This window comes from Rhipicephalus sanguineus, chromosome 3 (genome assembly GCF_013339695.2).
Source record: "Rhipicephalus sanguineus isolate Rsan-2018 chromosome 3, BIME_Rsan_1.4, whole genome shotgun sequence".
NCBI lineage: Eukaryota > Metazoa > Arthropoda > Arachnida > Ixodida > Ixodidae > Rhipicephalus > Rhipicephalus sanguineus.
Genome location: NC_051178.1, coordinates 115,099,268 through 115,169,974, shown reverse-complemented (window position 1 = coordinate 115,169,974; position 70,707 = coordinate 115,099,268). Strand labels below are relative to the sequence as shown.

Below are 70,707 nucleotides of genomic sequence, written 5' to 3'. Positions count from 1 at the left end.
CGAGCGAAAATGCGCAATGGTTTATTGAATTTGGATTGTACATTTTCCCGTATAGTACATTTTCCCCGCAATCCTTTCAAAACGTATGAACGAGGTTCTACTGTATTGCTTGTTGATGTTTGGCAGTACGTGGGAAAAACTCCATCTGAACTTGCGCATCTTTCCAACGTAGTGTAGGTGAAGCACAGTTGCTTTATCAAAAGCCTGGAAATGTAGAGTGTGGTTCACTGTTAAAGGGAACACTGAAATGTGCATCTTTCATATTGCTGGGTTCCTAACTACGAGTGGATGTGTATACATTGGTTGTGCAATGCACGAGTCTGCCGAAAGAAGTCGGGACTGTCAACCACCAGTAGTCTTACACATATGTATGTCACTATGCTTTTGCGACAGAGCGAAATGCAGACATGCCCTGCACGCTGGAGTTTTCCTAACAGTGGACGCATCTGTACCACTACCTGGCAACGTATTTCCGCCTTCAAGACCTTATCATCTAGCCTGTGTGCCAAGCCGCAGCAAGCAGCGACAGCTGTCTCGACTTCTGTAGCGAGTGCCTCTTAAAGCATACGTTCACCATAGTGTCACTGAAGGCCAGAAATTCGAAGACCTTTTTTAAAGGTACATGTCTGTTGTACTACAGATAAGCTCAGACTGATAACACACCTCAATTTTTCTTCACTGCTCAATCTATTTCTTACAGGAAAGCATGGATGTATTATTCATGGCCAGTATTTCTTCCACTTTTGAAACAATTGATGCAAAATGTGTACACAGCTTTTCCGAATAGTTGCGGTTCTCACTCCCCTCTCAAGTGCTTCTTTTTCGTTAGCAAACGGTGTTTCAGCTCATTGTCATGCATATAAATACGAAATAAAGCAATACTTTTCTTATGAACTCTACTTCAATTGGATGCAGGGCAGTCATTAAATGGCTACTCTGGGTACTTAAATCCAGTGTAGCGTTCTGCAGGAAAGGCATTCCTTATGCTGTTGACAACGCAGCTCGGAAGCACCTTGCAGTTGCTCCGGCCGAGCCCCTTATCCAGCGAACAAACTGCCTGTATGCAGTGTGTGTGTACCTGCTAAAGAAACGGGAAAGGATGAATTAGCAAGCATTTGCAAATCGGCTCATCTCCCAATGGCAAATGCCAACTACAGCTTTTCTGGGTGGGTTAATGACAATTTTTCACTTCAAGCAATAGACAGCATAAACTGTCTGTATACAGTATTTCCTGCGGATGACTGTGAATGTATGCATGATTCGAATCGACATATCTGTTGAGTCATGCTTTTAGCCTGTAGCCAGCACTGTAAAGCACACGTATATAAACACCTAGTGCCAGGATAAGGCATTGTGGGATGCATAAAAACAAAGTAAATCCACCCTGTACAGCAGTACCTTAGAAATATTTTTCGTGGGAATGGAGGGGGGGGGGCATTTGCCCTTTATGCATGTTCGTGCGTGCATTTGTATGTGTGCGTGCATATATACACGCGCAAAATTGACAATTATAGGGGGGGCTTGACCCCCCCCCCCCTCCCCGGCTATGCCAGTGCTGTACCACTTTTATTTAGCGGCCGTGGCTGTACAGTCATACAAGCAAACCGATTCTGTATTTCTACAGCGCTTTCAGAAGAGGTGGTACGCAGCCGCGATGATAAATAGCTCATGCAGCACATCACATTTCACACGCGCCCTTGACCGTATATGAGTCCTCGTACGCACACGTGTGGATATCAGGTGCATCGACACAGGTGTGGCACGTGTGTGCGAGAGCAGACGAGGCAGCACTACGTGCATCACAGCTTTGTGGGCCCACGTGACCAAGCTTCCTACACAGTGACGTCACTGCCCGACTCGGCGCCCAGAAACCGAAAGTTCACATAAATAAGGCACTATTAAATTATTTAGTGAGAATACATTAATCTTGGAGCGTGTATCATGCTTCCTGGGGCTATAAGAAACGTTTGCAAGAAAAAACGCGCAAGCCACAAATTTAATGGCACAACCCCTTTAAACACTGACTTATATTTTTATTTCCTCACTCAAGATTACTTTCGGCGCCTCTCGCGGCAAAAAAAGTGAAGATGCACTTGTATACGATCACGTGACCTTTTACTGGTGTCTATATTAGCGTTGAAATGCAGCGCACTTTTCATTATAATCTTTTCTAACTTAAAACGTGCAGATATGCCTTCATTTATACTGAGCAGAACAGTGGCGCCGCCTTCGCTTGACGTATGCTTATGAGCGGCAGCATGAACATTTTTAGATGAGGGCCTAGCGGCACCTTCCGACGAGTTGGAGAAGTTAGAAGAGCGCCTCGCGGCCTCCGCGATTAGCTCCGGCAACGCGTTGCCGGAGCAGATCGCGGAGGCCACGAGCGCCTGGCTCGCGAGGCGGTAACGGGACCACACGTGACGACGAGCGTTCGGAAAACTCATTCTACCTGCCGTTTATATTCAAAAACGGTTGAAAATGTTAGTAATGAAGGTGGTTAATCACAGTTTCACTCACTCCTGTGAAAGCAGAACCTTGAGTGGTGCTATCGGCATCACTATCGCTTCACAGCGTTGCTGGAGGACGCCTACGTGCACTTTGAAGGCTTTTCAGATCGAAAAATACTGCTCATAAAATAACCGAGCGCTTTTGGGATCAACCGCTGCATCTACAAACACTACGAAGGGTGAGCTTTCTGTTGCGCCGCGAGAAACTGGGTCGAGAAAAATCGGTTGCCAGCCCTTTAAATAGAAATTGACAACCACACGTTTGTAGTACGATATCACAAGGAAATCCATAGGGACTTTTCATAAAGAAAGCTGTTATTGCAATAGCAATTACGTGGACATTCTCGACGGGTCTTTGCCGTCGCCGTCATGCCCCGTATAAAGTCCAAATTGATAACGTCCCTCGCGCATCGTATGTTCTACCCGAGGGTAAAAGCGCGCGAGCGGGGACTACGAACGCGGCTGAAGCAGCGATCAATTGAGAGGCGGCCCAAATCCGTCGCTCGGAGGACGCATGCGATAAGATCACTCCGCGTGCAAGGCCTCTAGTCGAATGCTGCTCAAGCAGAGAGGAAACGCCCCGCCCATCTTGAAGGAGCATAAAAGGACGCGGGGGGGGGGGTCTGAAAATATATTCAGAGTCCCCCCCCCCCCCCCTGCGTCCAGATTTTCAGATTTCAGTGGTTGGTCTGAAAATATTTTCAGACCAGTGAACTTTGTAAAAATTAAAAAATCACGATTGGTGAAGATCTTCATTTTGGTCCACATTGAGACGCAATTTACAACGCGTGGTGCTCCAATAACAAATAAGATTTATATCTCAATCGAAAGCAAATAAACAGTTCTGATATGGCAAGTTTTATCGTTACAATTCTTTATTTAATAAAGAAAATAATTATTGAAGTTCTTCAATGATAAAGCTGCCGTATGAGCAAATAGGAATATGGCCGTCAATGGGAGCTTCAAAAATTATTTTCTTCCTTAAAACAAAAATTGTAATGATGAAACTTGCCATATCAGAATAACTATTTATTTGCTTTCGATCGAGGTACAAATCTTATTTTTATTTGGAGCACCACGTGGTGTAAATTGCGTCTGAATGAGGATAAAAATGAAAATTTTCTCAAATTCGTTATCTTTCTTGTATGATTTACAAACTTCGGTGCTCTGCAAATATTTCTAACGCGAAATATGCCTTCTGTAAAATAAGCATTGATTACTAAGATATTCATATCTTAGATATTCTAAGATATATATACTTAGATACACTAAGATATTCATGTCAAATATTATGAGGGAAATGTAAACATAAGACATTTTGGGAAAATTTCTGGAGGTATATACAGCAAAATAATTGCAGTAATATTATTGAGCATCGAACGCCTTACACATATGCCTTTGCTTAATATGTAAACCAAATTTGGTATTGGAAAAAGAAACGATACTCGCAGAAAAAATTTTCTGATAAACATCACTCGGACGACATTCTGCGCGATTCGAAATGCTCCCACGTGAACAAATATGTTTCAGATGCGAAGCATTTCTTGCTCGGGGGTATGTCCCGCGGCGTTGGCCTGGTCGTCCGCACTCACACTACGCATGCGCAACTCTCCTCCTTCCCTCTCGCCAACAGCTGCGCGTTACTCTCCACTTCTCTCCCAGCACCTGCTTGCGCTTCTCCTGCGTTCTCGCTTCTGCTCTCGCGGCGCATGCGCTACTCTCCTCCTTTAGTCTCCTCTCCTTCAAGTGGTAGAACGCTGCGCGCGTTCAGTCCAGCGCTTGCTTCGGTTGACTCCTCTGAAATGCGGGCTTGACATGCCGAAATTCTCTCCTGCGTAACGCTGCGATGAGCGCGAGCGCATGCGCGTCCCCTCTCCTCTCCTACGCTGCCCCCCTATCGCGCGCCTGTCGACCGCGTTCCCCGCTCGCCCTGTGAGAATAACGGTCAGGCTAGAGGGAAGACACGACGCGCGTAGTGTTCCTCTTCGCAGTCTACGACGCGAGGTCGTTAGCATGCCCGAGGTCGGTAACATGCCCAACGAACGCCAACGGAACGCGATCATGCAAGTGCTCCGGCTTCGCATCGCCTCATGGTCCCCTTTATCGGGAGATGGTGTAATTTTTCTCTCCGAAATGTTCTAGCAATGTACTCTTTTCAATGCAGTGAATCAGTACAATTTTTTTTCCGAATACATTTGGGATGGTCGACAAAATGGCTGGGACGTTTGGCGTGGAATGACCCAGAAGCGAGTTTCTCCACGCAAGGTGTCTTGATGTGGAGAAGACAGCTTTAAAGAAGCCTCCAATACCGGCATCATAGAGGGAGTTGGCTAACCTAGAAAAAGAAGTATCTTCTCGTGGAGCAGACAGGCTTCAAAATCAAACAAAATCTAAGAAGCGGGTTTCTCCACACAAGGCGTCCTGTTGAGGAGAAGACAGCTTTAGAGAAGCCTCCAATACCGGCATCATAGAGGGCGTTGGCTAACGTAGAAAAAGAAGTACCTCCTCGTGGAGCACACAGGCTTCAAAGATCAAACAAAATCAAAGAAGCGAGTTTCTCCACGCAAGGTGTCTTGATGTGGAGAAGACAGCTTTAAGGGAGCCTCCAATACCGGCATCATAGAGGGCGTTGGCTAACCTAGAAAAAGAAGTACCTTCTCGTGGAGCACACAGGGTTCAAAGATCAAAGAAAATCAAAGAAGCGAGTTTCTCCACACAAGGCGTCCTATTTAGGAGAAGACAGCTTTAAAGAAGCCTCCAATACCGGCATCATAGAGGGAGTTGGCTAACCTAGAAAAAGAAGTATCTTCTCGTGGAGCAGACAGGCTTCAAAATCAAACAAAATCTAAGAAGCGGGTTTCTCCACACAAGGCGTCCTGTTGAGGAGAAGACAGCTTTAGAGAAGCCTCCAATACCGGCATCATAGAGGGCGTTGGCTAACGTAGAAAAAGAAGTACCTCCTCGTGGAGCACACAGGCTTCAAAGATCAAACAAAATCAAAGAAGCGAGTTTCTCCACGCAAGGTGTCTTGATGTGGAGAAGACAGTTTTAAGGGAGCCTCCAATACCGGCATCATAGAGGGCGTTGGCTAACCTAGAAAAAGAAGTACCTTCTCGTGGAGCACACAGGGTTCAAAGATCAAAGAAAATCAAAGAAGCGAGTTTCTCGACACAAGGCGTCCTATTGAGGAGAAGACAGCTTTAAAGAAGCCTCCAATACCGGCATCATAAAGGGTGTTGGCTAACCTAGAAAAAAAGTACCTTCTCATGGAGCACACGGGGTTCAAAGATCAAAGAAAATCAAAGAAGCGAGTTTCTCCACACAAGGCGTCCTATTGAGGAGAAGACAGCTTTAAAGAAGCCTCCAATACCGGCATCATAGAGGGTGTTGGCTAACCTAGAAAAAAAGTACCTTCTCGTGGAGCACACAGGGTTCAAAGATCAAAGAAAATCAAAGAAGCGAGTTTCTCCACGCAAGGTGTCTTGATGTGGAGAAGACAGCTTTAAGGGAGCCTCCAATACCGGCATCATAGAGGGCGTTGGCTAACCTAGAAAAAGAAGTACCTTCTCGTGGAGCACACAGGGTTCAAAGATCAAAGAAAATCAAAGAAGCGAGTTTCTCCACACAAGGCGTCCTATTGAGGAGAAGACAGCTTTAAAGAAGCCTCCAATACCGGCATCATAGAGGGTGTTGGCTAACCTAGAAAAAAAGTATCTTCTCGTGGAGCACAGTCTTCAAAGATCAAACAAAGGCGTGCTGTTGAGAAGAAGACAGCTTTAAAGAAGCCTCCAATACCGGCATCATAGAGGGCGTTGGCTAACCTAGAAAAAAAAGTACCTTCTCGTGGAGCACACAGGGTTCAAAGATCAAACAAAATCAAAGAAGCGAGTTTCTCCACACAAGGCGTCCTGTTGCGGAGAAGACAGCTTTAAAGAAGCCTCCAATACCGGCATCATAAAGGGTGTTGGCTAACCTAGAAAAAAAGTACCTTCTCATGGAGCACACAGGGTTCAAAGATCAAAGAAAATCAAAGAAGCGAGTTTCTCCACACAAGGCGTCCTATTGAGGAGAAGACAGCTTTAAAGAAGCCTCCAATACCGGCATCATAGAGGGTGTTGGCTAACCTAGAAAAAAAGTACATTCTCGTGGAGCACACAGGGTTCAAAGATCAAAGAAAATCAAAGAAGCGAGTTTCTCCACGCAAGGTGTCTTGATGTGGAGAAGACAGCTTTAAGGGAGCCTCCAATACCGGCATCATAGAGGGCGTTGGCTAACCTAGAAAAAGAAGTACCTTCTCGTGGAGCACACAGGGTTCAAAGATCAAAGAAAATCAAAGAAGCGAGTTTCTCCACACAAGGCGTCCTATTGAGGAGAAGACAGCTTTAAAGAAGCCTCCAATACCGGCATCATAGAGGGTGTTGGCTAACCTAGAAAAAAAGTATCTTCTCGTGGAGCACAGTCTTCAAAGATCAAACAAAGGCGTGCTGTTGAGAAGAAGACAGCTTTAAAGAAGCCTCCAATACCGGCATCATAGAGGGCGTTGGCTAACCTAGAAAAAGAAGTACCTTCTCGTGGAGCACACAGGGTTCAAAGATCAAACAAAATCAAAGAAGCGAGTTTCTCCACACAAGGCGTCCTGTTGCGGAGAAGACAGCTTTAAAGAAGCCTCCAATACCGGCATCATAGAGGGCGTTGGCTAACCTAGAAAAAGAAGTACCTTCTCGTGGAGCACACAGGGTTCAAAGATCAAAGAAAATCAAAGAAGCGAGTTTCTCCACGCAAGGTGTCTTGATGTGGAGAAGACAGCTTTAAGGGAGCCTCCAATACCGGCATCATAGAGGGCGTTGGCTAACCTAGAAAAAGAAGTACCTTCTCGTGGAGCACACAGGGTTCAAAGATCAAACAAAATCAAAGAAGCGAGTTTCTCCACACAAGGCGTCCTGTTGCGGAGAAGACAGCTTTAAAGAAGCCTCCAATACCGGCATCATAGAGGGTGTTGGCTAACCTAGAAAAAAAGTATCTTCTCGTGGAGCACAGTCTTCAAAGATCAAACAAAGGCGTGCTGTTGAGAAGAAGACAGCTTTAAAGAAGCCTCCAATACCGGCATCATAGAGGGTGTTGGCTAACCTAGAAAAAAAGTACCTTCTCGTGGAGCACACAGGGTTCAAAGATCAAAGAAAATCAAAGAAGCGAGTTTCTCCACGCAAGGTGTCTTGATGTGGAGAAGACAGCTTTAAGGGAGCCTCCAATACCGGCATCATAGAGGGCGTTGGCTAACCTAGAAAAAGAAGTACCTTCTCGTGGAGCACACAGGGTTCAAAGATCAAAGAAAATCAAAGAAGCGAGTTTCTCCACACAAGGCGTCCTATTGAGGAGAAGACAGCTTTAAAGAAGCCTCCAATACCGGCATCATAGAGGGTGTTGGCTAACCTAGAAAAAAAGTATCTTCTCGTGGAGCACAGTCTTCAAAGATCAAACAAAGGCGTGCTGTTGAGAAGAAGACAGCTTTAAAGAAGCCTCCAATACCGGCATCATAGAGGGCGTTGGCTAACCTAGAAAAAGAAGTACCTTCTCGTGGAGCACACAGGGTTCAAAGATCAAACAAAATCAAAGAAGCGAGTTTCTCCACACAAGGCGTCCTGTTGCGGAGAAGACAGCTTTAAAGAAGCCTCTAATAAAGGGACATTACAGAAGTTGCTGCTCCCGAAAAAACACGGTCCCTTATGCATTCGCCTAAGACGACTCGAAGGCGAAAGCCGTGCGGCGTGGTTGTTTTATCGTGCACTTCATATCGACGTCCAACGTTCCCTAATTAACTATCACTAATTAACTGTCACTAATGTAACAATCAGTCATTAAATCTAATTAACGTTGGCTCATTAAGTCGGTATTCACATAATTTAATTATTATAACCAACTCTCACTAATTAACCTCGCTAATATACTTCAACTAATTAGCTTACCACTCACTTAATTTGCTTGACGCCACCTAAAGAAGCTTCTTTAGGTGGCGTTGGTAGTACGCGCGCTCGGACATGACTCGAATGGGGAGAGGTGTACGTGCAACGACGCCTCGCCAAACTTCCTTGGCGAGGCAGGCCAGGAGGCGCTGGGCAGGCATATCATGCACAACGCGTCTTGGGCGAGTGGGAAAGGCCATTACTACATTGGAACGCTACCGTAGCGTGCAGTGCGGCCGTGAATGAGCACATTGTCGCCCCATATCTTAACCACGGCCATGACTTAGCGTCGTGTCAAGTAAAAGCGTGTCCCCCCCTCCTCCAAGCCTGAACACAGGGGGGGGGGAGGGGGCAGGAACCCCCTGACCACCCCGTGATTTACGCCACTCGTCGCGTTTACATGAATGCGGCAATATGCGACAATAGCGCATCACCTTTTCCTAGCGCACCACGAGTAATGCGATGCGCTGGCGTGTACGTGTAGCGTTACCTCTCTCGAGAAGCCCTCGTTTTCTTCCCTCGCAGAGTCCATGTGCTGTGTGGTTACAGTGAGAGAGGCGCGCGCGGCCTGCCTTTCGTCCCCGGCAGCAGGGGTCCCCGGCCGGCATTGCCGTCAAAGAATCTGCATATTTCCAACCCCCCCCTCCCCCCAATAGATGAACAGTGGGTGACCAAACCTACGCTCACAGGTACCGCCATTGTTTCTAGGACATCATCATCATCATGACAACCGTCGGCACACTCCCTGGGAAATGAAAAAGAAGTGTTCAATATGGCAAGGCTGCCACTGCGCCGTCGGTGGGCGAAACGGATCTTACTGGGTGTCGCCTACGTTGTGTTTCTATACAAATTCTTTTGGTTCGAAGTGTCTGTACTGAGGCCAGTGTTCAGAAACATGACGATTCACTACGACGGATACCTGCTGAAGACTCCAGGATGTTCGCTGCCCCTCTACAATCCTTACCATTGGATAATCAGGCGATATTTCGCAGAGAACGCCACGTACGAAGCCCTCTGCGCCAGTCGCAACCTCACCGTCTTCGTTCAGGACTTCAACAGGTTTACGATAGACAGTGACGCCCTTCGACGCGGTTACAACGTCTCGGACCGGGATATCTACTGCTACTACCGAGAAGTATTCAGAGACAACAACGCGAGTGTTCCCGACACATCGATCGTGTTCGGTCCGCCTGTGCTGCTCACTAACGGAAGTACAGTCGAAGCTGAGTACGTGCAGATCTCTTGCAAGACGAACGGGAGCCTACTTTTTGAAGACTACTTTTTCGTACCTCAACCAAAGAAGCGTCTCCACGAGTCCTTGACTGGTCCCGCGTGGAACGAGACAGCTCTTTCACGCAAAACGAATTCGACGAGCATCCTCATACTTGGCTTAGACTCGACCTCGCGAATGAACTTCCACCGCCACATGAAACGAACGCGCAAGTTCCTGAAACAAGATTTGTCCGCGTTCGAATTTATCGCGTTCAACAAGGTCGGAGACGCTTCCTTCGCAAACCTGATTCCTTTACTCACCGGGCTGGCCGGACATGACGCAGAGAGTCTTATCGCTCGTTCCCAGATGGTCGAGGTGCTTCCCTTTGTCTGGAACTTGTACAAGAGCAGAGGTTACGCAACGGCGTATGTCGAGGAAATGCCTCATTACGGCCTCTTCACATATCCGAACTTCACTGGCTTCGCACGCGCGCCTGCTGAATACTACCCTGTGTCCATCCTACGGCTGATGGACGAGACGCACTTCGATGAGCGCTACTGCGTAGGTTCCCGACTAAAGACGAAGGCGCTCGTTGATTACGTCGGTCAGGTGCTAAAGATCAATCGGCACGAGCCCATGTTTTCATTCGTGTGGCTTAGCTATCTCACTCACAATCACGTGAACGGGCTGCAGATTATGGACGGAATGCTGGAGGACTTTATCCGAGAACTTTCCGAGCACGCCGTGCTCGAGAATACGGCCCTGTTCTTCATTGGCGACCACGGCCCTCGCATAGGTCCGTTCAGGATAGGCGAAATAGGTCGCTACGAAGACAAGAACCCGGTATGTTTCCTGGCGCTTCCCAAACGCTTCCTGGCTGAACACCCCGAAGCCGCTGTGCAACTGGAGGTCAATCAGCGTCGTCTGGTCACACATTACGACTTGCACGCCACTCTGGTGGCGTTGTCCAGTCTTCCCGCTCTCGGAAAAGGTTCTACAAACATGGGACTGAGCCTCATGGACAGAATACCACCCGAGAGAACGTGCGCGGACGCCTTTGTGCCGTCGGAATTCTGCGCGTGTTTCGGCGATCGCGTCAATCTAGAAGGCAACAGGGTGGCCACGTCTTTTGCCCGCTATGCCGTGTCTTACATCAACGCCCTCGCGGAGCTGCACTTTCCTGGACGGTGCATATTGTGGGAGCTCGACACCGTCCAAGAATCTTCGGTTCTCGGAGGTCGCGTCGCCGGCAAGGTGCTGCTTCGCGTCGTGATAACCACGAGACCGACTGCCCACTTCGAGGTGTACGGAGAACTGCGCGGAGAGTCGCCCTCGCAGGAGAACCACGTGAATTTTCTCCACAGGCTGGATTGGTATAGCAACGAGACCCAGTGCTTGCCGGAGAGCAGGTGGCAGAAAATTTGCGCGTGCAGGCCTCATATTTAGAACTCATTCACTTTTGAGTCTGCCCGCTGGAGGAACACTTCGCCACATAATTTGACGACGGCTGCTGCGTCGTCCTCGTGCGGGACATGCATGACAGCTTAGTTGCAGTTTCCCAAATAGTATGTGTGCATCGTTGCTGCTTAGTAAGCAGAATTTCGCGGCCTAATTGTAATGACTTTGCGTAGAGTATATTGGACGACGTCTGCGTGTAATCTCGTGGTGCTACTACGGCAGTAATAGCTTGACGCTCTCGGAAAATAAACGTTGCAGGGCGCATTGTGACGCAGTAACCCTTTGCGAGCATCTTTGAAGTTATCGACTTCGCCATTTTAGGAAATCGCACGTGTGACACAGCGCTCGGCGGGCTCGGGCCATGGCCTTAGCTCCCGGTATGTTTCAATCGAGGTACACGAAAGGGAGGACAAGACACGCGTACGCACTGCGTGTAATGGGCTACGTATGTCGTGTCTTTACAGCCTCCGTCATGAGAGCGCCGCCAAAAGGCTGAAGTTCGCCACCCGGAGCGGGCGCGCCTGGAAGCAGTAGATCCAGTGTCAGCCTTGAATTGGAACAAGTTCTCGCATTGCGGCGCTTAGAGACATACATTATAATAAACCACGGCAATGCACCTGGGCGCTTAAGAGGGTCAGGAGCACACACTTGGTAGGACTTCCGGCAATGTGTACGATTACACGATATCCTGCCATGGCGCCGGCGGCAAATCACGTGACGCGAGGCGTTCACTGCAACGCCATTGCTTGAGCCAGCAGGTCACGTGATCTCGCTTTGACCGATCAAGTGTAAGCGCGTATTTCATTAGTAGCAACTCCTGGTGCAGTGGGGGGGAGGCTGGCCTCCTTCACTCCGTTCGATATATATATGTGGAGAGAGAGAGAACTGCATTCGCTCTCAATTTGATGTGATTTTTCATATATAGAGATAAAATTTGGTTAGCAGTGTTTAATAACATTATAGAAAAAGTACAGTCAGTCCTACGTAGCATACACTGGGACAACCGTATATATACGGGCTGTACATGTGATAGTTTATTGCAAGCAACAGTTTTTATACATCACCCCCACAACTTTATGCATCAATACAATTATGCCGATGGCAGCCTCGCCAGTAGTATAGATTTGTATTATTCAATGAAATTTCGTTAATGTCTCGAAGCTGCTCACTAATAATTGCGTTTGTTACATAGGTAGCAGTGACTGCACCTTTTTTTTCTGTAATTAGTACTGCACTTTCTTGCAGATATTCAGGATTGCGTATCCTTGGTTTCTCCTAGTCGAAATAGTATTTCTAGCGTATTGTTAGTATTATTACTATTATTATATTACTATTATTGTTAACTTGTCAACCAAAAGTTCTTTTTAAGTAAGAATTTGTGGTATTAGAGGCGTAGTACATTCCTTATACTTATCATGTTTGTATTTGCAACTTTGCTTGGAGCGTGCGAACTTCATCGTAGAAAACAGCGCAATACAACAAAGACAAGTGAGACCAAACAGGACCAGCGCTGAACAGCGCTGGTCCTGTTTGTCCTGTCTTATACTTTTCTTGGAAGGCCCTCCAAGTAAGTACGCCTATGTAAACGGTGTAAGCACAATTTTAGATGCGAAGCAGCTTTTGCTCGGGGCTGTGTCCGTATTTCCATTGGCGACTGTCCGCTTTCTACCACCTAGCATAGCCATCTGAGCGCGCGCTCGCGCCAAGGAGATGTCTTCTTCCTCTTGTTCTTCGACCGCCTTGATGATGATACGTGCAGAGCACTTTAGGGGCCCGGGCTGCCGTATGCTGTTCTAGCTTGGCGTAACGCAGACAAACCCATGAGTGCTGGCACGCGCTCGCGTTCCTTACACTCTCTCAGCAATCACGTGATGGCGTGCTCCAACAAGAATTCGGGACGAGTAACAGCAACAGCAACTACAGTGAATTAATGGTGTGCTCCACTTGCAAGGACGCGTTAACATCAGGCAAGGTGCCCGTGATGAACGGAACATTAAGTTGACCCATGCTCTGCTTCGCATCCCCACATGGTTCCCTTTAGTGGGAGATGTTGTAATTTTTTTAATGTAAGTGATTATAACGTTAAACTACCCGGCATTGTTTCCTTTTGCATTGTCGTTAACTGTTTATGATTGGCCGAAATTTTCTGGGTCATGCGCACTGCACCTGCTCGTTACGCGATGCCACAATTAAATGACCCCAAAATGATCCATTGCATAATGACCACTCATGCACGACTACATAAAAAATAAGAGAATACACTATTTTCAATACGGCATATTTTTGGTCATTAATCAATGAACAAAAATATGCCGTCAAAAATTTTCGGTTTGCCTTAAAATCACGTGCTTGTTATGCGACGTCACGAATCTATGCGGTGTTAAAATTACGTGTGCACACTAAACAGCGCATTACTATGCTGAACAATACCTAAACATTTTTAGGGGCGAAGCTCCTTAAGGCGGCACCCGTTCGTCCCTCGTAGTCGTAGTCGTAGTAGTCGTAGTGCGTAACTAATCTTACGCTTTGACCTCCAAGGTGGTGTCGGTGGGAGATTTTTCCTGTGCGTTGTTGAACAATAAAAAATTCGCAGCGTGCGCGTTAACTAAAAGCCGAATTCTTCTGTCTCTCATTCCCCATTAGCAGCCATTGGCATGTTCCAGTAGGAAACGTTAGTAGAAGTAGAAGTGTAAGTGTTAGCTAAAAGCCGACTTCTTCTGTCTCTCATTCCCATTAGCAGCCATTGTTTACCTCCAAGGTAGTGCCTGGTGAGATTTCTCCTGTGCGTGATTAAACAATAAAAATTTTGTTCAAAACGCCGTTGATTGATGAAATAAACCAACGAAAGGCGCCAGATGTTTTGTAAAAGCAAAACGAAAGAAGGCCAGATGTTTCTAAAGCAAAACGAAAAGACGCCAGCTGCTTAACGAAAGACGCCAGATGTTTTCTAAAGCAATGGTTTTCTAAACAATGAAAATTCACAGCGTACATGTAAAATTAAAGTGAGCTGCAAGTCGTCATAACTCATCGAACCTTTAGTATAAACGCGCCCGATCTCACGTCGGTGATGATGTACTGGGCAGAATTCACGGAAGATTCACGGTTTACCGATGAACCTCCGCAGCTTCGCCCACTCATCATCATTCACTCCGTGGATATGCTGTGATTTTTTTTTTTTTTTTGAATAGCCGGACAGTGTCTCATTCTGAATGTAATTCAAGAAGGCTGCCCGCCGATCACATTGGCAACGGCTACTTATAGCAGCTGGCGAGATTCAGTTGTAGTACGGTCCCTAGTTGTAGTATAACGATTTTGAGCTGTTTGTGCGCGTTTAGAACTCTGTGAATTCATTCTTGCTGAGAGAGAGGGAGGGAGGGACATAAATAAACAGCGCTGGGCGTGTGTGCTTCTTTGCCGTCCGAGTTTTTTTTTTTTTTTTTTTTTTTTTTTTTTTGCCCTGCACAAATCAATTCGAGATTACTCAAAACCAACTAGCCCGGCTGTCAATTCAGTCTCCTTAGTCCAGAAACCCACGTCGCGGGGTCGAATCCCGGCCGCGGCCGCTGCACTTTCGATGGAGGCGAAACTACGTGAGGTCCGCGTGCTTAGGTTTAGGTGCACGTTAAAGAACCCCAGGTGGTCGACATTTCCGGAGCCATCGTCTCTCATAATCGTATCGTTGTTTTGAGACGTTCAACCCCAACAATTATTAGTCCAGAAAACCGTGCACCTTGACCATTTCCATGGTCCGGTAGATCAAGCTGCGGGACAATCTTGAAAGCTGGGCTTCCCAAAGTACTCGAGTCCACTGCCTTATTCCTCACCTTGTTCCAAGCCACCGCGATCGCTGCAAAACCTTGGCAAGGCGACGCAGGTAATCGGAAACTCAAGCGGAAACATTCTTTAGCTCCCCCAATGCGGCCCAACTAAAACACTCAACAGTTCTGCACACTATAGAGCAGCGGTGATTATATTCCTTTCCGATGAAAGAAAATGAATTTCCTGAAACAGGAAGACGTGCCTTCAACATTACGTCGTTTGTTATCTACGATGGCATCTGCCGCGGTTTCGTCCGCAGCGTTTGCGGAAAGGAGCGTCGCTTAGACTGGATGAGAGTTGGACGCGTGTGCACTTTCGGAGTTCCGTCAGTTTCGCCGTCGCCATACATGACAGTGTCAAGATCAACCGCGGTTTCGTCCACAGTGGTCGTGGCATACAACCACAGTTCTGACAGGGTGTGCGCTGGCCGCGCGCGTACTTTCGGAGCTTCCAGCACGCTGCTTTCGGCCGTCGCTCGACGGTTTCGGTACCAAAGTGCCCGCCGCAACGCGGAAAAGCGTTCGGCAACATCCGAATTTTCGACCACTGGACACAGTGGAATTCAGCTGGAGAATTTCACGAATTCGTATCAGCAGGTTTCGTATCACCGAGATGAACTGTGCGTTTACATCAAGATACTCCATGGTGTACATCGTCATAAATTCGCATTCTCTCTCTCTCGCATTGTTCGCAAAAAGCCTAGATCGGATTGGGTTGGATTTTTGTCAGTGTGGCCAGATCACGCACATAAATTTCGATTTCCGGAAGATTTTTCCTGCCAACCGTACAAACATAAGAAATGGTCGAAATCCAAGTCTCCTGGAAAACACGGGAGACAGGTATGCAGCACTGGGAGCACGGGAGCGTCATACGGTAGTTGGCACTATTTTGTATGTTACACTTGCATGGGCCTTTCAATATCCTAGCCATCATCATCCAGACACGACGGCATCAAGACTCCAGTCTCTCGTGACGCAGTTTTCTGTTTACATTAGAGGCTAGAAGCATTTGCAGCCTGTAGTTTTTACGTTAAGTCCAAGCTGATGACTTGGCAAGGTGCTGCGTTTAGTGCTCACTTGTGCAGTACACTTTCAAATCCCTTTTAAGTATGTTCTTAGCCATATTTGCCATTGAAATTCGTACAGACGTGTGCATGCCCACACAAATTGAGCTCACAAGAACGTGTTGTTGGGCGAGTTGGTGCTTGCCGAGTGACATAATGCAGCGCTAAAAAACACACACCACTAAGTAAGGGGTAGCGCCTGTCCCGTCGGTTTGCATTCCTTACTTTGTGGTGTGTGTTTTTTAGCGCTGCATTATGTCACTGCACTCACAAGTTGTTTCACCTTCAGTTTTGTCAGTACTGCTGAGGAAGCCACACCTTGAAACCCAGCTTAGATTCTTAAGAAGTGAGCAACACAAGACACTCCCCAAGATTTGGTCGAGGCATCCTGTTTTATTATTAACACAAACACCCAAGACAAGCCTAATCGTCCTTGCCCTGGGCATTGACCTTGCCACCACGAATACGACCCGTCCGCCTGGCAGCAATGAGACCGACCTGGAGAAAAAGAAGCAGCGCAGGTGAGTCTTTCCCCTGTCTTGAGTAACTCTACCATTAAACAAACAGCAACAAAAATATGAATATCTACCTAATGTTTCAAACCACAGGCTCATCAAAAAGCCCTAGACAGCTGACTAAACATACATAGAGCCAAGTGTTAGTGAATGAACATCAGATGGCACAAGAGGGAAGGTAGTCGCACGATACACTCTAAGCTAGTTGTAGTGAAGCTGCATCTAACACAAAAATACCTTCGTTGTATCCAATATATTCATCATAAGCACATATTTGTTACGAGCTGAAATCCGCAAGGCCAGACTCTTTGCCATATCTGTCTGTTATATCAAGTAGTGCCAAGCTTAAAATATTTCTGGCAGAAACAATCTTTTTTTACTACTGTGGTAAAGAAAGTGTTCTTGCCATTCCTACTAAAATGAGCTGACATCACCAAACATTTCTTACAGGCATTTCACAGCCCACAACAATGTGTGCTATACTCTCACAAACTCCTTTTTTTAAAAAAAGCCCATGTGGTAGATTTTTCATGCCGAAAACATTAATGGAAACATTTACGTCTCTTTCACAAGCACTCTGCTCCAGCTGAATGTTAATAAAGTTTGTTTGCTACTGGGGCACCTTCTGCTGCAACTGCAGCAGGAGTAAAGGTGCTTTGCTGTAGTAATGAGTTTATTAAAACTGAACTCTTTGTAGAGTGTGCCCAGATAGCCTTTACTGGGAATACGAATAGGAAATGACAACTGACTACAGCCAGTTGTCAGTTGTGCCTCGAAGTGTAAATGACTAACACAAAGCAGCCACAATACAGTAAAACCCCGCTGATACGTTTTTGAAGGGACCGTGGGAAATGAACGTAAGAGACGGGAAACGCAAGAGCCGAAAAACAGGAAAAACGACGAAATATTTAGTGGTACAGAATTTTATTTCAATGCTTACGCGTGAAAAAAACGTGTAACATTGCCTGGTGCTTTTACTCATGTCCGAGCAGCACGAAAAGTTTTTCGAGCACCTGCAGTCTCGCATCCTTTTCATAAATCTTGTGCCACCACGGCCTACACCTGACAAACGATCGCTTATGGCGATACCTTCGAGAGATTGTCGCCGGTTGCGTCGGTGTCGCCGAGCGATACTGTAGGACCATTGGCATAGTGTCGGACCACCGTGGCTTGTAGTAAACGGTCGAACGCCTCGCGAAAGTAGAAGTACCCCCGAAAGCGGCTCCACCAACTCCTAAATTTCGTCACTGGTGCACACATTGGCGCACTCAGCCACGGTCTAGTCGACGGATAGAAACACGGAGCTGGGGACGGTGTCATCCGTGATTTTTTTAGCACCAACAGCTGTAGGCGTGAAAGAACTAAGCACATGCAAGCACGACCAGCGCGGCGAGTCCAACAGCGAACCGTGCGCACGACCACATGAACACCAACCTGCTCGAACAACACCGACAAATAAATGCCAACGTATAGAGTTTCTTACAATAATTGTATGAAACTCTGCGCCAACACGATGAACGCAATGGCAGAAGTAAATGCCTATCTCGGAGGCCTTGCTTTCGCAAGTAATTACGTCATAGACCCCATATTTGCAATACAAATCTCGAAGGCCTTGCTTCGCGAGCATTTACGTCATAGGCGCCATCTTTGAAATACGTATCTTGAAGGCTATGCTTTTGTTTGTGTCAACCGAAAGTATCTGTCGCTTGGGCCTCTCATGTGGCTAATGTTACGGTCAAACCAGGCCAAGCTGCGTGAAAAGTCACCATGGCCACTCTCTTAGGTACTCACTCGGTCGGCTCGGAGCACACTTTGCGACGTATCATACGGGAACAGTCCCACAGTTACGACGTAACAGGAGGGATCCCAATACATTGTACCCTATGGGAGCTGTGCCGGGACCGGCGGAAAACGACGTAACAGGCAGGAAAACGCATCAGGAAGGAATGTAACAGCGGAGTTCTACTGTATTTCACTAGTACAAGTGCCAGTAAGATTTATAAAGAAAGCCAGCCTTTGCATGGCGACACAATGCATCAAGTTAACCACAGAACAACTCACCTTGCGACCAGCCGAGGCATCCCTCCTGACAGTCGAGGCCTTGCCGATGTGCTGGTGGTTGCCACCACCGTGAGGGTGCTCGACGGGCTGCATGGGATAGAGAGGGTGTAAAATTTATCATACGGCCTCCTCAAGTGCTGTTCTCAAACACAAAGGACAGTAGTCTGCACCAGGAATCACTACGTGGTATGTCCTGCTAATGGACCCCTCCATGCAGAGCTAGGAGGTGCTCTTGCACAATCTTTTTAAGTCTGTTCATATCCAAACTGCAAAATATTATTTTCTGAATCACCAAAGTCCCATCTCAGATCCCATTCATGGTGGCATTGCATTAAGCTGAAACTCTATGTCACAAAAAACCGTGCGACGTGGCCATGGCAGAGGAGGCGTCACATTCGCAGTTGTGTGCCAAAATCAAATCACCCAGTTTTATCCAGCCAGCAAAGAACAGATTGTGTTCAGCACTCACAATGCCACACTGATGAGTTATGCAACAAGAAGCACAGTTCCTTGGAATGCTACCAAATGGCGGTGCCTACGGCACATCATTGACAATGCAGCAGTAGTAATACGAAGCCCACTGTAAATGTCTGCAGTACTGTGGAATACCACAGAAATGTTTTACATTTGCTTGCCACACCGTTGCCAGTGCCATGTGGCTTGACATCGGTACAAATGCTGTGAAAACATTAGAAATTTGATTTCTTTTGGTATTTTGAGTCTAAGAACAATATCAAACCCTCTGCTTCATTGGTACGTGCAGTAGTGAAGATGAAGTTCCACTGCTCAGAAACAGCCTCTAGAGACTTTCCACAGCAATGTTCAGCAATAGAAATCATCACGGCAGGGTATCCAACCTCCAACCACTGCACTGGCCCAATGTTTCTTTTCTTTTTTTTTTTTTTTCAACTGTCAGACTGACGAAGGCTCTTCCTACAGCTGCACATCAACGCTGCGCATTTCCAAACTCCTTGAAATAGTTGAGACACAAACTGATGCCAGCAGATTTAGTGTACCTTGCAGATAGGAGCTCAAATTAAGCCATCACCTGCAGCGTAACTGTCACTTTTTAGAACATCATTACATTTCATATGGTATCATGTACTGCATATACTTCCATTAGTTAGGCTCTGGTTGACAAGATTTTGACTGGAAAAGCCATTCTTTGCCCATACATTCCTATGGGACCAAACATTCATTATCCAGATCGTACAATTAGCCATCACCTGACAATTCAAACTTGGTTGGTCATATTACACGTGCTCAATCACACCAATGACTAATACACAGCAACCACGTCCACCTTTGAGGCAGTGCGTTTGCCGAACACACATTTCTAGTCAAAATCGTCTATTTTCAACCTGCCCCCAGGATGACTTCAATGCAAGAACTAGTAGCTTATAACAAATTATTACACCATTTGTCACATTGTAACGCTCCTTTATTTTAAAAAATCTAAATTTATCGGATGGTGAAATTTGATGCAAGACTATAACCAAAACTGCATCCACAACCAACCCTTTTTTGAAGTTGCTGGTGGGGCCAGCATCATCACCGTTGCCTCAAGTTCACACAGCATAAAGATGAGGATACAGCACTTCCAGCTTGTCAGTGCACTTTGAATCAGTTGTGCTGAGCTAGGCGCAACAAGTCGCATCACACATTTTCTGCATTTTTAAGTTTTCACATGGATGAAGAAGCGAAGTGGGTAGTATGGTGTGTGCAACCGTTCCTTGTATTGCTAGCTTCCTTGCATAGCTGTGAAGCACTGCTGTAAAGCCTCCTGGCACGTCAGGATTAGCATTTTCAGTTTTGACTTTAACCCTTTGAGACGCTTTGTACACAACTGTGTCCACCACTTGTTTTTGCTAGTTGCGTCAACTAGTGGCTATGAAAGTGCAAGGCACGCTGACCTTTTGATGAATTGAACCTCCTGTGTAATAAGTGCTTCTTCACTGAACTTCATCTTGCAGTGTACTGTTGAATATAGTCACTTTGCTGAAGGCACTACCATGTTTGACGTGCCGCTTGCCGCAAGCCACAACAAATGTACAATTCTTCTTTGTTTAAAATGAACATAAGTGAAAACAAATTTGCACTGTAACCCTAGCCTGAGATTTCATTCTCTTTATGCAAAAGCAGAGCATGAATGACTTCAGGATAAATATATATTTAATTATAGTCTAATTAGGTTAATTAATCACACATCTGTTAAAATAGACTATTCAGTGCCTTGAAATAATGTGTCAATTTGACACGTCTACAGACAGTTCCTATGTGGTGTCTGAAAAGGTTAGTTTAAAATTTTCTGTATTTCTCTGCACGGGTTAAACGCGAGAAAAGACGTTAAGTGCAAACACCACATACCAAAATGAAGGAGCAAGCCAGCACTTACGTTCATGGCAACACCCCGGACCTTGGGCCAGGAGTTGCGCTTTGCCTTGTACTTGTGGTACGCACGGCCGGCCTTGAGGATGGGCTTCTCAACACGACCACCGCCGGCAATGATGCCTACCATGGCACGGTTGGCGGAGGGCAGTACCTTCTTGGCACCCGATGGGAGCTTGATGCGCGTCTTGCGTGTGTCGGCGTTGTGCGCAATCACTGTGGCATAGTTGCCAGATGTACGTGCCAGGCGGCCCCTGTCTCCAGGCTTCTCCTCAACGTTGCAGATCACAGTGCCTTCGGGCATGGCACCCACAGGAAGCACGTTGCCCACCTGGCAGAAGGAACACACACACAAAACAGAGGAAGTTGTTACCAAAACGAGGGTCATTTGTAGCTGAACAAGGCTCAGCGTAGCTGAAACCAACAAATGGACCCAGCACTAAGTGTCCTGAAGCCACTACAACGTTAAAGGGACCCCATAACACTTTCTCAGCATGATCAGAAAACAATGCCGACTGGTAGTCGAGGCTTCTGAAAACACGCGAGCTAAACATTATAGTGCAGCATGTGGCCTGGAAGTTACAGTTCATTCTCAAAATCAGCAAGAAATCAGTCGCTCTTCTCTCGACAAATGACGCCACGACCATGGGCTAATTTGAGCATCGTGAGCTGCATAGCTACCGCAGCAGCAGCGGGATGCTGCCATGTGCAAGTGCACGCGTTTGCGACCACACTGAAAGCAAGCAGCGCATTCGAAAAGAAAGGCCATCACGCACGCTGACGAACGGGCACACCCTTTTGCCCCCTTGGCATTCCTCGCCTGCGTAACTTTCAACACACTTGCTGGTACGAAGGGATAAAGCGCTTCAAGCGTGCAATGAATTTCTGTAACTCCGCTCATACTTGACTGATTCTAAAAAATTTTGTGGCAGTCGATTTGTGAGGCAATAAGATCTTTTAATGAAGCCATTCAATGATTACTTGAAAAAGTGTTGCACGGCCCCTTTAAAGTTAATAAACATATGCACACTACAATGTGGTCAGAGCACTGCTGAGTCACAGCTAACCAGATGACACATCCAGTAAGACGTTCAAGCCTACAAAACAAGATTGCTTCACAAAACAGGCACCCTGTCACGCTAGTACAACTGATTTTCCACATACTGAGCACTGAAACGTTCTGAAAGCACTGCACACAACTGCAATTACAGCCAAACGTCTCCCAAAGATTAAGCTGATTACCAAATGTTGCAACCAGCCATTGGCAACTTCTGCAGGAGTTGGCAGTCACTCAGAAACAGCCTCTAAGAAACCTCCACACAGGTGGTTTTCCACTTCAGTTGTAGAAATCATCACAGCAACTGCCACCTGCCTGCATGAACCAGTCAAAATGGCCAGTCTGCAAAGGCACTACACCAACTCCTTGTCTGCCAATCCAAAAGGAATTTACTTGCATAATTTACGCGTTTTTTTTTTTTAGTTTATTTTAGAGGTTTAAAAGGGGGGTGCACAAAAAGGGGGTGGCAGGCAAAATATTCATGAGTAGATGCAACAATCTACAGTAATAAAATTTCAAGTAATGGATTCAAGCCTGTTGTCTCCAAAAGCTGCAACATTAGATCACACTTGTATAAATTTGAAACTTTCGAATGTAACACACAAACTAGAAATCGTGTCTTGCCATATCCATATTTACAGAATTGGCCTGTAGCAATATGACATAACTTTGCATACCAGAACACCTGTCCCGCCTATATTAATCCCATAATAAATTTTGCTTTCAAAGGACCCAGCTACAATGACAGGATGACACACATACAATGCTGCTACAGCAAGTGCATGCACAGTGCGCTAAATGCTTTCCTGGTCATGAAGTTCAGAAGTGCACTTCCTCTACGAGAACAAGCATTATAAATTGGTGCCATGCATGACGCTTCACCGGCAACATTTCGAGATCACCTCACAAGTGGCTCATTGCCACAGCTATCCTTTCTCTGCGCGTAGCTAACCACATTTTGCCACAAAAGTCACCATGGCCACTTATGCCCCAAGAACCAAGTCAGAATGCCCCTTTTAACTTGCTAAACCTTGCCTACTCTTCGACAAATTATGCTTCCTACAGCTAGCTGGCCTGCTCGAATAGTCAGTTGCAAATGTAATCACCTAGACTATACTTGGCTGTCCATTTTTTCCTTGAACTGTACCAAGGTTCGTGGCGAGCAAGCATGTTGCAACTATGCTGTGTGAAGTGCCAAGGTACAGTACCTCAACTCCCGACTTTGTAAAAACACAACAGCTATGCCATAACTGATTTCTTCGTCCATGACGAGATTTGAAAACTATGGTTTGCAATGGTAGATACCGCACCAGCACACGTGAATCATACTTAAAATGAGTGTGGTTTCACCTTCGTTAAAACCTCTGTGCCATTGATGACAGTATCGAAAGCAAATAGGCTTGCGCACACACCTGGAGGGCAGCCTTCTTGCCGCAGTAGACAAACTGTCCAGTGTGCATTCCTTCGGCCGCAAGGAACAGCTCCTTCTTGAGCTTGTACCGGTACGGGTCACGGAACACAACCCGGGCAAGGGGGGCACCACGGCCAGGATCGTGCAGAATTTCCTGCAACGACGAGCAATGTGACCCGGTAAGATGCGGAACGTGACACTCAGTACTCCCAGCCCACAAGTGACTGGCTACATTATCATGATCAGATCACGCGTGGTCCTGGAGGATTTCTGCTTCAAAATCGTAGTTACGAAAAGGGGATGCCATACATCAAGCAATGATTTAGTTTGCACCAAAAACATTGGCAATGCGCATCAAAATGCTTTGTTGTCAAAATGCACGAGCTCATAGAGTTCATGTTGCATGTTTTACGAAGTATTACTATGTAAACTGGGCTGCACTGTGAATAGGAATTTACATTGTGCATCATTTGCGAGTACCTAGGTAAGGTAATAAAGTGGCTGACTGGGCTAGTTGGTTGTGCATACTTAAGATTAACAGCACGAAAATAACACACGGCGTCCCATCTACAGCGCTGGTCCCGTCTTTTTCCTGTCCGCCGTGTGTTATTTTCGCGCTGTTAACCTTAACCTAGGTAAGGATCAGCGAAAGAGTATGATTACAGCGAAATCATCATATCATTTTAAAAGTACATGAAGCTTGAAAAAAAAAATTAATTGCGAGGTTTTCGCCATCGCAGTAGAACTGACATGCTGCAAAGTCTCACTGTTTTTTTAACAGGCTGGCCCTAGAATCAGCCTACTGGCACAAACAAGTCCACGTGTTTTTGACAAAGCAACAAGGCGCTAAGCCTTCAGTCTGCAAGCGATAGTCTTGTGAACGGTGTGAGTGAAGCCTTTCGGGTTTCTCAATGCCAGGAACACGCAACACAATGAAACCGGCACGAATACAGTGCGTACGAGTACGCACTCGGTAACGCCACTTCGCATATGTGACGTTTCTGTTATCTGCTTAAGTCACATGCTTAAATCGAGGGCAGAGAAACGTTTGGGTAAGCGAACGGTGAACTCACCTTAATTATTCCCTTGATGTAGCCATGACGCTCGGCGTAATCGACGGCGCGGAGCTTGGGAGCTCCTTTCCTGTGCTTGTTGTGGGAGCGGAATACGCTTCCAGCTCCCTTACGCTGAGCCCGGATTACTCGTCCCATCTACAAAAATCGTCAAAAAAAAGAACGACATCGAATGCAGCGATTCAACTAGTTCTTGGCGTACGCATCGTGCGACGAGCAGGTGCACCGCGATTGAAGTTGAGATATCGAGAAACAAGCAAACAGAAGTATTCAGGCTTCCTCGTGTCTTACGTTGAACTTAAATTACGCGCTTCGGTTACAGCAATCGTAAATTCGCAATGACAGCGTCTGAGTGGCCGGCTTGCCAGGGCTTACGGCTAGCACGTCGCACCACAATACGTGCGCCTATGGCACCTACAAATACACGCACTGAAAGGATATGCGCGACAACGCGACCGGAAAAGAAAAGGCAAATGAACACACAATTAATATTAGGTTATTACACAAGTAAATGGTCTATTTCGACAATCGGAGAGGTGTCAGAACACGCTCGCTTGCGGGACATGGCAAGCTTACGACAAGTGCCGCATAGCTCCACAAGATGCACAAAATAAAACGAGCACATGCAATTTGGCGCCGAAATAATATTATAACGTTATCGAGGAGGCCCTACAGCAGTTATTACAGTCGAGGATCGTTAGCGACGAAGCTATTACACATGGAAATTCATCGATTTAAAAAACACTTACATCTGTGGATGCGTATCCCTCGCCGTGAGCGAACGCAAAAAGGAAGGAAGTCGCTTCGCTTTACGCCGAGGTGTCGTATCTGGCAGCGTTAAAAAAATGAGAAAATAAAACGTATTTACATATATATTTGTTAACATATTATAGTAACTACAAAATTTTTACATGACGCCTTAAAATTATAAATTTATTTATTTTCGCCATGCAGCGTAAAAGGTAGATGTCGCGGCTGTTGTTTTGAAGCAGACGACGTGCGGATTGCAACCTGCCCACGGTGGCTTCCCACGTGGCGTAGCGCAAGACAGCACAAGAACAAATTAGTCATAAACGTCTATTAGGTGTGCCAAATATAACCTGAGCGTCCTATTCCAGGTCACACATGCTCTGCTGTTAAGTAGTTCAAATGCTACACATGCATGTAAACGATCCCGATCTGCGAACGAAAATGTATTCGCCGGAATGCACGTGAATCACGCTGTACGAACAAACTTCATTTGGGCGAAGCTTCCTTTCTTCTTATTAGTTATTATACAAACGGGTGGATATGAGTAATGGGGCTTCCATACGTTGTTCACGCACATTTACTGAGTTGAACGGTTCTAAAACCTCGATCCAGTCAGGTCACGAACAGCGTTAGCGCGTGACGTCGTCAGCAAGCTTAATGCTCCGCAGCGTGTCCTGGAATGGTTCCATTGACGCCAGCGCCGCGTAGCTCTGGGTTCTGTTGCCGAGATGTTACGAATGCATGCCGAAGAGTCTTTTAGCAAGTTACGGAAATACAGTACGCAAATACGGTAAGGCAGTACGGTAGCGTTCCTCCTTTCCCACGTGCTTTGGCCGCTCAACGACCGGGAAAGGAGGAGCGGTACCGTACTGCTTTACCGTATTTGCCTACCGTATTTCCGTAACTTGCTAAAAGACTCTAGTATCTATATACCGAGTTATCTCTGCAACATCTCCCACTGGCGCGGCTGGCATCAGTCAAATCAGTCCAGGACACGCTGCGGATCTTTTTGTCCCATATTACCGTCACGGTACAAAGAGGCGCCATTTTTACTCGCTCTCGTTACAGCGTATGAACAGATCGAAAAAAGACACCCCAAATACGCCCTTTTTATACTGTAATCGAGAATTCTAGGGAGCCTACATGAACGACTAGTAAAGTGGAGAGCCGAGAAAGGAAACGCGAGCATGCCAGATGGCGATTATTGTTCCGTGGCAGAAATAGTAGTAAGGAAAGCCGAGCTAGTTGGCACGAATGCATCGTGGAATGGCGCAAAAAACACACAGGGACGCAGGTCGTCTCTCTTGCCTGTGTCCCTGTGTGTTTTTTGCGCTATTCCACAATGCAGAAATACTCACCAAATACTCGATTTTTTTCTTAGAATGTAGAGTAATGTGTAACAGAATACGCCCTTTTTTAGAGTGTACATTGACAAAAAGACGCCCTAATTGGTGCAACTGTTTTTACATGCAGCGCAGGTCGCTGCAATTGCCAACACCGCACAAATATGCCAAACAGAAAGCGATGAAGGCGCTGCTGAACGGCTGAACTTTCTGCGCTCAACCGACACGACTATGATGCTCCCGTGTGTGTGTGCGCGTGCGTGCGTGCGCGTTTTTTTTTTCTTTATTTTTTTTACTCTTGTTTTTCTGCCTTACCTTTCTATCCACCTCCCTTCCCCACTGCAGGGTAGCGAACCGAAAAACTTCTGGTTAACCTCCCTGCCTTTCACTTTTCTCTCTCTCTCTATGCTATGAGAGAGAAAATAATGCATTCACTGTAATGGGACAGTAAACGAATTTCCCATTCTTGCCGCGAGGTCGGTAAGCCAGAAAACACCCAATAAGGTAATACGGGTGGCGAGTCTGGCGACGCCACCTTGAGATTCTCGAACCACCACGTCATAGATTTTTAGGGCATGTTTTAGGGCCTCCATATATGTCTTTATCGGTAAAAATTAATTATACATTGTGTTCTACGAGAGTCAGCGACCTAATACTACAAGTCTCACGACAGTTCATCGACTCAGTGCGGCCAAAATACGAAAAAAAAAAAAGGAATTTGATCCCTAACGTCCCACTCACATCCAGGTGCTGAGCTTTTGGCGCGGAAATCAAACACTAAAGCAATGACCTTCACTTTCATTTGTAGCAATTGAACCTAAGACGGCGAAATTAACGGTTCTCGAGGAATAACTTGTGAGTCAAAACTGAATCAGTTCCTTTTAACACATCTATGTAGTTATTTTGCAAGCTAAGAATTATCTAATTATTTCTCTATCTCCCGGCCGAAAATATCATTCCGTACAGACTGACACGCCCGGCATTCACGGGAAGAAAAAGAAGAAAAGGGCTCATGGCGGTAAGGTTGGACACCCCATCTCTTGTTATTATTTCATTCAATGTCAGTACGGATCGAACGCTGAAGTGATTCTGTAAACGTCGAAATAAGCGCGGGTGACGTGGTCTATGCTTGCACATTCATATATATTGTATTGCACTAATTGTAACTGCTGCATATATAAGCTGCCACACCAAGGCTACTTTTAAGACATATCATATCATACTTTTTTAGTGACATGAGCACCGAGTAGCACTTTGGCGCGAGCCAATGCGGCCCTGAACAAAGGGCTGCACCCAACGAGGACGATCGTTGAGGCCTGCATAAATAAAAGTTTTTTCTCTCTCTCTCTCTTTCTCCAGACCACCATGTCTAGCACCGGTGCGAGTTGTCCGAAAACCCTGATAAAAATAAAAAGTGTATAAGCGTGTTGGAATCGGTTATGATTAGGGTTTTATATGATAGAGTGGACATTAAGGTATGTCATAAGTTAAAATTGCAGTCATATAATTAGTAGAAATTAGATGTAAACAGAAAATCGGATAGGGCTCGTTGCGCCACCTGACGGATCAGATCTCAACTACGCACTTCTTTCTGCGTGTTTACTCGAGAACCAGTGTGAGTGCCACTCCTAGACCCCTAGGTCTTGCATTAGGGTCGATTTAGTTTTTCGCTCCAGCTACCTCGGAAATCAGCCTGTTGACGTTATAATGGTGGATAATGGTTTCGGCCTTTATTGCAATAGATTCATAGGATCATAGCGTGTCCTGGCTATTCTCTCCTAACATATGTTTGCCTAGTTCAATCAGGCAAAAATTATTCTGGTGCTTATACAAGCTTCAGGGACCGCAATGTTCACAATTTGAGTCATTGTAAACACGTGTTCAGCTGGCGCCAGAAGCATTCGTCTCCGCCGTGAACCACGCGGTCAGCCGACTTTTCGGAAGCTTGGAAGGAGTGCTCTATAGGGTGACCAGATGCTGCTGAACTCAATGCGCTGTTGAACATTGTGGGACATTTTTTTTTTAAAGATCGCCGTATCTCTCGCTGGACGTGGGACAATGTAATAGCCCTCAATGCTGGATAGGCCCGTCAGTCGCGGGACGGGTGGTCACTATATGACGTACCTGTGCGCTGGCCACGCCGACAAGTGATAACCGATATCAAGATTATGTACGCTTGCCCTAAACGCACGTGCGATAGCAAAAGATTCTGCTCTATACACTGCAGCAATTCATGCACATCCCCACGATGGCAGCGGCCGATCGCCTGTCAGCGCCGCAAAGGCGCGACAACAATATGCCCCCGGCAGCCGGGACCGACCACAAGCGGACCGTTGCCGCTCCGTCGACCAGCGCGGATGGCGGTGCACGTGTTTTACGACGGCGTCATCCGGAAGGCCTACCGCAGGAGCCGACTGCAGCGAGTATCCCGCCACTGTGCCTCATGGAGGAAGCACGCCCACTCGGCTGCATCTCGCGTTACGACGCTGTCAAAGACCGCATGTATCGGCTGTTGTACGCGGCGCTCGGCTTCTCGGTCGTCGTCCTACTGTCCGGCCTCGCTTCCATGTTGCTCGATTGGCACCTGGGCGTTGCCCTGACGTTCACGGGAGTCGCGCTCGTGGTCGCCTGCTGGGTCGTGTTCCTGTGCACTTGCGCCGAGCGGTCGCGCACATTCCTCGTGGCCATCGTGCCAGGATATTTGCTCGATACCCCCTCGCCAGCGGATGACGACCAGCAACGGCTCTGCGACCACAGTGAGGAGGACATTGCGCCTGCAAGCGACGCCGTCGACTATAAGTGCCTCTGATTCAACGCAATTGACCCTATTTCTAGAAAAAAAAAAAAAAACGCAGATACAGGATGACATCCTTCGACATTGTGCGCTTTGGGCAAGAACTTTTCCAGGATTCTGGTTTTGGAAAGTGGGGTACTGGGGTACTGGGGGGGGGGGGTGAAAGATGCACCAAATGGGATGGGAAGCGCAGTCGAGGACAGCAGAAAGATTGGTGGGGTGATGATGACAATAATTTTCGAAATAATTGATAAGAGGGTGTGTTCTATATTGCATAAACCAGTGTTGAAGGGCATGACGATACACACATGGCGCGCGCTGCTTTTCCTCATTTTACATGGAACGCTATTTTTTAAAGAGATGAACGTACCTAGTCCCCAGCCGATTTGAGTCATGCCACGGGCCTAGAAAAATGGTAATTTTGCTGCAACTAAAGATGAGCTATAGACCCCTTTTAAGTACTCGTTTTAGTGCATGTGCAACTGCAATGGAAATGAAGCCATGGAGCATAATGAAGGTCTACGTGTCCTCAGCAGAAATCGAACTATACATATTATAGAAAAGCCCCTTTGTACTGACGACGCCAGGTTTCCTGTCCACAACGCTGTCGCGTAAAAACGACGGACCTCACTTGGACATCGCATGCTGAGCCAAATCGGTTCAGACTGATAAACTGTTTTTTGAGAATCTCATTGTCCTCCATTTCACCATCAATTTGATCATTAGAAAAGACAATGAAGGCAAAATCTTCATTTTTGAATTTGGCGCCGAAGCTCTGCAGCGCGACCGACACAAATTCAAGCCTTTTAAATATATCCGCCACTATGTTCGGAAAATTGCTGTGGTTCCCCAAAAACGGAGTCTCTCCTTCTTTTGAATGCGACGCAATTCATATTTATTTATTAAGAACTTGGGTGAAGCAGACGCCGTCCGCCTGCCGTCCACGTCACGGGGACTTGGTTGACTTGGTACCGGAACATGACGGCAGCGTCGCCACCTTCTCGTTTGCGCGTTCTCTCTCTTATTAAGCGTCTTTTCGTGTCAAGGGTGGTGGTTGAAGGGTAATTTTGATGCAAGTAAAAGTAACTTCTAGCGTCGAAAGGCAATGGCTAAAACGAAACCTCGCTACCCCGCTAGCCGGTTGTTAACTTCCGGCCGTTGATGCTTCCGGCCTCGGTGACTTCCAGGGGAAAATGGTGCGCTGCGTGGTGTGCCCTTGCATCCCATGGTGAACTGTTTACTTTCAGCATGTTTTGGTCACAGGCTGCGATGTTTACACGGCTCGTGCAGTCACTAGTGATATCTGCTGTTTTCGTAGCTTTTGGTTCTCCGAGCAGCGATCGCACCCACACTCGAAGAATAAGCGGCTCGCTTAAATACTGAAAGGTTGGCGTCACCTCTGCGCGCAGTCGCGCTGTTGATGCAGGGCCATGGCGTTCATGGGCAAGTTTTCCAAGTGCCCGCTGTGCCACAAGGAGTTCAGCACGTCGGGCAGCCTCTCCAAGCACAAGAGACGCGTGCACAAGGTGATGCCTGATCCGACGAAAGCGGCTCGCGCTGGCCGGGAGGTGAAGTGCGGTGAGCAAGACTGCGCCTACGTCGCCACAAGGCGCGACGATATGCGCGACCACTTGGTCGTCGAGCACGGCCTCTCGCTGGTCGAGGTGCAGGAAGAGTTCGAGTCCATGAACGACTTCCGCGAGTGGATGGACCTGGTGTCTCGTGCCAACCGGACGCAGTTCGCTGCGCGGGCCAGCGACACGCAGGCTCGGGCGACCGTCCATCGCTACGTCTGTCACCGCTCGGGTCTGAGCAACCTGAAGACTACGGCGCGGCGGCGTAGGATCAAATCGCAGGGCTCGTGCAAGATGGGCGGTTGGTGTACCGCCTACCTGAACGCTCGCGAGTGCCTGCTCACGGGTGCGGTGCGCGTCAACGGTTGTCTGACCCACTACGGCCACGACATGGACGTCGTCCACCTTCGTATCTCCGCGGCCGACCGGCGCGCTATTCTGGCCGAGATTCGGCGTGGCGTGCCTTTTGACCGCATCCTCGAGAACATTCGCAGCGATTTCCCGCAGGACGCGCGGGAAATAACGCGCACGCACCTCATCACCATGGGTGATATCCGTAACATCGCCGTCTCAGAAGGTCTGCTCTCCTGGAAGTTGGACGTGGACGACGATCGTAGCGTTCGCAAGCTTGCCGCGCGTTTCGCGGCCCAGTCGTACAGTCCGATCCTTCTGTACAAATCCCGAGGCGCTACCTCAGACGCCTCCACGGAAGCTGAAGTCGGCAGTTTTCGGGGTTTGGCCGACGACGACATGGCACTAGTGATTCAGACGCGCTACCAACGAGATCTGGTCAACACAGACCCCGCACTTGTTTGCGTCGAGCCCGTGACTGGTCATAGCTCTGAGTACACATTGCTGGCCCTTTTGGCCACAACGTCTGCCGGCGTGGTGGTTCCTATTGCCTGGTGCGTCTGTGGCGCTGCCAACCCTGCTGTCGTGACCGCTTTCTTCGAAGTCGTCCATCAGAACATGGGCGACTTCACGCCGCGATTCTTCATGTCGGAAGACACCGACTTCTATTTCACGGCCTGGCTCGAAGCTTTCGGGGCCGAACCCCGGCCACACAAGATTATTTCTTCGTGGCACATACAGCGTGCATGGACTGAAGCCGTCAACACGTGGGTTCGCGGACGGGAGAAGCAGGCAGCTGTGAACAGGTCGCTAGAACTGCTCTTCAACCAGGAGTCTGCAGAATCCTTCCAGAAGATGCTGCGCCGGGTCATAAGCATGCTCAAGATGGATAGCGACACTGCCAGCTTTGGCGACGTGTTTGAATCCACCTATGCCGGACGGCCGGAGCAGTGGGGAAGTTGCTTTTTCAGGGACCTTGAGATCAACATTGAAGACTTCCACACGTTGTTCAGGCGCATTGCAAGCCGCCTAAAAGTGAAGAGATTAGACAAGATAGCCCATAACCTGCTGCTTGCCTCTGAATCCAAACAGTACGAGAACTACATGAAAGTTTTGCGTCAAACGCAGCCCGAGGCAGAAAGTTCGAAAAAGCAGAAGGCAGGACTGGCTTTAAGTGAACTAGTCGCTACTGATTCTGATGGAGTGCCAGTTGAGGTTGTGTCCATCGATACAATGAACATTGTTGAAACTGTGTCTATTGACACAGTTACCTTTGAGGCAATGACATCAGCTGGGATGCCAATTGAGGTAGTGCCTATCGAAGAAGTGCACATGCACGAGCTACAGTCTGAGGAGCCACAAATTGAGACCATGCACATTGAAGAGGTGCAGGCTGAAACTTCGCCAGAGCTGGAGGTACCTTCAGATACACAAGACATGCCAGAGCATGAACATCCACCTTTGAAGCCGAAACGTCTTGGTCGTAAGTCCACACACCAGATGGAGTTGAAAATCTTGGAAGCACATCAGGATGCACTGAACATTTCTCCTGAACAAATAGTTCATGTAACTGACCACCAGTGGAGAGTCAGTGATGAAGGTGTCATCTATGACGTTGCTGAGGTTCTCGGCTGCCGCAAGGCCAATTGTCAACCTCGCTGCAAGCAATGCAGTGCCTGCCCGCATAGGTACCAGTGCACTTGTGGCAGCGCGGACATGTGCCGCCACATCCACGCATGTCTCATTCATGCAAGTGAAATCTTCGCAGAGCCAATGGGTATGACCGAAGAGGTGGTGAACACGATGACACCTGAAGCACTGGCCGAAAGCACAAGCTTTGCATTTTCAAGGATTGAGCCTGCCGAAGAAGTGGCCACGCTGGGAGACAAGAAGAAGCTGGAAGTGCTTTGCGCCTTACATAAGCTGAACGAAACATGCGTCCGCGCAGCTGAGATGCTTGCAGCAAGGGAGGGCTTACCAGTGACTCACCAAGCAGACTACATTTTGTCAACCCTGAAGGCAACCAGCACTGTGTTGGACACCTTCTGTCGCAAAGGCATGACACAGACTTTGAAAAAGCTGGCTGATCATGACTATGAAAGCACAAATTAGTGTTGAGCTTAGCACACATTAGCTTCACTGTGCATTTAGTTCAGGGGGTCACTGCCAAGTGTAGATTGAGGAATGTTTGGGCAACTTGTGAAATAGAAGACTAAGAGGTGTGAACCACTTGTTTGAGACCCCTGTACTAGTTTTCGTGATGTGCAGAGCAGTTGCTACACCAGTGAACAGTTGTCTTCCACTGCATTGCAATTTCATCAAGACAGTGAAGAAAGTGGATAGTGCCCACATGTGATGGTGTGTGTGACCTTACACAATGTGTTGTGAAGACTGTTGAATAGCTGCTAGTAACTTACCTTTATTGGCACTGCACTACTAGGTATGAGTAATAGGTCATGAATGACTTTCGTTGAAAAACCATAGCTAGAGCTTAAACTGTACATTGCAAGCTACAAGTCATACAGACGTTTAATGGCCAGTTGGTCAGAACAAATTCCATAGAAGGGCAATGGAGGTTCTTTGAACATGTGTGTAACGTGAACAGCAGTGCTGCCACTGCTCACATGGACACTTTTCTAATCGTGTCGCTATGCCACCTGCTACTTTGCAGGCTTGCAATGCCACCTGCAATGTCCGTGTTCCACTGTGCGTAACCTCTAGTATTGCCTTTAGACTTGATGCATTGCATTCGGCAATGTAACATTTCCAAGAATTACGTTTGCTGTGAATAGTGCTCGCAGTGCTTTAAAGCTACTGAATGCAGTGTGTACCGGTGCGAATTGCATGTCACGTTGGCAAACAGCAGGCATCATTTTTATGGCTTCGTCAAAATGTGTGTGCATTACCCATTTCCATGCAACTCCAAACCACGCAGTGCTGGTCAGCCATGCTAGTCGGAGTGGCTCAGGGATGCGATGTCATGGTACTGCAGCACAATGGCCACTAACAAGCAGAAACTTCCACCTGTTAATGCCTACATCGAACCATTTCTTCATAGTATTAAACAAGCGAAACTGGCCCAGTTAGTGCAGAACTTGGGGTTTGTGGTACCCGCAACACAGAGATTGAACTGCACTATGTGCCGTATCGGGAGCAGCTTCATTCATGAACCACCTTTGACATGCATCTACAGCAATCTTCACCTACGCCGAATGATTTGATCTTCAGCATTTGTTGACTACTACAATTGCACTGCCTGTTTCTTTTAGTGAGTCGCCCTGCAAAATCTAATGTTTGAAATCGTTACACCTTTGTCAGACGTTGTTTGGGCTTGTTCGGCAGAATCGCCTTTCAGCACATTGTTTCATTTGGTGGGTACTGAATCGTTAACCAGCACTAAACATAATACTGCTGTAAATAAACACTTAGTGCATGAATGTTTTGGTTATGTAGAAAAAAATAATTCAGTCATTGTTATTTCTGTGTCATGGAGAGTCGCCAAATGAATTGTTAACTTGGTTCACTGCTCTGATTTTTATCTCTCTTTTTTACTCTTGCGTCATAGATGGTACAAACAAAGTTTGTTTTATTGGAAGGGGAGATAGAATGTCTGACAAAACAAATATATTATTTTGATGCGGAATCAGTTTGTAGTTGTTGCTGAAGCAGTGGGTTGCAGTAGCACGTGTTTTAGACTGTGCATGCAGAGAGTAAATTAAGGCGAGTTGCTTGTGCTGCTAGCGTCGTTAACCTGTCTAATGAAGTACAGGAATTTCAACCTTGCAGCACTCCAGAGCTGCTGCTATAGGGCTCTTGCAAATAGCACTTCCAGTGAAGCAGCTTTTATTTAAAGGGGTACTGACGTGAAAATTTTCAGTTCTTTTTGTCAGATGAAAGGCCAAGCCCTCAAGAGCCCTGAAAATTTACTGCTAAGCGTGAGTGCACCCTGAAAAACTAATTACAGTATGCTTTTAGAAGCTAGTTTCGGTTCCTACTGTACCCTGACGTCACAACACGGCATGAGCTTCTCGTCACGTGCTCGCGCAAGATATCGCGACATTTCCACGGGCGCTTCGCACCGTGGCTCCACTGGTGGTGCACAAGCGGCCATTTTAGAAGTTTTGGTATCTGACGTCATCACAACTAGCCAGACTTCTTCGCGAGATCACCAGAATTGGTACTGTAGCCTGACGTCAAGCTAGTGACGACGTCGATAGGTGCGCCGTTGGAAAATTGACTTTAATATCAAAATAAAATATCTTAGCATTTGCTGAGCTTCACACTTGCTCAGAGCCATCTCTGTGTACAAGAGATTTGTGTGGCAGAGTAAACTCGCCTTCGAAAAATGGTGTCAGTACCCCTTTAGACCCTGACCATACTGGTCTGTAAACTGGCTCCGTGTTGTGACAGATATTGCATTTGTGAATAGGCACGCGCGCATCCTTAATTTCATATATATAGATACAATGCTGTAAATAATATTGCGCCATGTTGTCTCTGTTATGCTAACAGCCACGTGTGCCTATTATTCGACAGTTTCTTTTCCAGCCTTGTTCACTATGGATCTCAAGCGGTGTTACAAATTTACATGGAGCAGTGAACTCCATTTTATCCATTGTAAGGAAAGCATATCTTATGGAGACGCTGAGCTTTTATAAAGTGACTCTAGTTTACAGTACTGTTGAGTATCGAAGTGCCTGTGCTTAAATATCCTGTTCACCATGTCCGCAGGTCTTTTACAGCAAGTTTTGCAGGAGTTTACACGTGATCTAGTGCATGCATCTTTTGTTTTTACCAATGCTTACGGAGTTGTGTCAGCATGATTCCACTAACTTGCAGAGACTCATTACGTTCTAGTCACTTCGAACAAACAACACGGCACAGAAAAGGATTGTGCGAGCTGAGTGTAATTGTCTTTTGCGTGTGCTTGACAAGAAAAGCTAGGAAGTTAGCGATGCAGTGCACACACGAGATGTTGTTCTAGTGTGCCTTTTTTTTCTGCTTGCTGCTCTGTCAAACACTCTTCACTTGTGTTCACGTGATGTCTCAATGCATTAAAAGCTACATGCAATCAGCCTGTGGTCTACTTTGTACAGACCAACCAAAGTGCAAGAGAGCCTTTGCAAAACCATCGACTCTTGTGCGCAACATCTCATGGCGCTCTTTGGCCAGGTTGGCCCTTGCACCATAAAAAAACACCATGAATCATTAGTGTTGTCGGAGGGCCATGGATGCCGTTGATTTTCGTCGAAGATCAAACCTACCACTCCAAAACGAAACGATCTTTTACTGCATTCATCAAAGTTTATCTGGGAGTTGAACCGGTGAACTTGTACACTACTGTGGGAAGCTACAGCTGTGAAACAACCTCAATAATCACAAACCTTTAGGAACTGTGTAAAAACCACGGGCAGTGCGTAAAAATAAAATTTAAAAAAAGGATTACACATAGTATAGACCACAAGGCTGCAAGTGAAAGCCAAGAATAGCATTGTTACAAAAAGTGTGCCAAGAAACACAAACATTTGCAAGTTTGATATTCGTTGCATGCATGGCTTTTAACAAACAAAACAAAAACACTGCACTAATTTGAATTTTTCTGAAGACGAACATAGAAGTACTTTTGAAGATACCAAACTGACTTGTACCAAAAGCACAGGCTCATTTAAAGTGCTTGTATTGGTTTTCGAAGCAATGGACACATAGTAGAACTGCTGTGTGTATGCATCGTGCATTCTGTGCACCACGCTCTACATATATGAAGAAAAGAAAGCTGGCTGCCATGCTTCAATACTTCATGCCTCCACTTCAACATCTCTGATTAGGGATTTCAGATGAATTGGTTGCCAGTTCTGTCATTTCGTCAGAGCAAAACAATCAAACTTAGGAATGCCTAAGCCCCTTTCGTGGCCCAGGCCAAGTAGTTGATGTTAGCCAGACCACAAAAAGCAAATATGCAGGTGTATATAAATTGATTCAAATGCATTCGGCAGCCACTTGCAAGTCATGAAGGCAAGCTTATCCGATATCCTCTAGAAGGAAATATAGGAAGTTCATCGTATATACGTAGCTGCGCATGTTCTGCAACGAAAAATTAGAGATAGAAGAGCAGCTAATATTGCACTTACGATGAAAGTGGAAGTACGGTTGGATGTATTGTGTAATCATTGCACCAATTAACAGGGGGTCAATTAAGTTAAATTCAGAGCCCTAGAATAGAAATGCAGCTGAAATCCATCACAAGTTCATCTATTCGAGATATGAGATTTCGGAATTTGCAGGAACCAGACTGATTTGGATGACACAGAAAAATATAAGCGGAGATCATTGCAAAGGTGATAGTCCTGTAGTTAAATTGAAACTCATCATATCGCATTCATATTTAGTTTCATCAACTTAACTATGCGAGAAAGCTGCAAGTCCGAGCACCTCATTGTATACCGGCTTCAAGTATTTTTGCAAGAGACAACACGCTCCAAGAGCAAGAGTAGAGAGTCTTGCGCCTCCGTGTGTTACAGAAAGAACACAGGAATACCACATGCCCTAAATCGCTTCACTTCGCTTTCCTTTGTTTGTGTAAGCTATTTCTTTGTTTTTAACACAAGCCATATCCCGTACTCTCCAATTCAACTGGGTATTACGTGAGCATCACTCGCTCTATGCTCGTAGTAAAGTTTGCAGCCACAGTGCTACTCAGGTGAGTGAGTGTGTGATGCAGTATTTGTGGTCAGGAGTGTCATTTGTTCGCAGCTTCTACTAGCTGTATAGCATATACAGCACCGAATTGTAGCAGTCACATGGCATGAACTCTTACGATATACAGTAGAACCCCGCTGATACGTTTTTGAAGGGACCGTAGGAAATAAACGTAAGAGACGGGAAACGTAAGAGCCGAGAAACAGGAAAAACGGCAAAATATTTAGTGGTACAGAATTTTATTTCAATTCTTACGAGCAGCACGAAAATTGGTGCGCTCAGCCGCGATCTAGTCGATGGATAGAAACGCGGAGCGCGGAGCTTAGGACGGCCTTATCCACAGAAATGTAATCGACGTATGTGATTTTTTTAACGCCAACAGCTGTAGGCATGAAAAAACTAAGCACACGCAATCACGACCGGCGCGGCGAGTCCGACCGCGAACCGCACGCACGACCATGCGAGCTCCAACCAGCTCGAACTCCTCCCGTTCTCCGACAAATAACGATGATGATGAGTCTACGCCAACGCGATGGCAGAAGTGAATGCCAATCTCGAAGACCTTGCTTTCGCAAGCAATTACGTCACACACGCCATGTTTGTGCAATGCAAATCTCAGAGGCTATGCTTTTGTCAATAGTAAATGCCAATCTCGAAGGCCTTGCTTTCGCGAGCAGTGACGTCATAGACGCCATCTTTGCAATTTGAATCTCGAAGGCCATGCTTTTGTTTGAATCAATTGAAAGATTCTGTTGCTTGCGCCTCTCATGCGGCTAATATTACGGTCAAACGAGGCCAAGCTGCGTGAAAATGCGCCATGGCCGCTCTCTTTGGTAGTCACTCGGTCGGCTCCGGGCGCACTTCGCGACGTATCATACGGGAACGGTCCGACAGTTACGACGTAACAGCGGGGTTCCGAATACATTGTATCCTATGGGAGCTATGCCGGGACCGGCGGAAAACGACGTAACAGCCGGGAAAACGCAGCAGTGAGGAACGTAACAGCGGGGTTCTACTGTATTTACACATCACAGAGCACATGCCGAATCCTTTTACCCATCTCAGAGGGTAAAAGGAATGTTACTGCATAGGCAGAAAGGGTCAAGACACCCTGCCCACCCCACCCAACCCTCCACCTTGCCTATAAAAAAAAAAAATGAAGGGTAGGGGTTATGTACAGCTCTTTTGATCTGCACTCTACCATGCATGTTGCTGCATATAGCTGTATACACAACATACAACGTGTGTATGTGTGGCAGTTCCGTAAGTAAATAAAGTCGCATGTCAGGCACGTAGACAACTGGAGACTTACCGAGCGATTCATTTGCATCATTGTTTTTATTTCAGAAAAATCACAGTGAAAATCCTAAAATCGCCAGTGAATGGAGTTTGCAGGCAAGACTTGTGCCTTTACAGCAGGCACAAAGACGAGGGCTCTTTACAGCAAGAAGATATCAAAACATCCTCCAACAAGATTGCTTGCAGAGATAAACGGCATTTATCGTGTTTTTCTACATGTTTGTTCTAATCTGTTATCTTCCTGGCAAGTGAGCAATGAAGTGAAGCTGTAACATCTGTATATTAGGTTTCATAAGCTGCAGCAATGTATGTGCCATTGTTACACTCTGCAATAACAACCTCTCGAACGCCTTACACAATACCTTAAAACACTTTCAAAAGCAGTGTAGGAACTTTGGGGGACAGACAACTGATCAAGTAGGTATTTGCCAGATAAGAAAACTGTGCACTGTGATGCTCCACGATCCTCCACACAAATTGGCACAAGCCCAACACACATGCATTTATAGAGAGCCACAAACTGGAGTGACAGAGAATACAACCAAGGTACAGACAAAACACAACGTGCCCCCAACAACAGTTCTTGACTCGCAACGGTACTGCTAGTGCATGTTACCAGAAGTGCTGCACCCTCCTATGCTGCAACAGTGGTAATACGGCTTAAAAAAATAATAAAAAAAGAGAAAGTGAGCGTCGTCTGTGCCCCCGAGTCTCCTCAGAGAAATTTAAAATGAGCTCGGCGCCATCAACTGCTTGAATTTCACATGGCAAAGTTCTGGGTGTAGTCGTACTCTATGGTAGGGATGACAGCTTGCACGAACTTCAGGAACACGATGAGGTACATGTGGACGCCCAGTTCACCGCCGCCTTCGGTCACAGTCTGGATGATCTTCTTCATCACCTCGGCATGCCTGGTACCAAACAATGGCAGAAGAAAAACACACACACAAGGCTTAATACATGGAATGTATTCTCTGACGATCATTTTCAGCAACATTTTGGGTGACTAGCAGCAGGCACACATCAGCATCTATGAGTGGTACACCAGCATGCTTGAAGCGTAGAAGTGAGAGACAATGGGATGCAGCTTTTGTTTTCTAAAAGGCAGACTGACGGTCTATAGCGCAACATTATATAGTTGGACTGCATCTGAAACAAGTGTTCTGCACCAGCTTGCATGTTTTGCTACTGCCTCGCATCATTTGGAAGCTCATACCTGCAAGGGTGAACAGAGGCCATCGGAGGTCCCGGCAAATGAGGGTGGGCTTCCATGGTGACCGTCTTTTTGGCGTGGTCCTGGCTGATGTCCTCATACATGGCCTCCATGCTCAGCGGCTGTCGGTTCTGCACAAAGAGCCACCACAACAAGTTGATCAGCATCTGCAGAAGGCTACACTACTGGTCAGCTTCAAAAGGAATGCCTTCAGAACACCTTCAGAAGATATATACCAAGTTGCCCCAGTTGTTTTTGCACCAGAGGTGCTCCCAACCGACACCGAGTGGTGTGTGCCCAACACAAGGTGACAAGACAGGCTTCACAGAGTGAAATGCTTATGGCACTTGCAAAGCTTATAATGCTACTAAAACATACAACAGCCGCTTAACTAGAAACAACAAAAATTTGAACTACACAAAAAACATAGCTTCAAATAGCATAGATTTACAGGGTACAATAACTAAATTTGGCCAAGCTAATTAAGAAAAGAGGCTAACAGATGTGACGATGGGAATAACAGTGTTTTCTTAGCCACGGCCTTGCACAAATTGGCAAAATTTTCTGTTAGAACATTAACTGCTCTAATTTCGTAACTGCCAAAGCTTGCATATCAACCTGCATATCACATTTGAATTGTTTCCAATTTTTTCCAGCTTGTTACATTTTTCCCGGTTAGCTTTCCTCTGAATTTCAAATTTTGGAGGCAGTACGCAGAATCAGTATTGCGGAATCCTGCAAAGTGGAGGAAGGGTTATCAAAGAGAAAATTTACAGCTGCCCATTAGTAGAACTGGACCGCTCCAGACCGAGGAGGATTAAAAAAGAATGGCTGGAGTGGAAATAATGCCCGAAGAGTGAATCTGTGCTCCCCAAAAAATGGCAGCTATGGCCACCATCTTAGTAGGGGCACGATATGACCTCGGCGTTCGTCAAAGAAAAGGAAACGTTTTTCTTTAAAGCCCTACATGTTTAATATGGCAAATTTTTCCAGGCAGATAAGACTCAATGTGTGTCTTTGTGTAACTAGTTTCCTTAGTAAACCTCAAAGTCTTGGCAAATTTTGTTGAAGATCAAGTCATTAATACTCATCTCTATATGTTACTTTCAATGGGCACAATGTGATCTTTTATTTTATAATTAACCTAGCATTTGCATTAACAGAGCAATATCACTTGATCTCTAATTGAGCACCTCCTGAAGGGAGCACGTTTTCAAGATTAATGGAAGGGGCGGGTGGGGGGTAAATGCTGACTTCACTTTGGCTGGTAAGACATCACGAGATACTCCGCTCCAGAATTTTGTTCTTAACCTACATAATCCAGACTAACGTTTGTCCAGACCATTCACTCTACCAATTTAGCTAACAAGGAGACTAACAGTTAGCAGCGCGAGGGTGAATTAAGTGGGACTGACAGTTGGGTGAACTGGCATGGATGCATTATTAAGAAAACAGTGCAACCGAAAAAAAAGACTGAAATACTTTAACCACTTAGCCTTTTCATCTTTTTCTGTCGCGCAGTTTTTTTAATGAGGGGAAATTAATAGACAACGCAAAGCACATCGACACTGAATATTGCAAATCAGTTCTACGGAATCCCGCTAGGTGGAGGAAGGGTAATTAAAAAATAATTGGCACTTGTAACACAAAGTTACCAGGAAATCCAAACAGATTTCAGTGGATGTCAGGTGATTTGCCATACTCGGTGTCCACACCAAAATAACCACAAGGTGGTTATTTTGATCAATTGAGTTTTGCTGTTGCGTTTTATTCCGTAAGCACTGTACATGCAGTAGCATACCTCGTCATAGCCATATAGCCAGAGCCGTGGAGTGCGGTAGTAGTTGTCATAGGTGATGTTGAGGTCATAGGTGCGGGTGCTTACGATGGTGCCCTCACCAGGTTCGCCCTCACCTCCGGCAGCAAGACTCTTGTCCGTGGCCTCGACTTTCTTCACAACCGTTGCCTGGAGAGACAGTTGGATGACACCTACTGCCTGACAACTAAACGGGCAGGTTTGCGAGGACAGCTTTGAAATGAAAAGTATTGAAGACTATGTAGCTGCTCAAACAAGACGGTGGCAAAAGAGAAAGGTCATCTGTGCAGATGAAAATGTAGCCATGTTTTCTTGTGCACACAGTAAGACACATTGTACTCCTAACTTTTCTTACGTCTACACATTAAAAGGATGCACGAGAACAGCGATTATATGTGCTTTCTACTCTTGTTTTTTTTTTATCAATGCAAGGACATGTCAAGGTGGAGAAACATGTCCAAAATGGCATCCATTAACTCGGATCAGGGCTTTCTTCTTAACTGTCAACATAGACTGTTGGCTGTAAATGGGATGGATTGAATATACACTCAAATACGGAATATCCTTTTAATTTTGGAAATATTTTCTTAACTAGGGGAAATTTTGTGGATTTCAGTAGGTGATAGCTGAACAGGTTACTTAGTATGTCCTGGACCAACTAGGGAGTGCTGAAGTTTTTTTGGAGAGAGGTCCCCTCCCCCACTAGCAAATGCGTGTAGTACCGGTCTCCTTCGTACAAAAAAAGTAAATGCAGAAATACTGAAAAGGTCAATCAAAGAATTCATAAGGTCCTACACGCAGAAAAAAAAAACTTCTGGCTTAAGAACGATCTCACGTCTCCAGTGCTAACAGAGAAATTCTTTATGCGTCTCCTAACTTGGCGCTCGACCTAGATTTGCAACAAGCGGAGAGACTAGCAGGAACATGTTGCCACAGTGCAAAGGTGCTTAGGTGAGTGAGTGCTAAATGTGCCTTCCTTATCAAAAGCAGCAGAAGATGGCATGTGCTGGATCTCTGAAACTGTGTTGTCACTGGGTGATGACAGGTCTCTTGCCTGACTTTCATTAAAAGCAGAAACACGTCAAAATGCCGACGTTAAACATTGCAGGCAGTTATGAGAAACTGGGGACACACCGTGTCGTCCGCATCCAGCAGTCCACTCTCCACGAAGGCGTCCATGTCAGCAGCCTCTTCATCGTCGTCGCCATCGTCATCGTCGTCATCCCCACAGCCTAGCCTCTGCGTCGCAGCCGGTGTTGCCCCAGATTTCTGCGCACACGCGGGCAAACAAATGACAAAGTTTAGCTCAAGTAAACCATCTGGAACACAGTTCACAGAATGGCGGTGGTTGCAAACACGTGCACGATGAAATTGCTCAGCCTATAAACAAGACAGTTGTGACCACCATGCTGGCATGCTAGAACCCACAACTTATTCACCATGAGCTGAATATAGCTCAGATAACCATGGAAAATCAGCCAGTCAAGAATCCACCAAAGGCACCAAAAAAATATTACTCAGCCTGACTCACTCAGACTCACGGCTTGATCCAAGTCTGAGTGAGTCGACTCATGAGTGAGTTTGCTGACCTATGAACACAATATCAAGTGTAAAAGCAAACAATGGACAAAAAAAAAAAGAAGCCACGCGAAAAGATAAAGCTCGGTTAGCTACACAGATCTATGGCCGTAGCCAACTTGCAAACACATCCGTGAAATTTGAGAGCACTTTGCACGTGCTACTACATTATTACTACACTTGATTAAGAATGCACCTCACGTCGCTTCATAAGGATAGCATGCAGTGTGTTTTTGCAGAATTTACATATGCTCAAAAGCGAAAAAGTCAACTGGCACCACGCCACTGAACTGCTGCTACCTGTTGCATTCAATATAAATATTAAGATCCACTTACACTAGGCTCGAGAGTCATCTCCTGAACCTGCTCAGCTAGACCCGATGATGCTGCATCTGAAAACCAATCAAGCAATAGGCATCATCAGTGCAAGTTATATAGGTGTCACACACAGGGCTTAAAGTAGGGGGGGGCTCGGGGGGGTTCGGGCCCCCTTCCATTTCTTAAGGAGGGGCTGTATGTATGTGTGTATGCATGTACATAGGTCGCCGCCCTCTGAGGGCCCCCCCTCCAATGAAGGGAAAAGCCCTGGTCACACGGCACACTGCTGATGGTGAATTAAAGGGGTGGTGCCATCAAACTTACGGCTTGTGCGTTCTTTGTTGCAAGCATTTCTTATTGCTCCATGAAGCATGGTACATGCTCCAAAGTTTATGTTTTCTTGCTAAATAATTTAATACTTCCTTATTCATGTAACGACTTTCGGTTTAGGTTTCTGGGTGCCGAGTTGTACACAGACGTCCAGCATCAAACTATGCATCTAACAGCAGCATCTACCAGCATCAAACTATGCAGTATGAACTACACAGATAAAAAAATTAACATTGCAATTAACAAATTACCCAAACAAAAATGACTGGCCCGACACTACAAAAGAGGCAACGTTAACACATTCCTTAGAACAGTGAAATTGGCTGTTTATTGTATGTTTGAATTAGGAATTTTTTTATGCAACATCTACTGCGTTTATAGTGCCATTATATATCAAAGTGAAGGTAAATAAATGTGCTTTCAAACACTGTTTACTTAAATAAGACAAAAGAAAAAATTATTTGCAGAAAAAATTTGCAAACAAAAGAAAAACAAACAAAAATATCTTGAAAATCCTTTTGAACAAGAAGTAACCCCTCCTGCAAAAAAAAATTAACAAAATTTCCAAACATAACAAATTCCTGAAAGAATACTAGGCAATCTTTAGATAAGGAATTACATATTATTATAGATCAAGTACTCATTGAGTCAAGGAAAATTACATGACACATAGTAAAATATTCAAGCCTTGGTTGGTCCCACTTAAAAGTTATTTTTGCAGTAAACAAAAAGTAATTTGCAGCATAGATTTATATGCCTAAACGCAACTATTACATGCTGATTTTAAAGGTACAGATCAAAACAGTCACTAATTTATTTTAACTAAAGTCTAAGCGACATGGACATCCGAGTCATCACTGCTCAAAGAGTTAAAGAAAAACTATGTAGATATGATCACATCTTGTGACCCACCACTGGAAAACGACCCATTTCGAACATTAAAAGATGCAAATAAGAACAGACAGAAAAATAAGTACACATTGATTGGCCAACAAGTTGAGGCATGACTGTGTCTGACTTTAAGCCCACAATACCCTATGCAGGTAGGGGCATTTTTTTGCTTTTCTCATATTTCAGGCTTGAAAGCACTTTTAAGACACAGGAGTTCACGTTTCACAGCCGTGCACATGACTTCAATCTCATAGATGTCTGGCAATTTTGCTTTCACCAACCTATTTTAGTTAAATCTGTATTCCAGAAAAAAATGTAGGCATATATTCCTCACTCCCCAGTTTAAATGAAAACGCTGATCCATATTTGCAGTCCATGCCATTGTTCTTGAAAGCAGAACGAATGATTTACTGACGACAGCAAGTGCACAGGCAAGGGCGTAAGAGATGACCACCAGGCACTCTCACCTGCATAGTGGTGGGTGTCAACCCATCCACCATCCTCATCACCTTCTTCCTCAAGTACCTTCTCGTGCTCCATGCTGTACTCCATGTGCTTGCAGCGCTTGTAGCATGGCACTGAAATGCAACACCCAGCCACTTATTATCAAGAGCAGGCACTAATCGGCCCCATAACAGCACTCCACTGAGCTTTCAGCCGTTGGTCCCTCGTATCAAGAGTTGAAAATGTTGAAAGAAATCCTGGGTTTTTTACATGCCATAAATACCGATACGATTATGAGCCACACCGTAGTGCAAGACTCCAGATTAATTCTGACCACCTGGGTCTCTTTAAAGGGGTCATGAACCACCAGGGGCGTAGCCAGAAATTTCTTTCGGGGGGGGGGGGGTTCAACCATACTTTTTGTATGTTCGTGCATGCGTCTGTATGTGCGCGTGTATATATATACGCAAGCAAAACTGCAAAAATTTTTTTTGGGGGGGGGGGGGTTGAACCCCCCCAACCCCACCCCCTGGCTACGCCCCTGTGAACCACTATTCCAAGTAATCATTGAATGACCTCAGCATCAGAGTTCATTGCCTCATGAATCGATTGCTGAAAAGATTTCTCAAATCTGCCAAGAACGAGCAGAGTTACAGGGGTTTGTCGTGCGCTGTAAGCGCTTCCTCTCTTCTCTCGTCCTGACGAGTGCGCTGAAAGCTACACGGGCAGGGATGGCACAGGGGAAAGAAGTTACACCAGCGTCTGTCATGACCTTTAGCACATGGGATGATATGCGATTGCTTTCTCCCGCTGCGATTCCTGTGCCCGAGTGTGGCTGAATGTGTAATGTTAGCAGACCGTGGAGAGCCGTGCTGGCACGTGGCGGCAGTGCGTGGCAAGAACTGCAATTGATCCAAATGCTGCTCCTGATTCAATAGCATACTATCTGCTGTTCAACGTCAAACAGCTGGCGCCGGTAGCTCCGAAGAGAGTGAGCAAAGGCCTCTGTATGAAAAGAGGGCAGCTGAGAAAATCACAACCTCATGCTCCACTTCTACACTCTCTTTGTCTCGCCTGACTGTAAGATTTGGCTGAGATGTTCATAGCAGTGTGATATCTGCAGGATGTGTTTCCTCATCAAGAGCGAGGGGTGGCCCCTTTAACATCCACCTAAGTCCAAGCATCACAGTCTTTGCATTTAACTCACATTGAAATGCAGCCACCATGGCAGGAAATCAAACCTACACTCTTGTGCTTAGCAGCGCAATTTCTTAGCCACTAAGCAACGAAGATGCGTGAAGGGTGGCAAACTGAAAACACGGGTCGGCATACACGTTCACTGATTTGTACTCCCTCCGGACTACGATTTCACATGCATGAGATATGACACTAGTGAATAATACAGAGCTGAGCTAGTTGGTAGGAATTCACGTTAAAAGACTGGGCGTGCAATCACGGACACAAGAGAGAAGTCAAGACAACACAAGCGTCGGCGTTTGTGTTGTCTTAACCCTTTCTTGTGTCTGTGTTTGCTCGCCCAGTCTTTTAAATGTGGACACTAGTAAATTACGAAGGGTATCAGTAGCTGTGAGCAGGGACAAGTGCCGATGAGTTGGATATAAGGCTAACAGGAGAGGCAAGGTTCGAGGAGTAGAGAAGTGATGCACGCTCGGCAGAAATCGTAAGACAAAAATAGAACAATTTTAAAGGTGTCTTTTCCCGAAACTTGCTAAAACAAATGGCTTGGCGCTCCAGTTAAGGACATCCCGAACTGTTAGAGGCAAGCCTTTTAGAAACTTAACTGGAATACCAGTGTATTCTGCAGCACATTTTAAGGTTTCACAGTGTGAAAGTGACGACCAGACACGACTTCAATTTTGCTGTTTCAACATGAGCTTAAACAGCATAATCAAAAAGTTAACTGGTGCATACTATGCAATCAGCTAATTGTCAAAATTCTGCTTGCCGCTAACATCTACCAGGCTTGTAGCCTACCTGCAAAAGTGAAACGAGCTGCACTATGATGATTTCTCCTGCAAGACAAGTGTTTTGTGTAAAAGCAAATGCCTGGTAGCCACTGGGTTCTTATCAATTTACCTGACTTGACATCTCAATTCTGTTTTAATTCCTATAAAAAAAATGCTTCCAACAGAAGAAATCACTCGCATAAGGCAGGTATGGGTCGTAAAAATTACATGAAAACCCAATAGGGTTGTGTGCCTATGAAGCATGGTTAATGCATACCATTCCGGGTGACAAGGAACTGCTTGTCAGGTGGCAAATAGGACTTGGCTGGCAGGCCTTCACCAGCTGACCATTGCCAAGTTGGGCAGTGGTGCACAAGATGGTCTCCAGCAAGCACAAACTGCACATGCACAATATGCCTTGCTTTCATACCGCTCGTTTGTTTTTATGAAGCAGACTAGCATGCAAATCGCAGCAATGATTTTTTTTTTTTTGCGCTGTGTTTGGGAGAGCAAAATGCAGCAACCTATGCAAGGCATTAATGCAAACAGAGTAAAGTAATATTGCCAATTTATTGCAGTGACAGCCGATAAGAAAAACAGGGCTGGGACAATGCGACAATACTACGACAATGACATTCTTTGTTGTGTTTTGTCAATGGTTATAGTGCCACTCTACCTGCATTATCAAAATGTTCGGCCAGCCGTGAGTGTAATTGATAAGAGTGTCGTAAAATCGACCAGGAGATATGCAATATGTACTGATTCTGTTATGTCCAGCCAAGCAAGATAATTTTAAACGCATGACGCGAAACTGCACTTTGTATTCTTTTATATATTTTACATAAGAAAAAAAATAATAGGACGTACTGCGACAAATGCGTTACTACGTTACAACTGTAGTGCCATCACGCGGCTTACACTTTTTGGGTATGTCGCGCACTACACATCCACAAAGCACTGTGAGCGGGAACAAACGCCACCGAATGCAATCCCATATCGGCATAATGCAATGCCAGCATCGCACTTATCCCCGCAAAAAACCGGCAACATGATCGGCGGCCGCCAGACAGGTGATCAGACCCCTCTCTTCACGGAGCGGCAATATCGGCTCGAACAAATAAGTGAGTTATCGCGATAACGCGGACGGTCGTGGCAATGACAGTCACGAAAATCTTGAGAAAACGTGCTCACTTCTTCCGGTGTGATGACCCCAGTTTCCTTAAACTTGGATTCCTGCAAAAAAAAAAAAAAAAAAGCGAGAATAATGTGTAAATCCCACAGCAACCGGATGTTTTTGCGTGCGCACAGCGAATGCAACGCCGCGTGAATGCGTAACATGGCAAAGTATACGTAGAAAGAGGTGTGAATACCTTGAGAATCGGCGTAAGCTTGTCGGCGAAGCCGAGGGCTGTGCCTTTCACGGTGTTAATGACGCTCTGCATAACTCTGCGAGTGTCAGACGAACGTGCGAAAAGTCCCGGTGCGCGCGTCTACAGAAAATCACAAGTGTCACTGAACCTCTGCGAACAAAACACACCCATACATGCCCACATCAAGGAGATAGGAGGAAAATCAGCTGCAGCTGCGGGCTAATGCTAAAACTTCGATTTGACTTCATTTGGCTTACGTTTGGATAGGCATTTTTAACATGGCGACCATGACGTACTTCTGAGAATTGTGATATGCTTGTGATTCATAATAGGTGCGTTTCTGATGTGCAAATAAATTTGGCCCTTAGAGCACACAAAAAGCATAGCTTTTGCAATTTTCGGCTAGTACACACGGATAACCAAATTAACCATCATCTGAAGAGTGAGTCGTCCCATGGGACGCCGTCTATTCTGGTCTATTCGCCGACTTGTCAGTCGTATGCACAATTTATACGTATAATTGCGATAATGCGAGCATTACAAAGAACGCTGTTGATACCACGATTATTTAATGCCACTCTAATGAAAACGACGAAAGCTGACGAAAGTGCGCAACTTTCGCGTGCACGCATGCCTACGCGCGCGCACGTGCCACCTGATTGGCCGGTTCACGCAACGAACCGCAGGACGACGGCCATTCGTCCAGGGCATTCAGGGGGCTGCCTATGGTGGTAACTTCAAAACAGACGTTGGCCCCTCCTTGTCGGTTGTAGCGGTGCGTGCATCGTTGCAGTAGTTGCTGCCGTCACTGAAGATTTTCTGGATACACCGTCGCAGCCACCGTCATCCACAAGCTGCGCCGTAGCGCTACAAAGACCGTGAGAAACCCCCTAAAGCAACAGCAGCTGGATCGTAAGTTTCACCGCGCAAAATAGGGCGCGCGGTTACTTGCCCGGCATCCCAGTGCCGCCACGTTATCACGGCTTCGACGACGAGTGAGGCTTTGATTTTGCTCACCGAGCATTCCTTACCTTTTCGTCTTAGACTGGGGGTTCGTTTGAAATCAGCCCGGCGTCTTATTATTTTGTCACCGACGTAGCTTGCGCTCGCCTACGGGCTCCGAACCGTTGCGCCGTGTGTTCATTTGCTCCGGGTCTCTGCAGTGCTCTACGAATAGTGTCGGTGTCCCGTTTATAGAGCCATCTTCAGCCATTCGGGTGCACTGTGTTGCGAGCAGCGTGGATGCACGGTTTTTGAAAGAGTCCCATACGTGTTCGAAACATGCGCACTCTTTTGTGTTCGCAGCCCTCCCCCCACTAAGCAACGATGGCGACGAAAACATCCAGACAGCTTCAGATGCTCGCAGAAAACGCCCGCAAACAGGTAAGCATGTTGCGAGTGCTATGTAACCTTAGCATTTTCATTCTTATATCCATTTTAGTAAGCGCGTGGAAGTATGAAATTGCTGCTTAGAGACCGAATGTTACGCAGAGGCATAAAGGTTCCCGGTACTTCACCTGCGAAGCGCCGACTTGTTCCAATGCGCGTTTGGAACAAGCGTTAAAAATGCACACGTGGCGATAGCATTGGCTTCGCCAGTTGTGGATAGCCGCTAACAAAACCGTGCCCATACTGTTCACTTGGCGTGGCTTCTCGCGGCCTATCACGACCGTTTGAGGAGGGGGCGTGCTTTTGCAGCGCGCAGAGCTCGTGTGCTTTTCCTTTCTTTTTGATGGAGCTACCCAAAGTCAGGTTAAAAATAAATATTTTAACCCAGCTGGTCACTAAAACCGGCGCGACTTCGCACGTATTACTGCATTGGCGTTCGCTACTGTGCTGACTAAGCATTCTTACCAAAGTCAGGTCCCGTCTTTTGTCGTATGCATGTGTACAACCTGCTTTAACATTTCGTAGACAAGCTACGAAATTTGCTGTCCTTGCATTGAGCTTAACCGAAAAATCGCGACGGGGTTTCTGGGACATGTGTTCATGACGAGAAAATGGGCCTGGGACAGCTTTAATTCATCTACATGTTCATCAAGTAGTTCTTTAATAATGAAAAATAATATTTCATTGCTGGCAGCAAGTTTTATATTTAGTCTGGCCAAAATATCAATACAATCTAGTTTAAAGAAGTATGCAAACTGGCCTAATAGCATTTTGTTTGCTTCTTAGCTAAAAACAATGTCGTTTGAAGTGAGTCATAGAATGCCTGAAGTAGTGCAGTTGAACGTTTTAGACGTTGGCTTTACAATACTAAGAACAGTTACAACATGCTGGTCTATAGTGCTTCTTGTGTATTAGTGTGAACAAGAATAGCTGCATATGAGCAAATTTTTGACTGGCAATAAATGTTCTGGTCCCTTGGTTCATACTGTGGTGGCTTAATGGCCATGGGCATGAAACCTGTTCCAATTCAGAGCCTCCACATCAGCATTTCAAGGTGGGAGGTGAAATGCAGAAGCTTTTGTGCACTTATATTTAAGTGCACATTAAATCTGCCATGATGTTTTGGGGCATTGTATTCAAGGTAAATTTAAGATGGGTCTGAACCTTAGTTGAAATGTAAACTTTATTGTAATGTTTTTTTTTTTCACTTGGACATATAGGACTTGCATAGCCATTGCAGTTTAAGTGCACAGGTTCAATGCCCTTGTGGTGTGTTTGATGATGCTGCTCACCCAGAGCTTGCTTATAATTGTAGCTCAGCTCTGCTTGAGTTTTTTATACTTGCAGCCAAAGAGTTGTAGCAGGCAGAGCAATTGCAGTTCTAGTTGTAATTCTCCAGTCTCGTGAGTAAAGACTGGAGTAAGATCACATTGTTGGTACACGATTGGGACGCGAGTAGTACCCCTACAAATGAATCTGCAGCAGGGGCAAATTTAAGATTTTTTGCGGTGCTGCATGGAAATCAACACCATCTTGTTTGGCCACTAGTTGCACCAAAGGCAACACTGTTCCTCAAATGCAAAGTTTGGAATTCATTTTTAGCAATGACATTGTAGCTGTTACAGAGATAAATTTGTGTTTCCCTATCTGCAACTATACAAGTAGCTGCAGGGTTGTCTTGCTCTTCAGTCTCTTATTACATGCCAAGCCCTCTGCCTCAGTCTTCCTTTTGCGCAATGTCTTTGTGAACGTGAAATTGGTGGCCGTTTCTTGGGCAAGTTGGAATAGCATACTGTATATTTACTGTACACTGCGAGATGAAAAACAGGTGTGTGCTGGAGCCGACGTTTCAACAGGCAGACTCTTCTTCAAGGCTGCAACTGAAGGCAAGTCTGCTTGTTGAAACATCGGCTCCGGCAACACCCCAGGGTGTGTTCACGAATTTTCAATCTCTTTAAGTTTCCATCTTCCCCTGAACTTCTGCCTCACTGTGTCCTTGTTTTTAAAGCATGTCCAGAAATAGTGAAGTTGATGGTTTGACCATGTGTGTCTCCATCATTCCTCACGAAGGTGTTGTGCTTGGTTTTTTTTCAATGGCGTCACGTGTAGTAAGCCCATGGCTGGTATAACGCAGTGAATCTTTCATATAGCCCGCAGCGCTAGCTGGTTACTTCACTTGAGTACTTGCATGGTGCTGCTCAATGCCAGCAGTGTCTGTACAGCATTTGATGCTGTTGCTACTTGCGCTCTGCCTGTAAATGACTCGAGTGTTGCAAGCCTGGTGGGTCCCACTCTTCGCTGCAGGGAACGCAAGGCCCGGTATCCCAAAAGCGGCCGGCCGAGAACTCCCCGGAGAAGGCCTCATCGCGGAAACGTGCAATTCTGGGCGACATCACCAACCCCAACCACAAGGCAATAGTGGCCGCAGCGGCCAAGAAAGATGGCGGCCTGATCAAGCCGGGGCCCAAGAAGACCGTGCTTAGGGCACGGAATGCCGCAGCAGCTGCTGCTGCAGCTGCCGCACGTAAGGTCGTAGTCAAAGCAGCCACTGCCACCGCGGTTGCCGCCAAGCCCCTGCCAGAAAAGTGAGTCTCTTCTGGCTTTTGCATGCTCGTCCCAATGTGAGCTTCCGAACAGCATTGCATGGTGCACAAACCCTTGAATTCTGCAATAATAGAAAATGTTTTTCTATTGATTATGCAGGGAATGGCTCCGCATTCAAAGTAAATGACACTCAGTGAAAGAAAAAAGTTTAGACTGGCAACGTATTGCCTCAAATTTTGATTTACTCGCTACAATGTGCATGACTGGGGGAGGGAGGTCACTGTGCCAAAGAGAAGTGTTTAATTAGAAGAGAACGTGAAGGGCAAGCTTCAATTTGTGAAAAAGTTCTCTACCTGCAGCATCTGTACTTTATTGAGACATCACACATTTTTGTCGTGTTACGATGTGGGAAAGGCAATTCAGTATTTCCTTCCCCCTTTCTAAAATATTGTCACCTTTACTGATTAATAGGGTGAAAATGAAATAGACCTGATCCTCGCTGCAGCAAACTCCTATACGCAAGAATGCAGTAAAGCCAATATTGAAATTGATACGCAAGCATCTTGCTGGTTTCCCACAGTGCTGATGCAACAAAATGTTCATATAACATTAAGTATTGCATGAACATTAGTTTCATTATCCGAAAAATAAGTAAATATGTGCACATCGTACTGAACCAGTTATTAAATGCCATGCTCTGAGAGGTATAGAAAGCTTATTTGGGATGTCTTTTTCTCGCACAGAAGCCATCGTCCTGCTTGCCTGTTTCTTTTCTCGAAAACTGTGCACTCGCTACTTTCCTATTGAAAATACTGTGTCATGCTGCGACAGCACACACTGTTCGCGACCTGGAATAACACAGCGATAACACAAGAAAATGTGTGCAAGGTTGAAGAGCGAATAGGGGTAGCCAATATTCTGACATTACACGAAAAAAGTATATATGTGGAGCTGGGCTGGCCAGATTAATGCATAGGACAGATAATTGTTAGTCGGAGTGAATGGAATGGGTACCAAGGTATGGCAAGTGCAGTAGATGGTGGCAAGAGAATTCTGTGATGTGATGACATTGGAAAGTTCACATTCATAGATTGAACCAGTTCACTCAATACTGGGTAAATTGAAGATCATTGGGGGAGTTTTCATTCTGCAAAAGACATGAAATGGGCTTATATTGATGATTTATTTCCATAAGTCACTTTTCAAGTATAGTAAATTTCGATAGCGGATCTCAAAAAACTTGGAGGACGCTTGAGCTTCACCTTCAAGAGTAGGACGCTATAGCATAATCAGGCCCCGTGTACATAGCCTTCTCAATTGCTAGCCTGGCTTCGGTTCTCGGTGCGTACCTCAACAGTGCCACAAGGAAACTAACATCTGTGCACGTAACATTGGTCGTTTCAAACTATCCTAGAATGCCTACTGCATGTACAGTTGCGCAGTACCCACTACGCCATAATTTTGTGAATCGCGCGAAGGGCCCACTACGCATCCGCAAGGCAACACTCGAACCTACGCAGCTGCCCACTTTGTTGATGCTTTTGCTGATCGTGATGATTAAGCTTTGTAATGGGTGGGCCTTTAAAACACCCACTCATTGCGCAGTTCACATGTTTTGACGCCTGGCACGATTCTACGCTTCTCCCATGCGATATTACATGCGTTAAGTAGACTCCTCCCACTACATGACATTCATATAGCGCTTTTCTCCGAAGTAGTTTCACGCAGACGGCCTGGGTTCCATTCTCACTTTAACCGAAGATATTTATTATTTTATTTGCATCTTTCTTGATTTTTCGGTCTCGGACATATGCTGATTCTTTGCTCACAACCAACGACGCCGACACTGGAATTGCTCTGAAACGAGCTCTTTAACGCTGTCTCATTAATACAGACAGGATGCCAGAAATGAATATTGTAAACCTTTGAATAGTTTTCGAACAATGGGCCATCATATTCATTATTTGTGACATTTTCATCCTGTATGTTCACATAGCTTGCCAGTTTGTCATTAGATTACACAATGTAAAGCATTGTTTATGGAAACTACAAATGGAGCATAAGTTTACTGGCATGCTTGGGACACAATCGTGAGGGCACATGATGGTGATTTAGCCAGAGAAATGAAGCTCTTTAATGCTCAACTGCCTAACCTTTTTTTTGTCTGCTATGGCTGTAAAGACATCATCTGTACAAAGGTGGTAATTCGGGATAGTTGGTTGTTCATGATCTTAAAAAAAACAGTGCAAGAAAACCGGACAAACACAAAGAACACTTTTTTGTCTCCATTTGTCCGTTGTTTCTGCACGTTTTCTTTTTTTTCTTTTTTGAACATCATCTGTGCAGCTTTGTAGCTCATGCTTTGCGGTTCAGTGCATAATGGTACCTTTACATTTTGCTTTTTGTAGAACTGCTACAAGTTCCAAAGAACCACAGACGTCTACTGTCTTGCCCACTGTTTCGGAAGTACGGCAATGCTCTGAGCTGCCAGAAGGAGTAGCAGACTTCGACCTCGAGTCTCAAGATGAGCCATTCTCGGAGTCCACATATGCGGCCGACATCTTCAAGTACTACAAGGAACGCGAGGTGAGAATGAGTGAAAGAAACTCTCAGGAGGAAACCTTGAGCCATGTAAAAAGCCTACTTTTAGACATTGTCGACAAGGAAAGCCACTATGCTAATTTTAAAGATGATAGTGTTTCTTAAGATACTTGTACGCATAAATTTTGGTCTGTCTGTCTGTCTGTCTGTGACACGATTCAGCCACCCGGCCAAAGTTTAAGCACGCTGAACAACCAGCCATCTTGAACTGGTAGGTGCGTTCATACTTGTAAACATTGTCGATCAAACAGCGAATATTACGCATATCTGAGGCGCAACATCAATACGCAAGTATTAGGCGGTGTGTTCCTTTACTAGAAAATACATAGGTACGTAATTCTAAAGACACTAGTGTTTCTTAGGCTCCGCTGAAAATGCCACACTATGCACAAAAAAGCCCTCTGCAGACGATATGGTGCTGCCACCTGGCAGTGGCCCTGGGAACAGCATCATGGGTGGCTGCGGATGAGACCAGGACTCATGTAGTACGGCCGGTAGAAGACTAACGTCTTTCAACGACATTTTCAGCGAAGCCTGCAGATACGCGGCCAATTTTTTTGCTTTTGAAATGTAAGCTGCAATGTTGCTGAGACTAATTTTGAGATCTCCATCATTGTTGCTCACTGGAAGTGATGCATGACTTCAGGAGTACGCAACTCCTTATCACGACCTTTGACCCCATGCTGCGCTGAAAGTATTGGAAGCGACATGTTGGGACTTATCTTGCATCTGCCGACCACAAGGCTCTCTTCTCTCTTCATGGGCTTAGGTGCTATTATAAGCTGCTAGAAAGAAAATTAGACAATTTGACTTGAAAGAAATTGTCGATAAGTACTTGCCAACTTGCCATATTTCTCTTTGAAACTCCTGTATTGTGACCAACCCTCTAGGTTGTATGGACACAATCACAAATCTCCTGAAAACGTGCCCAATCGCACAGTTATGTAAATAAAAATAAAATAAAAAAAAATACAGTACATCCACATTGCCATTTTCATTATATGCTTGATTATCTAACCTAAGTGTGACTTTAATCTACGCAGTTTGTGTGCAGGTCTAACCTTGTTTTGGATTCATATAGACATTGAGTGTGCGTGAAACAAGTCTAATATGCCAACAAACCGTTTTCTTAGGTCAACTTCTCTGCAATACACAAGTGTTGTACGGTGATGCATATTGAGAGTGGAAAAGATGTCGCTGCTGCAGAACATGGTACATTCTTAATTACACATGCTCATGTAGACATTGTATATGTGCAACAGTACGACTGCTGAAGCTTTACTTGGCAATGGTTCATTCTGACATTGCCATGGCAGTGCCAAATGAAATGTCACAGCATCCCCAGGTTTTTAGGAGTGCAAGATCGACAGGAGTTGGTGCTCATGAAGGTGTTTTCTGTCTTGGCATGTTTTCCGATATAGGATGTTTTGTGGCTTGTATCTGTTCGTGGCAAATCGATTCTGTGGAAGCCTGCAGGTTAATGTTCATGAAAGAGAATTGTTGTCTACCTATTCATATAATGAAACTAGTCGAAGAGTTCTCGGTAGAGCTGTGCAAATAGCAAAATTCTGGGTGACAAGTGAATTTGAATATTGAAGTGCGAGTGTGAATCGAATCGAATATTTTTCTAATATTTCTAATAAAAGGCAGCTTTGCCACAATACGGGGGTGTGATGAGGTGAAGCATATTGAAAATTTAGGGGCCACATCCAATCGGACGACTATAATGGCCAAGTTCGACCGTAACGGAGCTTGAAAGGCAGCTTTGCCGCAATACGAGAGTGTAATGAGGTGAAGTATATTGAAAATCTGAAGGGTTCACTTTCAATCGGATGTTGACTGTATTCGTTTTTGGGAAGTTCGAATAGTAAAATTCCAGTGCGAATTGAATAGCAAACACTATCCGAAAAATATTCCAAATTTCGAATATTTGCACACCCCTAGTTCTCGGAGAACTCACCTTGGGCCAGGACTTGTTCTTGTCATTTGGGAAGTGTCATTTTTGTCATTTGGGTAGCTTTGTGCTGCAAATGGGTGAATGCCTATTTTTCCTTTCATCTCTGTTCTTACAATTTTGGTGTGCCTGTCGGAGGTTCCGTTTACCCAGAACATTCAAGTTTTTCCCTCTAACCATCTTGTCACACTGTTGTTCTTGTGGCAGGGGTCGTTCCGGGTATCCAAGTACCTCGATCGGCAGGAGGAGCTCTCGGTAGGCATGCGGTCAGTACTCGTCGACTGGATGGTGGAGGTGCAGGAGAACTTTGAGCTCAACCACGAGACCCTCTACCTGGCGGTCAAGTGTGTCGACCGGTACCTGTCCCTGGAGCCCTGCTCCAAGACCCAGCTACAATTGCTGGGAGCCACCGCTCTGTTTGTGTCTGCCAAGTTTGACGAGCGCTGCCCACCGTCTGTCAGGGACTTCCTCTACATCTGTGACGATGCCTACAGCCATGATGAACTCATTGCCATGGAGGTATGACATTCACATTTTCACCTTCTTTGCGCTACAGGGCAGTGAGGGTATACAACTAAGCACCGTCCACTAAACTTAGTTTCTGTGGCAGCCGAAGAACGACATAGCCAATTGGCAACGTAGGGGTGGTTGCCATAGCAATGCCCTAGCAGCACTTGGCCTGACGTCCTTAGTGCCTTTTTGTCAGTGATCACCGAGCCAAGCATCGAAATTATCGCTAGGCCTTGTCATCTGACAGTACAATATCTTTAAGGGGAGATGCGGGTTGAAAAATCGCGATTTTTTTCGAAAAAGTTGAATTTGTGTTTTGTTGTGTTTTGTATTCCTCCAAGCCTCCTCTTTAATATATTAAAGAATCGAAGCTAAGAATCAACTAGAAGTTATCAAAAAATGCAATAAAAGCCCTCGTGGTGGCTCGTGAAAGCGCGAATTTACCCAAATTTTATGCACGCAGCATTTCACTCTACGGCGTTGCCAGCTTTTGAATTTTCACGGGTATGTAGGCCTAACCCTCTTCCCCAGAGCCCACTTCAATGCGGCTTTCTTGCTGAAAATACAGAAAAAAAAAATTGTTTCCCCACCGTAGTCTAGCGTAGCGTCGACTGTAGTCTATCTTTCAGACATGTTTTTTCTCGGTTCTTCATTTTGCTGCATTTTCAGAGTTTGTGCACTAAAATTTGTTAACTTTATGTAGTCGGAACGTAATAAAATTTGGCATGCTTATAGTTTAACATGTCCTGAATTTAAAGAAACAACTTTCAGTTTTCCACAAGCATATTCAGCAAGATGATTTCATAAATTTCTTCCTTGAGAATGGTAAAACTGAAACTTACCTAGCATTGGAATTTTTTTATAGGCTAACACACATATGTTACCCTATGTTTTCTAGCTTTATTGAATTCCTCAATTCATTATGCTGAGCAATATGAGCTATTTCTTTAGTGTTTTTGGTGCTCAATATTGTTGCCTAAGCTTGCACAAAATTCACTGTTTTCACAAATGCATGGGCTGCAAAAAATTAACCAAATAAAAGCAGATTTGAAAAGAGGAGCTCAAATTCTATAAATGGTGGAAGTTTCATTGAGCTATTACAAATACTTAAAGAAACAATTTTCCGAGGAGCACCTCCCCTTAAACGAAACCGGAACAAAGTGGGAAAATGTTTCATAACAAGAGTGTCATTTACTGAGAAAGACGTGTGAGGGTGTAGTACCCAACATGTTTGTAAATTTCTTCTTAGGATTGCCTCTGTATTGAAATGTAATAAAATACTCGGGTAACGGTTCACTTGTTCTTTGTTGGAAAACTATTGTGAACAACTGTACAGTTTTTTCCCCCCAAAGTATGGTCAAAGTTCAGAAGTTATGAAATGTGCGAAGAAGTGTTTTCGGCGGCTGAAATTTGCATATCTTTTTTTTTTTAAGCAAACAATGTTTGTTTTCGCAAAATAGTGATTGCACAAAAGTAACTTTAGAATCGTTGTGCGTTCAATACCTGTCTAAAGTAAATTTGATCAACATTAAGAATGGTTACCAGGGCAACCTGTTCACCCTGAAGCCCTGTACTATGGTATCTTTTACTACTCATCTAATGAACTGTCCACCTTGCCTCTTTTCCCGCGCATTTCCATGAACAGACCCACCTGCTAAAAAAGTTGGACTTCGAGCTGGGAGTGCCGGTCTCTTACCGGTTCTTGCGGCGGTATGCGCGCTGTGCAAAGTTGCCCATGGAGATCTTGACGCTGGCGCGCTACGTGCTCGAGAGCTCCCTGCTCGACTACTACTTGGTGGACCAGAGGGAATCCAAGATGGCCGCTGCAGCTTTGCTGCAGGCCTTGCTCATGAAGGGCTGCTCCTGGGTGAGTGCACAACCTCCCTGACCTATCTCCGCAAACTTTGTGCTCATGCATGATTCACTGTCACCACATTGTTGAGTGGTGCGCATGCACAGATACAAATGGCGGAGGCTGAGATTTTTAAAGCTGAAAGGTTGGCAGTCCAAGTAGTTTGAGAATGTGGATTATACAGCTCTGCTCTGGATCAATTCAAGGTCTGTGAATTGACTGGCATAGGTTGGCAAACACACTCACGAGTCTACTCACTCACTCAGAATGGGCCTTGAATCTGAGCGATGAGCAGTAGTTTGGCAAGTCTGAGTCCGAGTGAGTAAGGTGGAAGGAAATTTTGGTCGAGTGAGAACTAAGCGCAAAATATATTTCTTAAATGAGTCCGAGTGAGCCCCATATTTTTTGCTGACCTATGGTCCTTTCAACTCGTCATTCAATTTAAGCGTTATGTCGACTCTAGTCTACTTGCACATTAATGAAATAGCGTTCATATGCCACCTCAATATTTAATGGTCAGAGGCATGAGTTAATTATGGAAGAGGGGTAGGGTGCCTTGACCTCCCCCCGCAAACTCGTTCATGGGAAGTTCTTGACAATAATATCTCGTTCGAGTCACCTCTTTCGATAAAAATGTCCTTACTGGATTGCAACCACTGAAAACTTGTACTTGAAGGTACGGGATAAAAATGCACCACATGGAACACAGATATTGAGATATTGATGTTAAAGAGCATTGACACCGTGATTGATGAAGCTAATTATACGCTAACGGACTCATGAGTCGACTCACTCAGACTTGGATCGAGCAGAGTGTCTGAGTGAGCCCTACGGGCAAGATAAATTTCGTGAGTGAGTGAGTGAGCTCCACATTTTTTGCCGAGCTATGTTGACTGGTGAGGGTCAAACGTGGATGTGTGTACGAGCTCAAGATGCACCTCTATTTCGCAGGCAAGAAGTTTAGCCTTGGTGGTGTGATCGCCATTTCATGTCGAAAACACTATTAGCAGAACTACCTTACGGAACTCGTATATACATTATACAGGGTTTTATCTCAATATTTCGCACGCATTATCCTAATCTTCCATTATCTTTGGGTAACAAGACGTTGCACATTGTTCCGTGCACTTGGTCACACTTTCTATTTTTAAGTGTTGTTTATCTACCTTCATTGGGTGCTGTGATGCAAACAGAAAGTTGAAGCCACGACAGAGCTGTGCCTGGCATTCCAACTATCGTCTTGGTTCTCGATTGCTTTGCTGCACAACGGCAGCAAGTTAAATTTAGGCCACACTTACTACAGTGGTGCGAAAAGTTTAAGGGACTTTATGCTCACGATGGCCAAAAAGAGACGTTTTGCAAGCAGCAAGAGAAGCTTCAGGGATCCATAGAAAAGTGTTCTCCCATAAATGGAAAAAGACTTGGCAGCATACATAAAGTGGCAATGGTGTCTGTATCTTGCTGTAAACATCCGAGCTACTGCAGTACAACGGACGTACGGTAACTGTCATAATGACTCGTACCATCTCTGAAGCTAGCTACCGTCTTTTTTTTTATTAATCGTTTGCCTTCTGTTACAGTGAGGTATTGTTTGATTTTTGTCATTGTATATACTTGCCAGAGTTTCAGTAAACACTAGACCTATTCTAATGTACTTTGTGGCCTATTGCAGAATCCAACGCTGCAATACTACTCTGGCTACAAGGCTGAAGAACTGACAAACTTGCAGCAACATCTCAACCAGTTCCTGCACCAGCAACAAAAGGGCAACCTTGATGCCATCCGCTCCAAATACTCGCACAAGTGAGTTTATTGCACCATACAGGCAGTCATGTGTGTGCTACAAAGCCATGAAATAACCAAACGATTTGCTAGAGTGGTGTGATGAATGACAGTTCAGACACACAAGCTTGCTTGACAAGAATGTTTTATCTCGACATGGGCACGGAAGTACTTTGTGCATGCAAAACTTGCTGTCATGCATACAAGACTAACGTGGGTGTGAGAGTTTAGGCAAAGCTGCATAGTGCAGGGATGCAACAGCTGCGCCAAGCTGTGCCAAAACCATGAAATTTGTTAAAATTGCGCCAAAATGCCCGACCAGCTTAAAATTTTCTCAGTTGCGCAAATTTGAGGGAGAAATGGAGGCCGCGTTGGCCATCTGCAGTGTGGGCACAGTCATCCAATACAGATGCGCAGAACCTAACCCCGCCGCGAAAGAAAAGAAAAAAAGTCTGTTTCATCGCAAGGGCGAAGCAACGAATGCGATAGCAACAAATTGTAATGTTATACGAAGTGAGGCTGGCAGCAAACTGTTTTGTACCCGATCTCGCGTGAAGGCAGTTTCAGATGACACAAAACAGAGCGATTTTCAGGCTGCGAATTCGCTCGCAGCGAAAACTGCCGATTGCTCTCGCCGCAGCGGTCAGCGGCGAGCTACCAACCTGTTGGAAATTTTTCGCTCTTTTCGCAACGGCGGAGTGATTTTTCAGTCGAGACCCGTCGAAATTGCACCGACCCGGTCGAGCCGTCGAAACTGCGCCAGCGAGTTTGCTTTAATTATGGCCGTTGTTGCGTATTCTCAAGTGAATATAGATTGGAAACTGTTTTTAAAAGACAAGACACGCGTGCTCCTCGCTACCGGTGATGAAAAGTCAAGAATATCATAACGCACAGGTTGTTACATTACATTTGAAAATTATGCAGTCTGCCACAAACAGCGGCAGCATTGCGCGCTGTGCCAGTCGCAAAGAGAAAATCGCAGACCATTCGCAGTCCATGTGAAATGAAACCGCCATTAGCGGCAGTTGTGAACAGAGCAAATAGAACGAACCGAGCGATTTTCTTCGCTGCAATCGCGGCATGTGAAACAGCCTTAAAAGGGTCCTGAACCACTTTTCCAAGTAATGATCTAATGACCTCAGTATCGGAGTTTACTGCCTCCCGAATCGATTGCCGCAAAAATTTCTCGAATCCGTCAAGAATGAGCGGAGTTACGAGGTTTTGGCGCACGCTCTCAGCGCTTTCTCTCTTTTCTCGTGCCGACGAGCGCACTGGAAGCTACATAGGGAGGGATGGCATGGGGGAAAGAAGTTACGTCAGCGCGCGTCATGAAACGCGATCGCTCTCCCGCTGTGGTTTGCGTGTGCGAGTGCGGCTACCATGTACTGAGGAGTGCGGCGCCGGCAAGTGGCGGCACCCCGTGCAAGAAGTGCATCTGATCCAAACGCCGCTCTCGATTTATGTCTGCTTTCGGCCAATAAGCGTGCTATGTCTCTTGCGACGTAAACTGGCAGATCCGCGACGTCAACGTGCAGACGCCCCGCCCACTGACGAGAGTGAGAACCGGCCTCTGTTTGGAAAGAGGGTGCCTGGGGAAACGGCAACTTTGCGCTCTGCTTGTGGCCTTTACGCGGCGCGCACGACTGTAATATTTGGCAGAGCAGTTCATAGCCGTGTCAGCTTTCCACAGGATGTGTTTTTTCAACAAGCCCAAGGGGTGCTTCATGACCCCTTTAACTCTACAAAACATTGGTGTAAAAGAATACGGCCGCTCCAGGGAAAGATGCTCTTTCTGCAGTGGCTTCGCATTGAGAGCGCAGCACATCGCAGGATATACAAGCTGCCCGCTGATGACTGCCGAGACAGCGCGTGCGCCAGCGATCGCGACCGCGCCCTTAGAATCGAAAGTTCAATGTTGCTGCTCGAGCGACAGCCCCCCCCCCCCCCCCCCGCCCCCCTCTCGCATCTTTTCATGCTCGTTCAATATGGGCAGTGCGTTTCCTCTACGCTTCGATGGCAGGCTTCCCGAACCGAGTGGTGTTATCACATGCGCCCTCCGAGCGACGGAGATGGGCTGGCTCGTTTGATATCTGCTTCAGCTGTGTTCGTCGCCCACACTCGCGCGCTTTTACCTGCGGTAGAACATACTATGCACAGGGATGTGTTATCAATTTGGACTTTGTACAGGAGATGACGGCAAAAACTCGTCAAATTACTATTTGACAGGTCCTGCAAATGCTAATGTGGACTTAGTCATTGTTTGCACTTACTTGGTCATTGTTCGCACTGTGGGGTGGCTCAACACTCTGCTTTTATTGAATAGCAGTGTTCACGTGATTAGCTGATGTTGAATGGTTTTTACATATTTTTGTTTTCTAAAAGTAAGCCTTCTTTGTTATACTGCTCCAAATTTGGGATTCAGTTTTTTTTTTCGTAACCTGCTCCAAATTTGGATTTTTGTGTTCCAAAAGCAACATTTTGCTGCTCCAAAAATTGCTCCAAATCCTATTTCAGCTGTTGCACCCCTGATAGTGCACACATGCACTTTCAAGGCAATTAACACGAACTAAATTAATGCACTTTGGGGCACTTTACGCTATGTAGCTGCTAACTGATTGGTACCATCCCACGGCACTACGGAACACTCCATATAACCATTATATAAACAGCAGCGGTAATTTTGGATGCTACAGTCTCGCTCAATTTTTTAAAACTGATCAGTGCATGCGTGATCTTGCAAAGTCGCTGCAAACAATGTTGCTGCCATTTGATATCCTGTATTTGCACTCGTTTCCGTTATTGATGATGATGCCGCCGTGAAGTTGCTGCACCAGCTTCTTGCAAAGCCGCTGTTTTTGACAGCACTTCCTACGATTCCGTTAACTTTTGTCAGCAAAGGTTGAAGCCTTTCTAATGGTGGCTTGCTTTCTTTTCCTTTCAGGGTGTTTCACGAGGTAGCACTCACCCCCTTGTTACCAGTGGCGACGAAGACGAGCTAGGCATCTGACCGCCTCGCCAATCGCGTCTTTGTCGTGAAACTTGCCAAACCAGCCTTTTGTGCGGAAGACTGGAGACTTGGGGAGGGAATTCGCGAAGCGCGCACACGCATTGCTCATTGTGCTCTAAGATCCATGTACATAGTCATCACGCTGCCGCATCTTTTTTAGTGCTTTTATCCCAAGACTGCCCAGTTGCCAACCTGCAATTTTTAAATAAACCCAAATGTGTACAGCCATCAGAGTCGGTGTCTGCTGTTGTCAAAATGAACAACATGCCCGTTGTGCAGTGTATGCTTGTGCTTATTTTTAATTGCTCTTGATCTGCACAAAGACTGTTAGTAAGCCTACTCGTGCAGAGCAATTCTATTGGAGATTTGTATATGCTATAGCGATCTGCCAGCACTTTGGAACCCTCATCACAAGGTGCATTTAGTTTCATTTGAAGCCAATGAGATTACATGTTAATGTAACTTTTTTTTTTTGGCTACACAAGCATAGCGAGTGAGATTCAGATACAATGCTCATTCATTGAATGTTTTTCCTGATATCGTGCATGTGCAACTTCTGTAATCTTTACGACAGGGTCTTCGTAAAAATAAACTAAATTGATGCGGGAGAACAAAATCAAGATAAGCTTGTCAATGTGTTATTGAAATTGCAGCAAACCACTACATTATGACTGACGAGTGCTGTAGTGCGCGCGTATCTCACAGGAGTACGGCCACTAGCGTGGGTTCGGACTTGGTGAGCCACAGGGCCGTCGCCTCGCGTGAACTAGTGCGCCGCTGCAAACGTACGTTCTGGCGCAAACAGAGGGGCCGAGCGGCAAGTATATAGTACTGCTCTCGAGACCTGCAACACTTTATTGCCTGTGGCAACACCACAAACGCAGTACAACGCCGCTTCCAAAGGCGGCGAGAGAAGCAAAACGGGCTTAACCACACGCCGCAGAGGGAAACGGTCCCTCGTGACTATGCTGCGTACTCTCACGATCCGCGACCACAGGGCCCGATCGCTCGAGCAAGGGCAAACTCTGCTTGCGTTGGCTTCGATAGGTACGGAAAAGGACAACGGTTTCGGCATAGTAAGGCCATGCGCAAACACACTGCACCGCTCTTCGGCCTAGCGTTCGGAAAAGGGCAACGTAAGGTAAGCACTCGCTGCTGGCGCAAGGCACCGTTAGCGAACTCCGTCCAAGCGAGCCCAAACAAAGGAGCCGACGGACAGGAAAGAAAACGCATGCTTACCCTACGAAGTCCAGAGAGAGTCCGACTCCCCCGCTGCGCGAGCACGCGAAACTTGAACACGGCGCCACTGTTGAGATCCGCCGCCGGGGTGAGGGGGGGTTAACGTCACCCCCGCTCGCCCAGCGCCGTAGGACTGCGGAGGAGGGGAGTGTCATGATTGAATATGAGGATGGCAGAAATAGGCGAAAAACCCGCGCAATGGCAACGGGCAAGCCTCAATCCCCACAGTGTCCACAGATGGAGCTAGGGGACAGTCTCGGCCTGCACCGGTAGAGGGGGCCTTGCACTCGTGGGACATTGGCCATTGGTGGACAAAGCTAGAGGCAGAGGTCTCGTGTCGCATATATTGCAACATCTAACTGGGTGCACAAATCGCACGGTGCAGAAAGTCCTCTTTAAACCGCGAAAAACGTTGCCTTCAAAGCCGCATTAGTATTTTCCAACGCGGGATCTAAACAAAACCTGAGAGCGCAACTAACCCCCATATTCAGAAACGCTCCTTCACTTGAACTTGACTTGCCACCGCCTTCAACGCGTTTCGAACGCGCTGCCTTTAGGCTGTGCCGAGGCAGCACAAACGCGTTTCAAACGCACTGCTCAAGTCGGTGGCAAGTCGAGTTCAAGTCGAGGAGAGTTTCTGAATACGGGGGTAAGTGGAGCAAGGCGTCGCCAAGCAAGAAAACCTTTGATATGCCGCAATATTTTTGTAGTGAATTTCTATGGCCAACTAATTGAGAATAAAAAATATTCCAGATTGTGGCAAGCTTCGACTGTATATTGTGCACTGGTGATGCCAATCTTAAAATAGCGGATTGGTTTAACCCCTTAGCAGTTCTATTTAGAGAAATTATCTGCCTAATATGCTTATTTTATTTAAAAGGTATTCTAAAACAAGTTTGCAGGTTTCAAAAAAATATTTTTTTGAAGCACATAGAGTTAAATTAGCATTAACTGCTCATGGGAAAAGCCAGCTACGTCCAAGTAATCAATAAAAAATACAATAGCGGTGTTTGATAATATTTAGCATTCTCACAATGGTTCCATCTGATAATTTTGATCATTCCGATAGTGGCATAATCGAACGTAAAGTATTGCTTTTCTAAGATCCAAAATGGACAAATGACAGCTCTACAAGAGAAATTCAGCAGTGGGTGGACTTTATTTTGGTAATTCCACGTGCGCTGCCAGTCCAGTGGAGCATAAATTAATGTGAGTGAACATGGAAGGCGAGAGATAACGTGCTTGCCCATGCATCTGATGGTTCTGTGGTATTTTTTGGGCCACGGGGGAATATCTCAGCGAGCCCAACGTACTCGTGTTAAATAGAACTCACTTACATCATTCATATACGCGTGGTGTCACCAGCAGTCCACAATACGACAGTACTAAATAGTGCAATGCAGCCCATTCAGGCGTAGAAGGATCTCTCAACACTTGGAAGCAATGCCTCCATAGTATTAGGGCACAAGAACCTTGTGTGCAGATTCGCCACATCAAGGGCCCACAACCTGACCTGTGATGGGAAGACCCGAAGACTTCTGCCTGTGCAACAAACAAGTCTGACTGGGGTTTATTTGAAATGTTTTGCTCTCTCTTACACAGTCTTTTTTTTTTTTTATCTGCATACCTGTGCAATTCTGGTATGCCGTAAAAAAAAAAAAAACAGCCATGGAGACACAGCTAGTATTTGAAGTACTTCAATGTAAATGATCAATTAAGGCTCACTTAATATGCTTAAAGACCTTCAACCACTTCTAATAAATTTACAGTAGATTTTTACAGTTAACAAACCAGTGAGAGAGAGTGGAAAGTGATCTTGCATGCAACATCCTGTGCAAAGGCTGGAGGACTGCACAGAAACATTTTTCAGCTGATTTACTCAAGTCTGGTGTTTACCTGAGGGATGTTCAGCTGAGTGCGCATTTCATCAGCATATTGTGCATTTCATCAGCAACAATATTATCGTGCTCAAGTACAGAGAAAATAGACTTACTGAAACTGAGACTCCATTTATATCAAAATGGAAACAGTTATGCATTTGCTCTATGTCTAGTTGACAGAAAACAAATTCTTAAACACTTTTCAGTAGGAGTGTGCAAATATCCGAACTTTGCAATATATTGCTAATAGTGTTTTGCAATTCAATTCACACCGGAATCGGACTATTCGAAGTATTCGAACTTCTGGAAGCGAAATATAGTCAACGTCCGTTTTTCAGACTCCCTAGGGGCCGCGAAATCGTTCGAAAAAACGAATTCATGCTTATTTATTCCGCTCAAGCAGTCAAGTCGCCACAGCCACGTCTTAAATAGCTTCAGTGCCTCCTAGTACACATATAAGACATTTTGGTGCGTGTCCACGCTCTCGTGAATACATTCGGTACCTGCCACGAAACCTGCTTAAATATGTGCCAACCGCCAATTGCAAATTTGCGTCTTGTGATGAGTGCTGCTGATACGAGCAAAGCACGGAATAGATTACGGCTCTTTCGTATGGAGCGTTTGGAAACGATGACGTGGAACACAAAGGCTGTGGCACAAGAGTGGACGACTCGTCTGGCTTTCCATGATGCATGTGAACGACCAGCCGCGTAAAGCTGATCGTTCCTAGGTGTGTGCAGCACATTGCCCACTAAGCTGACACCGTCACTGCCAGGGCACTTGCCGTACCGTACGCACATATTTATCATGAAAGTATTCGTGATGCCTACTCCATTCCTGACAGCACATGGGCGCGGCGATGGCGAGCTGCTTATGTTTGTGAAGGCAACATGTCTGTGCGGTGCACTTGGCAGTCTCGCACAATTAAAAAGGGAGCATGAACGGCGGCGTGGCACGTTTGAGTTATACGCATACGACTGCGCTAGGCCACATGCACTACTGAGCAGCTAGCTGAAGATGCTTACCAGAAGGGTTGTCAGCGACTAAGTCATACTGGTGTGTTTGCCACATGCCGTCATCATGCCTCCGTGCATTTCCTGTACTTATCCGTAAAGACATCGTCGCACTGCACTGTGACAGTGGCCCCTTCACATTTTCTACATGCTTCACCCCATGACAGTGGCATTGTGGCAAAGCTGCCTTTCAGACTATGCTACAGCTGCAAAGGCAGAAAGTCTGAAAAATCGAACACCAAAGAGTTTCGGTGTGAGAAACTTTAGATGTTCTTATACATTGACGTCTATGGGGCAGATTAGGAACTCCAGACTCAAACGGAGTGCGCCCTTGTCTGCCACATCAGTTGGGCCTACACAGAAGTTGGAGGAGGAGAGGTTGAGGAAATAGCGTTTTTTCCTTTTGCATGTAAAGTGTTGTCGACACCAGAATGGTTGCACCAAATCATGTAAATAAATACAATTCGGCCTCTGCATTGCCTCACTCTTGATAAGCCAACTAGGGAACACCACCTTTCCAGTACTTCACCAACCTAGCCAAAAGAAACGTTTTCATGTTATCTCATAAGAATATGCTTTGGGATCCTCTGAAACTTTTTTTCTGTAATTTCGCTTCGAAGTATTGGAAAAATGTTCGAGAAATATTAGAAAAATATTCGACTCTATTCACACTCAAAGTTTAATATTAGAATCTGCTCCGCACCCACAATTTTGCTATTCGCTCAGCTCTATTTTTCAGTTTTACCAGCAAAGCTGTTCTAGGGCTGAGCCGGACGAGAGATTTCTGGCCAGGGTAGTCACGCTCCAGTTCCCAGATATACCCATAGATGGCATAACTGCCTCAGTTGCAGACGAAGCAGTATTGGTAACGTTGGCCGGACAGGCGGTAACAAACGCGAGGCGGAGAGGCACAGTGGAGATGAGGCCACCGGCTATGGGTATAGCAGCGGGACTTTATATGCACCGTGCTTTTTCCGAAGATGAGCAAGACTTCTCGTACGCCTGACGAAGAAGCCGCTTGTTGCGAGCGGAAGTTTGCACAAGGTTGCTTTGCTGTTTCGACAGCTTTCACTGTGCAGAACTGGCTTTACCTTTTTTGTCAATCACAAACAGCAAACTACAGATGCATCCTCATAAAGTTGCCTACATCCTTTCGCTCTTTCAATTTTAGCGAAAACAAGTGTAACTTAAAAGCGAGTGAATGCGAGCCAGTTGGTAAGAGTCCATGGTTAAAAAAACAGCGCGAAGAAGACGCGGACAAGAAAGAACACAGGACTAGCGCTGTGTAACTTGTGGCCGTCACACATGTAAACAAGTTGTGCAACACCTCTCAAATCGAGGCAAAAGATGGGGAGGCACTGAAGTGCATATTGGCATGCCCTCTAATGCATTAGCGCACCTTGTCCTAAAGGGTTAATGACATGTTGCCACTACCGGGCGGCATACTCTTTCTCCCTTTTGTCATTCCCATTAGCCGCGAAGCTCACTGGGGCACTCTAGAATCATGGAGGCATGATCCCCAACGCTTCCTTGTTTTAAAGGCTGTAGTATCACAGTGATCTATGTTAGGGAATGGTGAACACTGCCCCTATTGGTGATGTGTTTTCTCCACTTGTGCTTTTGAAAGACAGTATTTGATTGCTTAGCCACATCATTTTGTGAAAGCCAGCCACTGGC

General features: G+C 45.9%; 5 protein-coding genes across 6 annotated transcripts; 3 read left to right on the top strand and 2 right to left on the bottom strand.

Annotated features, from left to right (window-relative positions):
* Positions 1-9,362: 9,362 nt before the first annotated feature.
* LOC119385782 (uncharacterized) lies at positions 9,363-11,126 on the top strand. The gene has a single exon (XM_037653168.1). The coding sequence runs from the start codon at positions 9,363-9,365 to the stop codon at positions 11,124-11,126; it is 1,764 nt and encodes a 587-aa protein (XP_037509096.1).
* Positions 11,127-16,393: 5,267 nt separating this feature from the next.
* LOC119386993 (60S ribosomal protein L8) lies at positions 16,394-25,371 on the bottom strand. The gene is made up of 6 exons (XM_037654292.2): positions 25,275-25,371; positions 24,526-24,663; positions 23,454-23,606; positions 20,992-21,315; positions 18,597-18,683; positions 16,394-16,518 (listed from the first exon to the last, which is right to left on the bottom strand). Exons 2-6 carry the CDS (start codon positions 24,661-24,663, stop codon positions 16,444-16,446), a joined length of 777 nt encoding a protein of 258 aa, XP_037510220.1. The 5' UTR covers positions 25,275-25,371; the 3' UTR covers positions 16,394-16,443.
* A 5,211-nt stretch (positions 25,372-30,582) lies between these two features.
* On the top strand, positions 30,583-36,528 carry LOC119386992 (uncharacterized). Its single transcript, XM_037654291.2, has one exon. It carries the CDS (start codon positions 30,843-30,845, stop codon positions 33,447-33,449), a length of 2,607 nt encoding a protein of 868 aa, XP_037510219.1. The 5' UTR covers positions 30,583-30,842; the 3' UTR covers positions 33,450-36,528.
* Positions 36,529-39,352: 2,824 nt separating this feature from the next.
* LOC119386990 (ubiquitin-like-conjugating enzyme ATG3) lies at positions 39,353-49,514 on the bottom strand. The gene is made up of 9 exons (XM_037654290.2): positions 49,260-49,514; positions 49,081-49,122; positions 48,167-48,287; positions 45,946-46,056; positions 44,276-44,331; positions 43,496-43,630; positions 42,347-42,511; positions 40,549-40,676; positions 39,353-40,243 (listed from the first exon to the last, which is right to left on the bottom strand). The coding sequence occupies exons 1-9, from the start codon at positions 49,329-49,331 to the stop codon at positions 40,093-40,095; spliced, it is 981 nt and encodes a 326-aa protein (XP_037510218.1). The 5' UTR covers positions 49,332-49,514; the 3' UTR covers positions 39,353-40,092.
* A 403-nt stretch (positions 49,515-49,917) lies between these two features.
* On the top strand, positions 49,918-65,129 carry LOC119386989 (G2/mitotic-specific cyclin-B3). Of its 2 annotated transcripts, none has more exons than XM_037654288.2 (8): positions 49,918-50,171; positions 50,565-50,642; positions 52,953-53,233; positions 55,601-55,778; positions 57,955-58,266; positions 59,903-60,124; positions 61,782-61,912; positions 64,833-65,129. In XM_037654288.2, exons 2-8 carry the CDS (start codon positions 50,586-50,588, stop codon positions 64,888-64,890), a joined length of 1,239 nt encoding a protein of 412 aa, XP_037510216.1. In that variant the 5' UTR covers positions 49,918-50,171; positions 50,565-50,585; the 3' UTR covers positions 64,891-65,129. The 2 variants fall into 2 exon arrangements, with proteins under 2 accessions (XP_037510216.1, XP_049269288.1); XM_049413331.1 differs by having other exon boundaries at positions 49,918-50,175.
* Positions 65,130-70,707: the final 5,578 nt, after the last annotated feature.

Excerpts from the sequence above, each read along its gene's own strand:
- LOC119385782 (XM_037653168.1), top strand. The coding sequence starts at position 9,363 with ATGACGATTCACTACGACGGATACCTGCTGAAGACTCCAGGATGTTCG.
- LOC119386993 (XM_037654292.2), bottom strand. The coding sequence starts at position 24,663 with ATGGGACGAGTAATCCGGGCTCAGCGTAAGGGAGCTGGAAGCGTATTC. Across the intron at positions 21,316-23,453 it reads GCAAGAAGGCTGCCCTCCAG|GTGGGCAACGTGCTTCCTGT; the intron begins GTGTGTGCGCAA and ends TCCTTCTGCCAG. Across the intron at positions 16,519-18,596 it reads ATGCCTCGGCTGGTCGCAAG|GTCGGTCTCATTGCTGCCAG; the intron begins GTGAGTTGTTCT and ends CTTTTTCTCCAG.
- LOC119386990 (XM_037654290.2), bottom strand. The coding sequence starts at position 49,331 with ATGCAGAGCGTCATTAACACCGTGAAAGGCACAGCCCTCGGCTTCGCC. Across the intron at positions 44,332-45,945 it reads TGACACCCACCACTATGCAG|ATGCAGCATCATCGGGTCTA; the intron begins GTGAGAGTGCCT and ends ATTGGTTTTCAG. Across the intron at positions 40,677-42,346 it reads GGCTATATGGCTATGACGAG|AACCGACAGCCGCTGAGCAT; the intron begins GTATGCTACTGC and ends CTCTTTGTGCAG.
- LOC119386992 (XM_037654291.2), top strand. The coding sequence starts at position 30,843 with ATGGCGTTCATGGGCAAGTTTTCCAAGTGCCCGCTGTGCCACAAGGAG.
- LOC119386989 (XM_037654288.2), top strand. The coding sequence starts at position 50,586 with ATGGCGACGAAAACATCCAGACAGCTTCAGATGCTCGCAGAAAACGCC. Across the intron at positions 55,779-57,954 it reads AGTACTACAAGGAACGCGAG|GGGTCGTTCCGGGTATCCAA; the intron begins GTGAGAATGAGT and ends TTCTTGTGGCAG. Across the intron at positions 61,913-64,832 it reads CGCTCCAAATACTCGCACAA|GGTGTTTCACGAGGTAGCAC; the intron begins GTGAGTTTATTG and ends TTTTCCTTTCAG.